This window comes from Calonectris borealis, chromosome 17 (assembly GCF_964195595.1).
Source record: "Calonectris borealis chromosome 17, bCalBor7.hap1.2, whole genome shotgun sequence".
Classification (NCBI taxonomy): Eukaryota; Metazoa; Chordata; class Aves; order Procellariiformes; family Procellariidae; genus Calonectris; species Calonectris borealis.
Window position 1 is genome coordinate 11,275,001 of NC_134328.1, and position 70,520 is coordinate 11,345,520.

At 40.7% G+C, this 70,520-nt stretch overlaps 3 protein-coding genes across 9 annotated transcripts; 2 read left to right on the top strand and 1 right to left on the bottom strand.

The window, feature by feature from the left end:
* The first annotated feature begins 1,612 nt into the window (after positions 1-1,612).
* Positions 1,613-25,982, top strand: CASS4 (Cas scaffold protein family member 4). 5 transcript variants are annotated; one of them, XM_075166561.1, is made up of 8 exons: positions 1,613-1,675; positions 2,113-2,284; positions 14,902-15,330; positions 18,513-18,617; positions 19,672-19,821; positions 21,624-22,958; positions 23,789-23,848; positions 24,585-25,982. In XM_075166561.1, exons 2-8 carry the CDS (start codon positions 2,240-2,242, stop codon positions 24,996-24,998), a joined length of 2,538 nt encoding a protein of 845 aa, XP_075022662.1. In that variant the 5' UTR covers positions 1,613-1,675; positions 2,113-2,239; the 3' UTR covers positions 24,999-25,982. The 5 variants fall into 5 exon arrangements, with proteins under 5 accessions (XP_075022662.1, XP_075022665.1, XP_075022663.1 ...); XM_075166562.1 differs by lacking the exons at positions 1,613-1,675; positions 2,113-2,284 and adding an exon at positions 5,308-5,885; XM_075166566.1 differs by lacking the exons at positions 1,613-1,675; positions 2,113-2,284 and adding an exon at positions 6,197-8,049.
* A 698-nt stretch (positions 25,983-26,680) lies between these two features.
* RTF2 (replication termination factor 2) lies at positions 26,681-57,482 on the top strand. Of its 2 annotated transcripts, none has more exons than XM_075166581.1 (9): positions 26,681-26,831; positions 27,985-28,079; positions 28,182-28,275; positions 28,471-28,610; positions 29,310-29,388; positions 47,588-47,701; positions 50,950-51,004; positions 51,087-51,179; positions 57,280-57,482. In XM_075166581.1, exons 1-9 carry the CDS (start codon positions 26,763-26,765, stop codon positions 57,429-57,431), a joined length of 891 nt encoding a protein of 296 aa, XP_075022682.1. In that variant the 5' UTR covers positions 26,681-26,762; the 3' UTR covers positions 57,432-57,482. The 2 variants fall into 2 exon arrangements, with proteins under 2 accessions (XP_075022682.1, XP_075022681.1); XM_075166580.1 differs by lacking the exon at positions 57,280-57,482 and adding an exon at positions 53,702-56,266 and having other exon boundaries at positions 26,685-26,831.
* On the bottom strand, positions 34,847-43,477 carry LOC142089732 (putative beta-1,3-galactosyl-O-glycosyl-glycoprotein beta-1,6-N-acetylglucosaminyltransferase 7). Of its 2 annotated transcripts, none has more exons than XM_075166578.1 (5): positions 43,035-43,477; positions 40,394-40,521; positions 37,975-39,006; positions 37,409-37,504; positions 34,847-36,648 (listed from the first exon to the last, which is right to left on the bottom strand). In XM_075166578.1, exons 3-5 carry the CDS (start codon positions 38,948-38,950, stop codon positions 36,422-36,424), a joined length of 1,299 nt encoding a protein of 432 aa, XP_075022679.1. In that variant the 5' UTR covers positions 38,951-39,006; positions 40,394-40,521; positions 43,035-43,477; the 3' UTR covers positions 34,847-36,421. The 2 variants fall into 2 exon arrangements, with proteins under 2 accessions (XP_075022679.1, XP_075022680.1); XM_075166579.1 differs by having other exon boundaries at positions 38,210-39,006; positions 43,035-43,470.
* Positions 57,483-70,520: the final 13,038 nt, after the last annotated feature.

A 70,520-nucleotide genomic window follows, 5' to 3' on the forward strand; every position in this document is an offset into this window, starting at 1 on the left:
CCTCCCTTCAAGTTTCTAAAACTTTAGAAACATGGGAGGCATGAGATAGCAGTTCTCGTGGCTTTTTTGTTGGGGAAACAAGGAGAACCAGAGCTTGGTGGGAGGGAAAAGGGAAGTCCTGACACACAGTTGTTAGTGCACGCTGTACTCGCCCAGCGACAGCAGCCCTCTGCTATTACAGCCAGCCTGCTAAATTGATAGCAGTGGCAATTTTTTTTGGAGTGCCACATTTGTTTCAATTTTTTTAAGAAGCTGTCCATAAGTAACACATTTGCTACTGGTGGTTGGACTCTTCTGTTTTTAAAACACTATTTTGGTGTTTCATGTGTTAAAACACTGCTGTGGTTGATAAGTTAGCAGCATACTAGCTTTCACCTCAAGCTTCCTTAATTCTGTGGTCTTTTAACTTGCAGTGTAGAAACAGAGTTTTATTCTGTTAACGCAAAAGCATCCTGACATTGGCACCTTTCTTCCTTTTCGTATTGTATATCATCTTGCTTGAGGCCAGAAGTTTGGGATTTTTCTGTTTAAGAAACAACGGCTGGAAGAAACTTAACTCATCCTATTTAGGTAGATAACGCAAGAGTGAAATAGTTCAGTACTACACCGTCCCAGTGGCACTCTGGTAGTTGAAGGTGGTTGATTGGGGACGAGGATGAGAGGGGACAAGGCTGCTACACAGCATTCAGAGCAAGCACGCGTGGACGTACAGTGAAGAGGAGCCATAGCTGCATTTTGAAGAACAAGGTTGTGTACACACGCAGTCGTCCTGTTAGATCTGCATTTGATTGAAGGGCAGTACATCTTTTCACTGTGCAAGTCTGGAAATGTCTAAGTAATGATTCTTCACGTGATCATGCTTACGGCTACAGTCAGAGAGGCTTCACACCTAGAAGTTGTATTTGATCAATTAAAATTCCAGTGCAGCCGCTTACCCTTCACGAGTTTTGCAGTCTGTACCTCTTGGTAGCGACATCCCAGCGAGCTGCTCCGCTTAGACAAGCACAGTCATACTGGGGATTTATCACCTCCTCGAGAAAGTCTCCATCACCTGCCTAAAGGTCCGTTGCATCCATCTGGCATGTAACCTACTCTTGCCTCTCCTTGGAAGAAGCTATCGTGGAAACATGGCAAGGTGATGCCACAGCTAACACGTTAGGACAACGAGCCGTGCCGACGTGAAAGCAAAGCAGCTTTGGAGACAAATCATAATTACGGTTCTGTATCTTTTGGCCTTCAGCATTCCCTGGCAGTCAGTGACGGGCACATGGCTCTAGGGAAACTCTTTCCTAAAAGGCCACTTCTGGAATTGGGCTTGTTTGCCACCCATTGAAACGGGTTTCAAACTTTCTACTTAAGAGGGGGTACTGGTCTGGGATCAGTATTTGTCATTTCCTGGACACAGAGGCTGTCTTTCCACCAGAGCTGCCCTGTGAGACTGAATCCCAGGAAAAACTGAAGTGCAATAAAGGAAAAGTAGTTAAGATAATTGTAGTTCAGGTTAGGAAGTTCTCCGTGTGGCTGTGAGGGACCCTTCGAACATGCTGCAGCACAACTGCTCTGCTCGCTGAGCAGGATATTGCAGAAGAGCAGCCGAAGCCCACGCATTTCCTTGTGTACATGTTTAAGCCTTGGTGCAGCCAGGAGGAGTCTTTCACGCAGCATTCACCCCCAGGTATGGATGGTAATACATGAGGTTTTCGCAAAGCACCTTTAAAACAAAAAATCGTATCGGTGCCTTAAAAGTTGAGACAACTTTGAAAGGCATGAAAAATGTTGGCTTCGAAATCCTGAATTTATGATTGTGGCAGTCTTATTTCTATCCAGCATTGTGCAGCCCCTTGTGGTACATATTAGTCTTGTATTCATTACATTTCTAAAAGAGGAAATACAGGAACATGTAGCAAAACAGAAGGGTGAGACTTCTGACTGCGGTTAATTGCGACAAGTTGGTGGCAGAGAGATCAAGGAAAATTCCACTTGCAGACAGACTTTTTTCCTCACTTTCAGACGCTAATAGCGTTTTTCTGTTTTGCATTCTGTTCTTTTTAATCTTACCTGTTGTCACAGAAATTATCTTTCATGAGAATCTTTTCTACAAATTCCTAAAAGCTTTTAGGGGTAGAGCTGTCAGATGTGCTTTCTCGAGACGTAGTTCCTAACACACGGTGATTGCAAAGCTGAAGTCTCTTCATCCTGCCGTAATTATCTGTATTGCTCAAAGTGACGCTGCTGGTGAATGACAACAATGGATAAAAACATAAGAATCAACAGAACTGCAAAGGTATGTCTGGTTTTTTGAGTACAGCATATGAACAATTAAGAAAAAAGGGTCCTAGAGTAGGGTTTGATGTTTTAATTCAGCATGATGCTTGGTGATGTTGGAAATGTTTGGTATCCTCATCTCGAGGTGGACGGAAGGCTCTTTACGATGCTCATGTACCTAATGTCTCCCTGCGCCTTTTGTTGTGACAAAACTATTACCTGGAAGAAATGTCTTCTTGGGGAGGACTCTGAATAAAGCAGGATTCCAGATAGCAAATACCTGCGAATAAACACATTTGTGAAATAATAAATACATAACTTAAAGGTTCCACCTGTCTTACTGCTGTGCTGTAGTAATATTTGAGACACAGTTACGTTGCCAGAGACTTCCAGTGACAGTCCAGGTGATCTGTTGCATGACAGATGATTTCCCTACATTGCACGCAAAACAGAAGAAATTTTGAAGTACTGTATTTGTTTCTTTCAAAAGACTGGAACTAGTTTATAAGGTTTTTTACATTTATTTGTGTATTCATATTGCATCTAGGATAATTTTATATATATACATACACAAAATAACCTGCTGCAGCTATAAGGGTTAGAGAATGCTGAAGTCTTGATTCAAAGGCAGTGCCTTGATTGTCCTACTGTCTGCAAGTCTAATAAGCAGCGTAATGGAATTATTATTTTCATCCTGGATTATGATCTCAGTGTTTACTGTAAATAAACTGCCTCCTGGAAATTTGATACAAAATATAGTGGGGGAAAAGCTTAGTACTAGTTCGATGAGTCATTCTTTTGCACTCAAAGTTTTCCATTGAGGCATGTAAAGATAAGAGGACTATTTTTCTCATTAAGTCATCGGAAATTGATGCAGGACATTTTTAATTTCTGTACAGAGAAGACAGTTTCTACTTCTCAGTATGATATTTTCAGTTTTCTTAATTGGATTGCCAATGGCTAAATAAATGTAATGGTAGCAAGCTGATGTCCTGTTCTGCTGTGAGATCTATAGACACAGCCATAGCACACCCAGTCAAATTCAGCTGAGTAACAACTGAAAGTCAAATTTATTTCTGCTATATAATTTATGAACTGTTTATAAAGTTCCTACTACCCTAGCAGTACTGTTTGTTATAACATTTGAATGTTATACTTAATATGAAAATACTAAGGATGTGTTTTTTCTACTATCTGGACTTCTTGTCAACCATCAGTGGCTCTACTGTGACAGGTGACACTTTGCAATTATCGCTGTGCCCCATCTACGCCACCTTCACAAGGAAACCGGTTCTGAAAATGAATTCAGTATATGAGCGCAGCCAGAGTAATGATGTTACTTCTTTCTTGTTGCATATACACCTCCGACATAGTCTGCACAGGAAACATTGCACCTCTTGGTGCAATATAAACAGTCAGCATGACGGGCTGTGCTTGGGAAATAGTTCTCGTACTGTTTGACAACATTTTCTGTGCTGTTGCCAAAGGAAAAATAGGAGCATTTTTTAAACACACATTACGTTGATCTGAAGTTTGTCTCTCCTTCCAAAATGCCCAGTTCAATATTCCCATCTTGTCCACACAAGCGCCTGAAGAACGACGTGAGATTTGTTTCTGTGGGCTCCTCTGCACCCGGGGATGTGCGCACCTACAGCCCCGCGGCTCTAGGGTGCCTGCTGCCCCCCCCATCTCCATCCAAACACCCCGGAGCAAATATGTGTTTCAAAATAGGATTTGCCAGAGCTAATATATTGAGCAAGGAGTTACTTAAATAGCCAAGAGAAATACTGGAGAGAATGCTGAAGTCTCAGACCACACATTCGGGGCTATTCTCAGGGATGCAATCGGGGGGAAGTGGACTCGATGCCCAGCTTTCCTGGGGAAATCTTAGAGGTAAAACTTTAGTTCTGTCATGGGCAAAACGGTCTAGACCCAGGGAGTTTTCACCTCATTTAATTTATTGCCAGTTAGCACAAACTTCTAATCACTGATTTGAGTGATTGAGAAAGAATAAACCATGAACAATTAAGCAAGCACTTAAGTAAGCACCTTTCCTCCCCCTTCCCAGTCTCAACTTGCTTTATTTTTTGTTTGGGGTATGCTCAGTTCCTTCAAGGACGTGATGGTGGCACAGGAGGTTGGGGCTGGGGGAAAAGCTCTGGCTGCTGCTGCTGCTCCGTGATTATTGCCCATTTTCTTCCACTCCTCTGTGCCTCTGTCCCTGCCCTGGCGTGGGACACCCACTGCCACAGTCCCTTGCGGGGTCCCTGCCCCAGCGTGGGTCACCCACACTCTGCGGAGGATGTCGTTGCCCCAGATCCTGTCTGGGATTAATTCAAGAGAACATTTAATTTGAAAGGATTTGAAAGTAATGTGGCCACAAGTTGTGGCTTTGTTACTTTATTTCTGGATCATTTCAAATGCTGGTAGCACCTGAAAAATTCCAGGGTAGTAAATGAATGGCTGTTCCTTATCTTCTGCGTGAAGTGGAGTGTTCAAACTGGTAAAACTGCTGGTTGTAATATTAAAAAAAAAAAAAAAAAAAAGAAAAGAAAAACCCCGAAGGCATTCAAATGAGCTGCTTTGTGCCAGGAATTCTTTCCCATTTGGATAACTGCCTTAGCTGCTTGTCTGCTCCTAACCCCAGCCCAGAGGTGTAGATTTTGTTGAGAAAGCATTTTCAATTCAGCATTTTCTCTTCAAGATGCATTGCTTTTCTAGTTACGTGATTGTGGGTTTGGGAGCGAGTGTCTAATTTCATCGTGAAACTACCGTGGAAAGAGGAAGGAAAAGACTTTTGCCAGAGAAAAGGCAGCATGTACAAAGGCAAAACCAGTAAAAGTTTGCAAACCCCAAGATACTCTCAAGCACAAAGCGGTAAAACCTGTGCATTTGCATACACATAACCTGGGCAGAGCTGTTGCTCAGCAAATAGCAACTATGGAGAATTTTAAATAACATTATTATTTAATAATATTAAGGAATTTTTTTAAATAATCAAAGAAACAAAATGCTTCAGCTGCAGTTAATGTTTAGCTTTCAGGTTTTCTGCCTCTGAAGAGCATGATTATTTTGCGGTGATTTCCATAACTACAAAGGAGATCTGTTCAGTTTTCTAGAGACCTGAACATGAAAATTTCAAAGTATATCAAAACACTTTTAAGTTCAAAAAACAGGAGTAAAAAATGATGCTGCAAAATGCTTTAAAATCCGATCCTCGCTTTCTGGTTCATCCCCACTGCCCTGTGTTTTCCTGCTAAGACGCAGCTGCAGCGCAGAAAAGGCATTTCCCCGGGGTCTCTGCAGGAGACATCTGTGTGTCCTGCACCAGGCCCTCATTAGCATCAGCAGCTGCAGGCCAATTGCACCCTGGAGATAATTTTGCTACGTAATTAGCTCCCTTCGTTCCCAATAGCTGCTCTCCTCTGGGGCTCCCAGCACATGCAGCAGGAGGTGGAAGGAGGCTGGGCATTTGCTCCTCAGGCTTCCAGCCAGACCCTCCGGTGCTCCTGCCTAATCCCCTGGTCTGGGCTTGGAGAGGAGGGGCTGGGGGAGAGCTCACCCTCCTCCCTAGGTGATGGAGTAACAGGGAAGTAGGAGACAACAAAATGAAGGTCAATGTAAGTACTAGATTATTTTATTTCTTTTGCAGTTAATTTAATGGCTTCGCTTACTTCACTTGTGGTGGAAGTGTATACGGTGTAAAATCTGCATCTGTCGGGACTGATTTTCAAAGCGTGCTGTTGATTTTGTTTGCATGTTACTAACAGAGCACATAGTCTTAATTTTTAAAATACAATCCAAGTTAAGCTAAAAAAAAAGCTTTGTCAACAACAACAGTATGGTTAGGAAGGGTAAGGTTTAGTACCATGCATATTAGGCAATAATATGCCTTATTAAAAAGGTTACCATGAATATCCATTAGGATATCCCTTTTTTCCATATTTTCTTGGAAATAATGAGCTTAAATGATTAACATTTGAGTTATACATTACCTCAAAAAAGATTATGGTTTTTTACACTGATTACTAGAAAATGGGTAATGAGAATGTTTTAACAACTTGAGTCACTCTTTGATGAAGAAAATGTCAAGTAAATTCAGTTACTGAGTTATGTGAGCCTGGGAAAGGCTGTGCGCTCTGGGATAATGATTGACCACGTCCTGCAGTGCTCTCTGCAGAGAGAACTGAAGCTCGGAAGAGGAAAGGAGCGGTGGCAGTGTCCGTTTTTAGGAAATACTGCTCTGGGGGGAATAAGTGGATGGATCAAATCCATTTTATAGTCATATGTTAATGTTTTTGCCCAGACTTCCAGCACAGCGCACACGCAGAGACCCAGCATTAGCTTGCTTTGTGCTAAGCACGGTTTCTTTGGCTGTGAAACTACCTGGATCTTTCAACCTGAGGTTTCAGCTGATCTCTGGCAGCTGTGACTCGGGGCAGGGTCTGCGCGGTCACCATGTGCCCTTGTTAACGCCAGGGGAAGGGGCAACGTACAGCTGCCCTACGGGAGCGGTGATGCACGCTAGTGATGAGGGCAGGTGAAAAACCACCCCCTTCTTTTCCCAGAGAAAAGTTAAAATTTCAGATAAATGAAATTTTGTCCAAAAGGGTGGTCTTAAAAAAGTATTAATGTTTTTGGGCAGATAACTGCAATGAGAGAGCTGGAGGAAGCGGCAGCCTTTGGGAGTTGTGGTGTTGCTGCTGATTCATTATGAATCAGAGAACACCCATCCCGAGCCCCTGCCCCTTTGGTTGCTGTCACTTCTGCCGCGTCCAGGGAATCAGCAGAAACTCCGCCGCAGGTCAGATGGGATGCAGGGACGGCATCCTGCCACGCTTGTGCACCCGGCAGGAGGAATATACAGCAGTCATTGCGAATGAAAAATTTGCAATCTGCTCCTGACAACCTGTCCCAGGAATTTCTTGCCTCTTCCCTGGACAGGCAGAGGAAGGAGAGCAAGGACCCTCCTCTAACAGATCCCTGTGAAGCATCTCTTGCTTAGGAGGCAGAAGGAGAAAACTTGTACACATCGAACTTTCCGTATCTTTAAATCCATGTTTGGAAATAAATGTTGTCGTAAAATACAATTAAGATACTAAAAGGTTTAGAAAAGCCAAAAAAGTCAATTAATTTGGTGCATATTGGATAGTAAGAGGAACCAAAACCCAGAAGTACATGCATATTCATTTTTTAAATACCAGGAGATGGCAGTTTGTTTCTCCTTTAACTTGGCCATGAGACCACACGTGAAAATGCTATGAATGGGAGTGAAATCCTGATCACACTGAGAACAGTGGGGGTTTCTGTTGATTTAACACAGCTAGAATTTGATTAACCAAGTTTGGAGAAAATTAACAGCACCAGCTTGTAATTCCCACCCCTACATCACTGACTAATGTGAAGCTGCACAATTTCCATCTAAGTGGTTCTGCCTGAAGTTTAAAAACTGGTTGTTCTTTATTTTATCAGAAACTGATTTGACCATTCAGAATTTAAAACCCGATGATTAGCACCTGGTTCCACCCTCCAAAAATCAATTAACCCTTTGAATAGGCAATAAAAGCAAGTCCTGATATCCATTCCTTGTTGAAGCTTGTACAAAAAGATTTGAAACTTCTGTATGACCAGAACACTTCTTTTCCAAAATATGCAAACAAAACAAAAAATACAGCAGAAGGAACTTCTGTAAGTCGCAGAAAATGTTGCCCATCAAGTGGGACGTGCAAGCCCCACGGCTAGAAGGAAGGCACATGCGTGTAGAGGAAGATCTGAGCATTTAAGGTAAATTCTTCTTTCTTCTGGGGATGTTGACCATGTGAACTCTGTTTAACTGAACTGGGCAAAACTTGAATTGACTCAACTTGGTCTACTATTTAAAAGGGACTTCTGGGAAGCGGGGCAAGGGAGAATGTTTCTTTCTTCAACTTTGTTCAGAGGTGAAGAGATTAACTGGAAACAGTTCTGTAAACATGTCAGAGGGTGTCATTGATGCACAAACATAACTGTTTAGCAAACACAACCCACTGCCTTTAGGTGTATGTTTTTCTTCTCCTCAAATATTTTAAGTCCCATTTTTCTGTAGTAAAAGTGCTTACAGATTTTTTTTTTTGATGTGCAAAATGCAGCTGAGAAATATTTATCTTCACCCACAAAAGAAACTCCTGTGATTAAAACTATCTCTCTTTTTAGCTTATTTCAGTAGGTTTTTAAAGAAGCAAATTTAACACAATAGATGAAATATTTTATTTGAAATGCTGTGAAGTACTACAGTGCCTATGTATCACATGAAATAGTTGCTTTAGTGAACTGAAGTTTCCAAATACAAACTGAGTGGGAAGGGGGGTTAGAGAAACTATTCTGGCAGACTTGCAGGCAAGACGCTCAAATTATCACTTGATAATCACGAAGGATTTTTCTAGCAACATTTGCATATATTTTATAAGGACTCTTTTTTCTGTGGCATAGTACTATCGGCTGAGGATAGGGGTTGGTACAGGGGAGGGATCAGGAGATCTTAGTAATAGTGGGGGGTTTTTGCCTTAGCACAGAGGTCAGTCTGTGTGAGTACTCCCATTTTGAGGTTATAGAATTTTATATTATAGACTTGTCCAGTTATCAGCTTTACTGACTCTTAATTAAAATTTTCCCTCCCTTCATTAATAAACATGAGTTAACAGCTTTCATTCCAAAGACTCCCAAGGGCTGTTAGGTTTTATAGTGGGAGCGTTGCTGGATAAGGACACACAAACAATAAAGATGTAAAAAGTCCAATCCGTAGGAAGAATTACTCTCTTAACATCTGATCTACTCCCCAATACAAGGAGACACACTCCCAGCTACACAAGAGCTTTTCTTCACCCCTAAGTTAACTGAACCTGTGTTACCAGAGGTCCTATGCTGCAGATCCATTCAGTATGGCTCGCTCAATACATGCGAGTAGTTTGTGTTGCTCTAATGTGGTCACGGACTCTGCATGGGGAGAACAGCAAGAGGTTGCAGAGGATGCAACCTCTGTTTTCTAGGTCTGTGCTCTGTCACCATCCATTAAAATCTGCTCAGTGAGAGAAGAGTACCAGCGCTGTCTGCCGAGGTGCTTTCTCAGGGGGCGATAAACTGGCTTTTAAGATGTTCTTTGTCTTAGAAGATTTTTTTCAGGGCTGCTGACGGGCTGACAGGGAAAAAGCAACAAACGTCAAAGAAGGAAAAACACTTTGATCTCATCTGTGTTGCTTTAGTACTTATTACATGTTGGTTATTGTAAGGACACATTAACGAGATCGCATAAAATAACAAAGAACTATACACAGCTGGCCCTGGATGGCATTTTGTGGATGACAGCGTTAGACAGCCAGTTTCCGCTCCTCTGGTAATAAAGAAAAAATGCAGAGCCCATTGGCCCCAAAGCACAGCTTCCTCCTCGCTAAACATCCCGTAAGGTCTCTGTGATCCTGGGAATGCAGTACTTGTTTATAGTTAATGGCAGGTCAGAGATGCTTCTGCTTACATGATAGAAAGGGGCTGCCACAGTGATTCTTTACATCTGTCCTAGACAGCCGAAAGTGTAGATGGGGCCTGATTTCTGACAAATAGCCCCGCATCAGATGAGCCAGAGCCTCTACTACAAGTAACCTCACTCTGTGTAACTGGAGATAGCCAAGGTCTATCTGTGCTGTTGCATTAAGCACTCACCTTCTATAAACCTGTAACTTTTGTCTATAAAATTGCTCCTACTGTTATTGGGATCACAAAATCAATTGGTTGGGATGAGTTCTCTTAAAAGTGTCTCAAAAAAAAAAACAAAAGACTTCTTTGGAAAACAAATTGGAACAGCTTTGGCATCCAGTGGCTTCTCAATAACTCACTCTTCCTTAACACGAGCAGATGGAGCTCGTAGGACGCGGAGCTGCAGAGCTGGCTGTGGGCAGGCTGCCGGTACGGGACAGGGCACGGACGGGAGAGTGGTGGCTCCTTACCCAACCTCGCAGTGCTTCGGGTTACTGGCCGTACCCTCCTGGTGGGAGTATGGCTAGGGGTTTAACCTCAGTGGAGCATGGGCATCACCAATCTAGCTTTCATAACTGACCCAGCTCAGTGCTCCAGCAGGCTTCTTCTAGCGCCGTGGGACTCGGCACCACCTCAAACTCCACTAGAACATCAGCTAACCTATAGCAAGCTCTTTGCTGCCAGAACTACAGTGCTTTCCAGTACCAAACCCAGCTAGTTCAATGCTTGCTTTTAAGTATATCCTATAAAATAGCTAAACACATCAGCACCTACGATGCTAGGGATTGCTGTGGGTTTGTTACAGTTTGTTTTACCCGTATTAGGCTGATCTTTAACATCTGTTTCAGCATCCTGGGCTAATATTTGTTGAATCCACAGCTGGGACTCCTTAAAAACTAATGGAGCTGATACGAACAGTATTGCCTACATTCCTTTGGCGATAACGCTTCATGAAAGAAATGCTTCACAGGTCTCTTCCGCACCAGCCCTGGTGTGATCAGTCCTGAGGGGCTGGGTGAGCGACCAGAATGCTTGGAAAGGAAACAAGAAATAAAGGGGACTTAATAGTCCTACAAAGAAAGGAGCAAAGGAGAACACAGAGCAACATATAAAGGCAGACCTGTTTGACCTGTGGTTTTTACACCTTGTGAAAATGTTCCTCCTTCTGTGTTTTTGGGGAAATTAGAATTCAGCAGAAATGAAGTTACTTCAGAGGCGTGGTGCTGCCTGTATTGGTTTTTCAGTGTATTGCTGTAACTTTCTGCTAGGCTGCGGGCACTAAAAATACACAGAAGAGTCTGTTCAGGGAAGATGTTGGTGGGGGTTTTTTGTTTTGTCTTAGTGGTGTGGATTGTTTTGGGGGTTTTTTGTGGTGTGGGTGGTTTTTTTTTTTTTGCATCCTGATATTGCACTGCAACAAGAGGCTGTCTTTTGAAACAGTTTTGCCTCGGACCTTCGTGTAGTTTGCTCATTACAAATTGTTAATATATTCTGTGTTATATGTGTTTCTACCCTTTATAAATTCCTCAAGAGACTAGTTCCAAGTCAAAAGGATAAGAAATCTTCATTACAATACCTCCCTAAGTTTCTCTACCCTTTTTAAAATGCACTGAAAAATGTCACCAAGGGCTGCAAGCCAGTTAGATCACTAATGCCTTTCACTGTCACCTGGAATCGTATCTCTACGGGTGGCTGGCCTGTTACGCCAGTGATGGGCTGGTACTCCTGAATAAAATCATGGAAACTTGAATGGTGTTGCTGTGCACTTAAGCAGTACTGAAACTGAGAGTGGGTGGAAAAGATTCGCTCTCCAACTCTATAGTCCTGACCATGTGTCCTGAAACTTAAAATTTAATTTAGCACTGCCTTAGGTAGAAGAACCTTTGCTTTTCTTATTCCCCGCCCCTGCTGTTTGAGAGCTCCGCTGACCTGCAGAGGTCTGACAATCTTCCAGTTCATTCACGCTCTATAGTCTGGAGGTTGGGGCCTGTCTCAATCACTTCTCTATTTAAGGTCTTAAATTTTTTGGTTCCAGCCCTACAGATGGGATATGAGATGATCTATAAACGGATTTGTTGTTCTAGCTAAGTCAGGTTTTCCAAAGTGTCCTACAATTTTTTTGAATCCCCTGCTTGGCTTGCAATTGAGATGATTTCAAAAGTTCGTGGGTATTCGTGTTGCCCATATGCCCTAATTTGAGCTCCACAAATCGGAGACCGCCTTTCAAAATTTGAACCACTGTTCTGCTTTGAATTGGTATCTTGCTGTGGGCTGCTCGCCCTGGGATGTTTGCACTGTTTTATTGGCAAAACCAAAGGAATGTGTGCTGCGCTTCAAGCGAAGAGACCCCTCTGCTGAAAAGGTTTGTGACTTTCACGGTGTAAGTTTAAAATTTAACTTTTCATTCAGTGTGGGTGCCCCTGAATATATTCACCTGACTTTGCCAAATGCAATGTTGGTCAGCTGAGTTTTGACAACCTTTCTGTGGAATACCTTTGTTGTTGAATGGAGCTCAGACCTCCCTGCTGCTTTCACTGACCTGGCTGTTCTCTCGCTTCACCCTGTTTTGCAGCAAAGCAGACCTAGCAATGTCTAGGAAAAGACCTGAGAGAATAGTTGGAATTATTTCTCCTGCTGATACCTGCTGCAGCCATGTTTTATCGTTGCTGAAGTATGAGTGATGGGAAGAGTACCTCCTCACTCCGCATAACTTCGGTTGTATTCTACAGTAATTACTTGCAGAAATTCTCACTGACATGTTCAGGCCAAATTCTGACCTAGTGAAAATCAGCATATTTACTCTAAAACAAATGAAATTTGAATTTAGACTTGCGTAGTTTCATACATTGATTATTTAAAGAATTCGGCCCAATAATGTGTTTAGTATGCTGTTTCCACGGGAAAGAATTAGCTGGGGAAATGTTGACATTTAGATGCCTTTTAAAACCACAGTGTGAACCAAATTTTCCTTTTATTTGTGTTGGTGCAACTAGGGAGGCCAGTCTTGTTGTCTGATGCGCTAGAGGGGGCTCAGTTCCTGAGTTCAGGCTTCCTGGCTCTGCCGCCGGTTTCCTGCCTGCGCCTGGATAAGGCTCTTCACGTCCAGTTGCCCGTTTGCAAACGGGGGAGCGTGTCCCTCTGCCCGTCCTCTTCAGGCCTGACGAAGAGGGTCTGTCTTTCAGCATGTCTGTACAGTGCCCAGCAAGACGGGGTCAAATGTTAAGCCAGATCTAGAAGCGTTGCTGATGAATAATAGGAAAAGTTGGCTGTTTTCCTTTTCTTACAATTGCAGCAACGTCGCGTGAAGCCCAAACCCACCCCGGGCTGCACTCTGGTGGGATTCCTGACGGCCTGGCTTCCACACAGGTGGTTCAGAGCATTTGGCATTGTCCAAACAGAAAGTGGGCTCCCGCGTTCAAGGCAAGACGACTATTTTAACCAGGCTGTGACACAGGGTAAATGGGGCTGTTGTCCATCTCTGGCAGCTGCTGATGGACAAGCCTGCGTATGATAAAAAGGCCATTGTTCATGGCCACCCTGACGAAGAAATGCGTGCTGCTAACAACAGGCCACTTCCATCAGCTGAGCTGACAAATTGGGTTTTTTCTGCTGCAACTTCAAACCAGCTGTTGCTTTACAGCAAATGCTCTGGACAAAAATACAAGGCATCACGTTTCCTATTTGGGTACTATCTCTTTGGACATTACTTGCACTTTCTGATAAGAAACTAACACTGAAACACGGCCAGCGTCCCGCTGACTGGGAAGCAGTCAGTCTCATTTGAAAGCTGAAAGCAAATGGTGTCTTGCACCGAAAAACACTGCGTCCGCAGCGCTCTCTATCCTTTGCACAAATGCCTCAGGTGAATAGAGCTACCTGCTGCTACTGCGTTTCATTCTTTTAACTGTCATCTTGTAACGAGTAAGCAAATGCCCAAAATAAATATGCTAACAATAAAATGTGGTGATCTACACACTCATGACTACCAGAAATTTATAGGCTTCAGCCGAGACAGGTAGGGCTGCCCTGTGGTGAAGCAGCTGGGAAATATGAATATTTGCCATCTCACAGATTTTCTGTGATCTTAGGAAAGTCGCTTGCTCTATTCCTTGGTTTCCTGCTTAAAAAAAGTTACAGTAAGAGCACTCTACGAAGAGGGTACCTGAAAGATATACTGGAGACAGAGGTATTCAGATGCAGGTGATGTCTGTGTGATGGAGAGAAACACAGATGCTGTTTCAGGTGTGCTTACCTGAAGATAAGCTCACAAACACTCTGACCTGCCGTGAAGACTTACCAGCCAGCAGAGCTTTTTGTCAGTGTGTGCATAGTTAGATTTTTTCCCCTGAGCTAATTTGTCACATAAATCATTAGCCTGGGATGCTCTGAATCAGTAGGATCCAACTCTCTAGTCTGGGGTGGACACGGACACAGCCAGCTGGAGTCGGGGTCTTCGCAAGTACCGCAGCCCACCGCTGCTCTTCAGCAGTGTTTCTGCGGCTGGTGTTACCGCTGGGCACTTATTAACCCCCTTAGCACTGGTGTTGCTGAGGGGTCTGCCTGCATAAGGTTCTGAGAAAATAAAGAGTTTAAAGGAAAATAAGCAAGGTTGGGTTTTTTCTTTTTCTTCTTTTTTTTTCTTTTTCTTCCCCAGATAAGAAATAATTAGCCTTTTTCAGGTGCAGTTGAAGTCCTCGGATAAATTGGGTAGCAGGCAGGAAGGCATGGTTTTTATTTGTGGATGGGTGATGTATTTTCTCTGCAGCTTCTGACAAAGAATTCACAGAATGCCAGTAGGAAAAAGTACCTATTTTTCATATAGGGATGTTCATAAGTAATAAGTCTAAGTTATGAATGTTAGCAGTGCTCTTCAAGAGCCTTGGGGGGAAAAGGTGGTGAAGAAACATATTGCAGTAGTAGTATTATCTATTTCTTTACTGCACTGAACATAGCAGACACAGGCTGTAAACATTTAACTCTGAAACCAATGCTCTGAAAAATATTGTTTAATGTGAAAACGGGTGGAGTTGAATTAAACTGAAATTAAGGTGAAGATAAACACCAAACCAGAAACTAATCAACATTTTTGCTGGTGTAACAGCGCAATGCCGATGTTTTTTCTCTCTCCAGAATACCTTGGCGAAGGCGCTATACGACAACAAAGCGGAGTGCTCAGACGAGCTGGCCTTCCGCAAAGGAGACATCCTGACGGTTCTGGACCAAAACGTCATCGGCAGCGAGGGCTGGTGGAAATGCTCCCTCCACGGCAGGCAGGGGCTGGCCCCCGCCAACCGCCTCCAGCTCCTCGCCGCCTCTCAGGCTGTCCTGCTGCCTCCTTCCACCCGCAGCGACTCCGCGGAGTCGCCAGCGGCCCAACAAAACATCTACCAGGTGCCCTCCGTCCCCAAGCCTACCGTGCTGTCGTCTACCTATGAGAAGATGGAGGGGTGGGTTAAATCTCCAGCCAGGGTCTCCACCCTGCCTGCCCAAGGAATATATCAGGTACCAGCCTTGGCTGCACAGCTGCTCAGTGAAAGGACCCAAAGCTCAACAAACCAGGTAAGAATATAAGCAGCTGTAAAAGTAACAAATGTTGTTATGAAAACAGTCATTGGGAGCGGGAAAATAATAAAGGTTATGGGCCTGAGCGTTTCAGTGGAATTTGCAGCAAAGCCATTCTAATAAATGGTGTTTAGGAAACTCCCATCAATTCTACTACAGTTTATAGCTTATGTGAGAAGTGCTGCTCTGGGCAACAGATGAGAGTCTCTATATTCTGTAGTCCCTCACTTTTTTTGACAGTTTAAAGCAGCTGTAAAATAGGGCAGGAAGTAAAGAATATACCATTTGTTTGGAAGCATCTAGAAATTATTTACAAACCTACCCCAAAGTTAAGATAACAAGACACAGAACTTTCTCCTCTGATGGTCTACAGCATGCGTCCATCCAGAGTCCTTGGGGCACATGTGGGGTCTTTGCATCCATCTGCACAGGAAGATGATTCGTAATTAAAAAAAAAAAAAAAAAAAATCACCCTTTGCCGTGTGATTGTTGCCTTTGGTCTAGTTTCTACTATTTCCAGCACCTCAGCAAGCTCAGAGTGCTGCTGCCTCTCTCTTCTGCTACTCAAGGTTGTCACTACGCTTGCACGACGTAGCAGCACCTACTATAGACGTGCTGGAGGACAGGGCTTGGTTGTGTGGCTGAATCCATTTCTCCCCCAGCCTGTGTTTGCTGCTGCTGAGACAGTGACCGGGGTGTATGGGATGAGAGCAGCCACCAGTCCCCCCAGTTACGGAGGGGAATTGCAAACCCAGCTTTTCCAGGGTTTCATTACAGCTGCCTGGCCTGGTCTCTTCTTTCTCCTTGCGTTGGGCATTCAAATGAAACACTTAAGTGGAAAATGTAATTTGACTAAATGTTATATCAAGTCTCTTAACATAAAAAACTTGTGCTTTCTTCAGCATAAAATGAATGGGGAATCCTTTATAATGAAAGGGTGGGGGAGGAAGTTCAAGTACAAGTTTTTGTCCAGTCCCATGAGCTCTTCAGCCCTGGGTGGCTCTTTATTCTGTGTATGAAAATCACGTTAGAAATTAATTGGAAAAGGAAAGAAATTCAGCCCTGAACTATATAGCCTTTTAGGTGGATTTAATGATCATTTGATTTCTGGGACTCGCTCAGCCAGCCTTCATCCCACTGTGCCGAAAGGCAAGTTATGGAAACCGAGGTGCTGGTTCCTTCTGTGTGGCAAATGGGTGCTGGAGAACAGACAAACTCGGTACATCTCTGGTGACTGAAACCTAATTTTCAGCGCTGCAGCTGCACGTTCAGCCTTTGTGTACAGTTACCATAACTGCAAGCTCAAACTGAGTAATAGCCACAAAAGACTCTTTTGCACTTGCAAAAGATCTGATTTCTCCACATTCCTAACCTTAAAGAAGGCATTCGCAGATTAAATGCGAGATTAATACAAATTTTCCATGTTGTGCCAGCAAATCGGGCTGAAAATATTATTCTTTACCTGAATGAATGGCCCAACAGAAGAGCTCCTTGGCTATTCCTGTCTCTGTCACTTCATGGGTTACGTACGTAAGCCTTGTTTACTCTAATGGAGAAAGAAAAAGAAAAGAAAAAAAAAAAAGGTCCTAGCCTTCTTTTATTATTTAGAAGATCAGATTTGCCTGAGGTGCCTCTTGCACAGCGTCACAGCTGTTCCCACACCAGCTGTACCGCGGTGCTCACAAGCCATACGCAGATGCACGGGGAGGCTCAGGGTCAACAGCCCGTGCGGGTGCAGAACGAACCGCAGCGCTCCGGACCGCCCCGTGTAGATCCTATGGGACAACTGGCAAAGCTCCTGGCATACTCAGCTGTCCTCTGAGCAGCTGGGTAAAGCCACTGTAAGTCTTTGAGGGAGCTGATTGAAAGCAATAAAACAAAAAATCCCTCAAAGCCGTGTGCTTTCACCCTATAGAAAAGCCTTGTCGCTTCTTTGTTGCCTAATACACAGGGTACCTTCTTGCTCTACTGTGACTGAAAGTACTTTAAAATAATTTGTTCTCGAAGAGCTAGTAAGATATGAAATTCAGTGAGCTTCCTTTCTGTTATATAGAGAGTAAGATTTGTCCATCTGAAAACAGACCTGGGCTAAGGATGGCTTTCTTGATACCACTTATCTTTTACCCTTTCTACCCAGGAAAGTCTCTTCTGCCTCTGTTTGCGAGCAAGATGGCTCGTATCCCAGAGCGCTAAGGGGATTTGTGTTCACTCCTCATTCTCTTTCTTCAGATGAACGCTAAGAGCTTTCACAAAGACGAAGCAAGCAGTTGTAAAACTGGAGTCTTGTTCCTCTACCGTATTTCCCCTAAATTTAGTCACTACAACGCTCACTCACATGATGGAGAACGCTACCTCAAATTTTAAATAATTTATTGCAACACAGCGGTGTTTCTGTGGGTCAGTAGTTTACAATACTCAATTTATAGACTAGCTGTGGAGAGCCAGGCTAAACCCATGCTAAATGAACAAAACTCCATGGTTTTGGGGTTGATTTTTAAAAAGTCCTTTCCCAACATTCATACTTTGGCATCTTAACTATCTCACAAATCTGGTCATAGCTCTTAAAATGATGTTTTAAGCAAATAGGAGAATTGGTCTGTAATTGACCTAAATAATGTAATTCCATATCAGACTTCTCTGTTTATGGAGCTGGACAGGACATCAAGGTAACTGTTTACCCCTTCCAAATGAGTCAGTTTTCCATAACTACAGAATAATGCATCTCAGCCTGTACCTTTTTGCTGCTCTTACTCCCGTGAAATATGGCTTGACCTAATGGCTCTGTGAGACTGGAGAAGTAGAAATTCCCCTGCTTTCTTTTTTTAGTGGTTCTGCTTTTGGGTAGTCTAAAGACTTAAATGATAACCGAAGCTGGGTTTTCTCCAAATCTCTTCCCTCCCTTGGTTAGTAAGGCAGATCGTCTTTGATTTGTATGTGCCAATTCTTATCTTACCTGAAATAAAGCAGAAATGCTGTTAAAGGAGAATTACGGGGAAAAAATCCCATGCCTGCTTGTAAGGTCAGTTCCTGTCTATCACCATCAGTGAAAAGCTGAAAGGTTTTTAATCACTTAAGAGTGATTACTCTAATGATAGCCTATTCAACTAATTGAGTTTTCAAAGATGTCCTGAGCTTACTGCAGCTTTCTCGTTATTGTTTTGTTTTGTTTTCCCCTAAAGCACCTGCTTACTCTTCCGCGAGCCTGCTGGGCTTCAGTCCCAAATATCAGGAGCGAGGTGTACGATGTTCCCTCCACACAGCGCCGGGAGTCCTTACTCACGCAGGTGAGTCCTGCCACGGTCCCCTCCCTGCAGCTGGGACCCGTTTGACCTCAGAATAGATTTTAAGGTAAATTCTAGTGTTTCCCTGTTCGCTTTTTGTAAAATTGGGCAGAAAACCATCTATTTTTAGGGAAGTTCAAAACCTAAAGCAGTTCTCTTTTGAATTCGTTAGACATTTAGAGAAACGTGTCTTAAATCTGGTACGTTTCTAATAAACATTTTCGGGTTTACCATTGCTGAGTTCCAGGGCATAGACAAATTCTCAGTATCAAAGTGTCAACCACTCTGCCTTGGTTTATCCATCAGGAAATGTGTTTTGTCTCTGTGTCATTTGATCGCGAAGATTTCAAGATGTTTTCAGAAGAGTCACTAGTGCATGTACAAAAAGAAACTAAATGTCACCCACACCACCCGCCTCCTGGGCAGCAAAACGCAAGGGGTTAGAACACGTAACCGTGAGGCACTCGGGGTATGGACAACACACCGATTGCATCTACTGCTGAGGCGTCCTGTTACATGATCTTGCTCCTGATACCATGCTTCCCTGGAGAGAGTGAACGTCACCACGTTTCTTCTACGTCTCACTGCAGCCTGTGCAGGTCACCAGGCTGGGACAGACGCCAGGCCCCAGCCCCATCCCGTCACCTACCACGCGGAAGTGTGGGTGGGACTGGAGCACGTCCGCAGATGTGTGTGGGACTGGAGCACGTCCACGGAGCCTCCCGCGCACCTTACGCTCCCTGGCAGCACCTGGCAGTGCAGGGTTGAGCCCACTCTAATTCATTTATTATCCAGTTATCCACAGACTTCTTTGTGTTACCCACTTTGTGTAAGCGGGGTGATCCCAGCTGAGCCAAAGCCAGGCGTGCAGGTGGCGGCTGCCTTGCCCAGCGCTGCGGGAAGGTGCTCCAGCAGCTCTCCAGCAGGTTGAGTTTGACCCACGCCATCCAAACTAGGAGCTAGGCGGTATATGACCCAAAAGCCTTTGATTCCACCAAAGTCTTCAGTGGGCTCTAAAACGGATTGAAGTCAAGCTGTTTTTTTTCCCTTTGACCAGAGCGGCGCCACTCCGCCCACCGCACGAAAGGGCTCTGTGCTGATCAGATCCACCGAGTGTTTCCAGGAAGAGCAGAAGCAGCTTTACAACATCCCATCCAGCCCAAAAAAGGCAGGAGCCGTTATCCAGAAAGACTCACCAGTGGGCAACGTAAGTAAGACTCGTTGGACACGAGAATAATCTCTCGTTACTATGATGTTGGGCACGGGTGCTGAACCTCTCTCAAGGTGATCGCGGGGATAAGACCAGCGCATCTTCAGCGCAGTACTTTGTTCTTCATGTTATAGAGACAAATACTACCTGGCTCCTGGCTAGTCAGGGTACCTACCAGCACTGGGTTTGCATTTGCTTTTTAGACTGCAGGCAACAAGATCTCTTGCCTTAACTTCTTTTTATGACAGTGTGAAAAGCAAATTCAACACTCTACATTCTTGAATGTCTGTTTGTAATATTTAAGCAGATAGAAACTAACTGTCCCCATTCCAAGCAGCACTCTCCTGCCACCTTTTTTGGGAGTGGAGCACACCTGGCTTTGGGGAGGAGGGGGGTGTCAGGCTTCCCATCTCTTCCCCACTGTTTGACAAGTACCATCCTTGAAGAAAGGGCTGATCTGAAATCTCACAACAAAGAAAATGCCTCGGTGGAAACTCTTTATTAGTTGAGTGCCAAATATTTTGGGTTTCCTGAATGATTTTAGGATCCAAGAGAATTTTGACAGGCTCCTTAGCGCACATGCCCAGTGCTGAGGTGCGGGATCTCAGGGCAGATCATCCCAGCACAGGAAATCTGAGGCTTCCTGGTTTTGTGGATTTAAAGTGTTGTAGTTTCAGTGGCTGCCCCACGACTGGAGAAGCCAGTCTTGCACAGAGCCTGTTCCGCAGTGACAGCAGGACTGGTGCTACCCAGAAGTGAGGTGCTGGCATACGAGCAATTGCTCATTGAAGCTGGCATTCCTGACATCTTCATGGCTGTTAGCAATCGTTATCGACCAGCTGCAACAGCCTGGGAGCAGATTTCCTTCGGAGACACGGTTTATCGTTGCTTCCAAAATAAAATTTTCTTAGAATTCTTTGTTCGTGGGAAATTTGGAAAATTCTGGCTTTGGTCTGAAACACCCTTGTTTGGGATTCCCTTCTCATGCACATTTTCTGCAGATGGGGAAGCCTGACCTGGCCAGTTCTTTCTAAAATTTTTATTACATAGTGGTACCTTCAATTGTTTCTTGTTGCTGCACACTCCTACAGCTCCTTGCACTCCCTCACGCTTGTGCTTCGTGCTCGTAAGGCATCTAGGTATGATCTGTCCCAAAGCGCCTATTAGTATTAGTCTGGATTGTCTTACACAAGAAGTGAGCATTTTCCAGCTTAGGGATTTCAGCTGTGCGCACACATATTTTTATGGCATTGGGCAAGATCTGTATCCATCTTAGCAAACCATATCAAGTAAAAATTTAAACTCATGCAGTTGTTTGAGAACAGTCAGTGGTATCTGTTGGAGATTTTCTGTTAGGGTATGGATATGAATGTGGGTGAAGATACTGGAAAAATCAAGTGTTTTCTTACGCAAAGGCTAATAAAACCTTACCTCCTTCATTCTGGAAAACTGAGCATTTGATGTTACCTACTAATAAACCGGCATTTCACTTTCCTTGTAGCCATTTCAGAAAACTATGAAAGTTTCCCACCCCAAAGGAGCCAGGGAAGAGCCCACAGATTTCACTGGCTGGGGACACTGCTGTATGATTTAATCACCTGTGCTCAAAATATTTTAACCTTCCTATGTGCAGCTTGTGCATTTTAGAAAGAAAATAAAAATAATGGGCTAGCCTTTTTGTGGTGCAGTCCCATTGACATTACTGGAGTTGCATACATTTATATGCTCTGAGAATTCAGTTTTGTTTCTTAGTTCTTGTTTAAAAACACTGTTTATAAATCCTGTGTGCTCTGTTGCAGTTATATGATGTCCCTCCCAAAAGAGAAACGGATGTTTCAGAAAATGACTCTCAGAAAAAGTTCTGGGGCCATTACAATACTTTGCCAAATCCTCGAAAGTCAGAATGGATTTATGATATTCCAGTATCACCTGAAAAAACAGGGTTAAAACAAAACCCTTCTGCTCATTCCTTGGAGAACCAGGTGCTGTACGATATACCACCAGCCAGGTACAAGACGCTAACAACAAATACTGAAGCCAAAGTTGTAAGTCCACAATTATATGATATTCCACCAACACAACGGAAATTAACGTTTCCAGATATCCATCTCTATGATGTTCCATCCTCACGGGACGTGCTCCTTTTGCCACAAAACGGTAGCTGTGATGTACACCCAGGTCTCCTGGATCCAAAGGCTGAGAATCAGATTTCTGAGGAGAATGTTTATGATATTCCAAAAGGTTTGCCCACTGCTTTGCAGTCCAAGAAAGAGATGGAAAAAAACAGCAATAGTGCTGGAGACCAAGCGCACAGTGCTCCTCCACAACTCTCAAGAGATGCCAAATTAGAACAAGACAGATTATCTGTTTCTAGTGTGGAGAGCAGAAGCAGCACACTCTCTACATCCTCAAACTCTTCTGCTGAGTCTTTTTCTACGTCATCATCAGAAGAGCCTGCCAAAGAAATTAAACTGGACCTTGAGGTAGCCATAGAGACACTGACGAGATTGCAGCACAGTGTATCCAGCTCAGTTGCAAGTTTAATGATCTTTGTGAGCAGTAAATGGAGATTACCAGAGCACCTGGAGAAAAGCATTGAAGAAATCCATAGAGCAGTTGATCACATAAAAGTATCGCTGGGAGAATTCTTGGCCTTTGCTCAAGTCGTAAAGGTAAATGCCTCTTACCTCACTGATAACAACCTTCAGACCAGAATTAAAAAACAGCTAGAAATACTTAGGAACTCATTCAAAATCTTAACAGAAACAAGAGAAGCTCTAAACAATTGCAACTGGTCACTGAAGGCTTTGGTCCTCAGGAATCCTCAGAACAACCCAGATGATCTTGATCGCTTTGTTATGGTAGCCCGCACGATTCCAGATGATATCAAGAGGTTTGTATCCATCATCATTGCCAACGGAAAGCTGCTCTTCAGAAAGCATGAGAAGGAACAAGAAATGAAGCAATCAAAAGTAAACCCAGAATACAAAATGGCAAAACAAATCACAGTGCCAAGAAGAATAGAAATAGATTCACTTCAAAGAAATACTCCTGATAAACCCAACCAAAGTCAGGTCTCTTCTGAGAAACCAAAAGAAAATGCCAATGAGGACTGTGATTATGTTCAGTTACAGGTTAGTATAACTGGATTTTACTATCTATACTCCTGATCGTTTGCAGATTTTGAGCTATTAGCACTATTTTATCTTTGCACTAGTGCCAAATTCAGTTTGCACTGCTTCCTATTTTCCAGACTTCATGTGAATTCAGGATTTTGTTAGAGATGGCACATGTAGAATGATCGGTAATTTTAAGTAATAAAGAGAACTGGCATTTAAGAATTTACCCAGGCAGCCAGCCAGCCAGCCAGCACTGAGAAAAGATTTTTAGCTTGCCTGTTTAAATTCATTTGAGAGGCAGCTTTTAGCTGCGGGTTAGCAATTTGTTTCTTTTGACTAGTAGTTCTCTTCTTGCCAGTACATTTTGTTTGTTTGACTCTGACATGACTATACAAGAGATGTTAAATTTCTAACTTGAGGTGTATTGGAAAGCATGCTTTCGTAGAAAATTTTGATTTAACAAATTAAAACACTCACTGTGAATTATCAAATTTGTTAGAATAACTTTGGATGTTTGTTAGAATTATTCTTCTTGGAATTACTGAAATGTCTACTAAGAATATAACTCTTTTGGTCTCACAAAGAAATGCTGGCTTGTCCTTAGAATTTAGGAAATGTGATGTTTTGTTGATGTTGGTTTCAGTCTTAGATCTTGCAGGATCAGACACAAAATTTTTAGTAGGAAAAAACCTGCAGTTGCTTCTAATAAATGTACCATTGTTGTCCACAACATGAAGGCTGCATAGCAAGCAATTATTTCCCCTTGAAAAAAGAGAAAAACACATTTATATTTAAATATTTTATGTAAACCATTTCAACTTTGCTTTCATTTTGATTTGTAACAGGCACAGAAAATCATTTCAGGTAAAGAAGTATCAAAGAAGAGTACAGATTCAAAACCAAAGGTATTTCTGATTTTGAAAACTATTAGTGATGAGGACTTCTAGTCCCTGGTTTCTGTGCTTGCTAAAATTCAAAATAATTTGCTTTTGGACAACATATCTATACATAGAGATCTATTTGTTTTCTCATAGTTCACTTTCCCAGAACTAGTTCTTAGAATTATTGCTGAAAACTCGTGCAAAACATTTATTTTCCTCAAATGTAACAAACCACTCTAGTTTAAAGTCATACTATTTATTTGCTTGCCTTTGTGTATAATTTGGGATAAGGCTGTGAGAGTTAGTATTTCAAAATACCTTGTCAGGCACTGGCATAAGGATTGACTCTCTTGTTATTGTACCGTTTTAATCATTCATAACCCTCACGAAGTCAGCACCATTAAAGATCAAGTCTGAATGTTTTGTACTATCTGAAAGCTTGAAGTCCAGGCTGTATAAAGGACTGATGTTTAGCTACAGCACTTTGTGTTGTAGCTATCCATTATTAAAATTGTCTTCAGTGACATTTGTTTAGGGAAAGGGCTATCAGGATAAAAGGCCACTTTGAAGTCCAGTACTTTATGGAAAAAGAAATGATTGTAAAAGGCTCCTGGGCTGGGGCAATTTGGAGACTATTAACTAACAAAACTCCTTGTAAGTGAAGAAACATGTGAAGAATATAGGGTACAGCAAATAAAAAAAACAATCACTGTGCCACCAAGCTGAGTCTATTTTTTTTTTTTTTTAAACCTTTTTCCAGGTTTTGCCATCTGCAAAAAAGACTGTAATTCAAAGCAAGCAGGACTCTGCAAAGAAAATCGCTCTCCCAGAACACTGTAAGCTGTGTTTTGGTGCACTTCACAAGGCAATCGGTGTATTTACTAACAGTCTGAGCAACAACCAGCCACCTGAAGTCTTCATATCCCACAGCAAATTGATCATTATGGTGGGACAAAAGCTAGTGGATTCTCTCTGCCAGGAAACTCAAGAAAGAGATGCTCGGAATGACATCCTCCACAGCAGCAGCCGGTTTTGCAGCCTCTTGAAGAATCTGGCTCTCGCCACCAAAAATGCTGCAATACAATATCCAAACGCAGATGCTATGAGGGAACTTCAGGATCAAACTGAGGAGCTGTCTAAGTACACACAGCAGTTTAGAGCAATGATGGAATGAAAGACACTTCGCTGTTTTTACAAGTTCTCCATTGTTGTTGCTCCTTTGGCATGTGGCAGCCAAGGGGGGCAAAAGCAGCTCAGTGACACCAACTTTCAGTCACGTCTAAGAACTCCTGCCGGGCAGCTCCCTGGGTGCCGGTGCACTTTTAGCGGGTGAAGAGCCACACAACAACAGATGCAGAAGAGGATTTGTAGAATTAAATCTGTACTTTCCCCTCCATTGTTCAGATCCTGCCAGGAAATGTCGTCATCTTAGTGGCTGGGCAGAAAGGTTTGCTGTGTATTAGAGGAAAATTATTTTATTATCTGGTGAATTTCTTATTTTTTTAATTTCTATATAGGTCAGATAAATATATTTTCCTTTTTTTTTTTCTATGTGGATATGTAAAGTCTCTCTAAATTTTGCTGCACAATGTTCTGTAAGTTATGATATCCTGTTATCAATTTTCTTGAGGACTTTACTCAAAATTTGTAATTACAATTTTTTTTTTTAACAGCTGCAAAGTTAACTTCTTCATGTACAAATGCGATTAATGTATTGCAGGACAAAATCTGGCAGGTACTATGCATACCCCAGATGTTAATGGAAAATGTTCCAGCCGGTACCTGAGCACAGAAGAACTGACTTGGAGGAGTCCTGCTCCCCATAAATCTACGGGGAGCGCACCTCGGCCGTCCTCCATTGCAGCTTGAAGCCATTCAGAGCATTGCTCCAGCATAAAGAATTTATTTTAGTCACTAAATATGCAGAGGCTTTGGACAAGCTATTCCTACAAACTGGAAACGTGATGTTATCTCTTGCTGGCGAGGCTGCCCCGGGCTCTCCCTTGCTGCGTTGGTCTGTGTAGCTCATTAACTCTACCCCTAAATTTGCTGGATCTGAAATACGATGAAGGCCCTGTAACCACCCAGGCAGCCTGTTTGTACACCTGCGCTATTTGTATTTTTCCTGATTAATTTATTTTAAAGTTTTTGTCTGAAATTTCGAAGTCTGGCCTTTCTGGGCAACATTGTACCCGTGCCTTTGCCCTGAAAACGCACAATTAGTTTTGCGAGCAGTTACAGGTAACTTGCACTGGCCTGTGGAAAACCAGCTCCCTCATCTTCCTCTCAGTTTTGTTTTCACTTGGCAGTCACCATGTTTTATACCGTTATTTAAACGTCGACATTTGTAAATATTACTGTTTGCACAGTTAAATGCAGTAACTGCACTTCACGTTGGCTTTGTTCGGTTTGTGTTAAACTCGCTCCTGGACTGACCGATGTTTGCCACCGGCCATCGCCCCCTCCTGCCGCAGCAGCCCGGGCTGAGGGCGGGAAAGGCGAAAGGCGTCTCCTCAGCGGGGGGCAGCCCGCGGCCCAGCCCCGGCCCCACTCGGGAACACCTGATTTGGCCATAAATGCCCCGAAGTGGGTGTCCTGTGGGGGGGTTTGTCCTGTGTGGGGGTTCCTCACACAAGACAGGGGGAACCCGCTCCGCCGGGGCGGGCGGGGGGAGGCGGCGGCTGCCCCGCCCCGCCGCCGGGAGGGGGCGCTGCGAACCCTCCTGAGCGCGGTGGCACGTTCCGCGCCCCTCCGGCACCGGCCCGATGGACTCGTCCGCCCTACCCCGCCCCTCCCGCCCGTGCACTGGTAGCCACGCCCCCAACCGGCTGGTTACTGTGGAACCGCTCTCAGGGCACGCCGGAAGTACTTCCCTCCCCCGGAAGTGTGTAGCCTGTGGGGGAAGCGGACCCGGAAGCGCAGCGCTGCGGGGAGCGAGATGGGGTGCGATGGCGGCACCATCCCCAAGCGGCACGAGCTGGTCAAGGGGCCCCGCAAAGTCGAGAAGGTTGGAGGGGGCGGCGGGGAGCGCGGCCGGGGGCTGTCGGACCGGCTTTGTGAGCCTGGGCCTTGACCGTGGGCCCGCGGCCCGGGGGGAGAGAGGCCCCAGGGAGGCCTGGTTAGTGCTGCCCGTCCCGCAGTGAGCCGGGCTGGTGCTGCAGCGTGGGGGAGAGCGCCCTTCTGCGCGGCACTGGGCCGGTCTGCGGGTACCGCCTCAGGGTGACTGTATCTGTGGCGCTAGCGGCAGCTACAGGAGTTCCCTTCGTCTTCTGGAGGGCTTTTTGGATATTCTGCTCTACACGTGGGGTTTAGGGGCCTCCTTCGTCTAGGGGTACGGTATCTGCTGGCAGCGCTTTTGGTAGATTGCTTAATAGTGTGACCACAGCATTGGTGGTGTTGAATGTGGCCATTTCGGCATTCCATCTGCTTGCATTCTGATTGTTGATTGGGCTCTCTTTTTAGGGTGTTTTAGGGTAATGGGTATACAGTGGTATCACAGGTGTGGATAGTTGGATGAAGAGCGGGAAAAATCTCACAGCAAGTGGCAGAAAACTTAGGGAAATTACACTTCCTGATGTAAAATAAGTAAATAAAATCAATTTGCTCCCCACAGCTGACTATCAGAGTAACTTTGAAGCTCAACCTTTCTCTTATGGCCTAATGTGTCATAAAATTCATGTTTTTAGACTGGAGCTTGAGGTAGCATCCTGACATCCCCAGATTTGTTTTTCTTGTTATCTTGTTCCTTACAGGTAGTGGAACTGGTAGTTAAGCCAAGGAGGGGTGAGATGTAGAACTAGAGAGAAGAGGGTAGTGGAGAACACGTGAAGAGCAAAGAGGAAAAAAAGAGGGAAGGGGACAAAAGTGGCAAAAAATAAGAAAACTGAGTTAGAGTTAGGAAGATAGGTCCCAAGTCCCAAGATGCAGAAACGTGTTCAATAGATAGAGGCAGACCCTCAAAACTGGTCATTAATTTTGCTAAAAGGTTTTGCTAACGGGTTTTGTTAAAGTAATTTTAGGGAATAGATTTGAATGCAGAAAGTAGATTTGGTAAGATACTGGGGGATTTGATTAATGCTTCAAGTATTACTTGATTTTATGTTTAAATAATTTGTAAATATAAAAGCTATTTTAAAATCATGAGATTTTTTTATCTTCAGGTTGACAAAAATGCTGAATTGGTAGCAAGATGGTACTACTGTGCTCTGAGTCAAGAGAAGTTATGTCGACCAATTGTAGCCTGTGAGCTAGGCAGGTATGAATGTTTCCATAAAGACCACTATATTAAAAGGTATTAATTTATAAATAAAAGGATGTTATGAAAATAAATATGACTACTAAAAATTTTATGTTATAGGTTGTATAATAAAGATGCCATCATTGAATTTTTGTTGGACAAGTCAGCTGATAAAACTCCTATGGAAGCTGCATCACATATCAAGAGCATTAAGGTAAACAGGTTGTGTCTAATGTTAAAGAGTGCCATGAAAGCTAAAACGTGCTACAAAACCTCAATTTGCTTGTGTTCTCACTATATACTAAAAGTGTTAAAAATAGCAAACCACAATGAAAAAAATCATGGGGAATGTTATCACGGCTCAGAAATCATCAGTAAACAGCTTAAGGCTTGCATTTTTATTTTTCAGAATGTAACAGAACTAAACCTTGCAGATAACCCAGCTTGGAGTGGTGATAAAGAGAGTATAAAAGGTGACAAATATGATGACATCCAGTCTGCACGCTTTATATGCCCTGTGGTGGGACTGGAAATGAATGGAAGACATAGGTCAGTAAGTTTCTGGATTTTGGTTTTTAGAAGTGAGTACTATGCTAAACTGAATATAGAGCAGGTAAAAATGTTTGAATCGATAATGTTGCAATTCATGTACTTACTCAAGCCTTTGTGGGGAATATTTGTCCTTCTTTCAGAAGGTGGGAGTTCGGGAGACTGCTAAGGGTCCTTTCATTTCATGTTCAAGAGGAAACATTGAAAGTTAACCCTTTCCTAAATGAGTTTATATGTATGAGTCAGAGTAAGCGAAACCAGTAAGTTTGGTGGAAGGTGGAACCATTCAAATAGTATAATTTTGCAGTAAAACAGATTGTGGTGATGATTCCAGAGAAGCCTGTTTAGACCTATAGCAAATGTACAAAAAATTCTCAAGAGCATCCGTTTTGCTAAGATCCCCTTGAGAGATTGTCGTAAATCTATGCTGAATTATACCGAGAATAAAATAACAAAATACGTGTTGTGGTTTAATGTACCCAATATTTTTCATTTGATTCTTATATTGTGCAGATTAATAAGTACCTAGTTAAGGTGCTGATACCTTGATTAGCTGCAAGACTGTATAAAGAGAAAGTTACCTGTGTCCTGCTAGCCCATTGCAGTATTCTTTCTGTGTTAAATCAGCACTGCAGATATATCCTTTAGGCACAGGTTTTCTTAAAAACGATTGCGTGTCTCATCTTCTTTTCTTTGAAGGTTTTGCTTCTTGAGAAACTGTGGCTGTGTGTTCTCTGAACGTGCTCTCAAAGAAATTAAATCAGAAGTTTGTCACAAGGTGAGTTTTTCTTCAGCTTTAGTAGCAGTGGGGTCACATATGACCCCCCACAGATATATAGTTATAAACCTATGAGTGTGTGTATATATATATACAATTGCATTCACATCCACTATTGTAAAGTGTTTTTTTTAATCTGAATATGCAAGTTGAAATACAACTTGTAAAAGTTCTGTTTCATGATGGCCTGAAGTAATTCTATATGGCCTTTTTTAATAAAAATATGTTTCTAAGTAGTTGTAAAGAATGAATATTTTTGTTGTCATAGACAGTTTGGTTTTGCAACAACTACTTTAGAAATTTCATTTTTTCAAATGTTTGGTTAGAATTTCGGTTTTAAAAAGTGTGATTGGTTTGGGGTTTGGGGTGTTTGGTTTTTGGTTTTTTTTCTGCGTGCATGTGTTTTGTGTTTATCAGTGTCTGCTCTATGTGTTTAAACTGATAACATTTTCAGGTTTTGGTTCGATCCCTGTATTTTTAAAGGACACTTGCTGTTGTCTTTTTTTGGGCAACTCTTCATAAAATTTTCAGCAATTACATGGATTATTGTAGAAAATACTGATTGCATTTCATTTTATAGTGCTGGTTTTATCTCATTATCTAGGTTTCTTTTAGGGGCAATGATAAAAGTTGCAAATACTCTCTTTTTTCCTATTGCTACTTTTATTATCAGTGAGATTTGTGGTGATAGTTGCTACATTTAGGCAGAGTTATTTTTCAGCAAACACCCTAATATTTGATAAACATACAGTATATTTGTATTAAACAAGAGCTGTGAAGGATGAACTTTCTTGGTAAGTTGTTGCAGGTGATATTGTTAGTTAGGTTTAGCCTCATTGTTGCATTCAGTGCTAATTTTGTTCTATAGAATACTGGTTTAGTCCTAATGGCTCTGCTTTCCTGTTGGCAGATACTAATTTATTTTTAATGAGGTTTTTATTTGCATCTAAATTTTTGTTGATAGATGGATGTAACTTAATTATTAAATGCAGGAATGAGATGTTTTGTCCATGGTTTGGCCAGTCTGATAACCTTATAAAAACTAAATGAATCCCACATGTTTTCTGGATTTTTTTAATAATCAGTATTTATCATAGCCTCATATTTGCACACAACTGTTTTCACATACATGTGAATTCTTCACAATATTCAGAAGGATGCTTCTAGAAATAATGAAGTGGATATAATGTAACCTAGTCTGTCATCTTTTCATTGTTGGATTTTGGTGCACAAAGACAATGGTAACCAGCTGGGAGACATGTTTTAGTCCGCATTTCCTTTGATTAAGGTCGAAGAGTGATTTGGTAGATTTTTGGATATATACTGATAATGTTCTCATTGTGTATTCAGAACCAAGAAGGGGACCAGAACTCTTCTAAATAGCATCATGGGGAACTGGTTGCCATGCTTTCTGGTAGCGAACAGTTTGTTTATATCCAAGGCGCTAATTAGCAGCATTCCCCCAGCACATTCTGTCTTTATGCAGCAATGGGGCATAGAGTAAAATGAACCCGAACTAATGAAGAAGGAAAAAAACCCGAAGTGTTGTGTATTGTACATATGCTAGGATTAGAAATTGTTTATTAACAAATAGAATCCTCTTCTGGTACATGTTCTTTCAAAATGCAAAAATTTTCTGAAGTGCAGAATGTTTGAATGTTGTGGATTTCCATACATATGTTTCTACTGGTGCTAACTGCTGTATTTTAAGAATGACAATATGTTTTTTGAACTGAAATCCAACCTATAGGATCCATATGGGCCACAGCATTTTCTTTCATGGCCTTGCCTCCTGTCTGCCAGTACGTGCCCAGATTCCCAGCCCTGTGTGCCCCTGCCACGCCTGTGTGTGCAGAGGCATTGTTATGTGACTTTGGAGAGTGACGTGATGAGCGTAGTTCAAAAAGAATAATCCTGTATTTGCTTGTTTACACTGTGTATTCAGTCTTTTTTTTTGAGCTAGCAGAATCTGTGTTTTCACTTCATCCCAGGGGACGACGTTTATAGCATGGATGTAAGCTGGAGAAGTGTCAGTCTAGGAGGTGTGTGGCAGTTCTGTTCCCCACTACTGTGAAATTCAGGAAAGCTCTTTCAAAACAAGCTATTCTTGCGCATTAATTTCACCTATGAGCTTACAGAGCAGTATTGATAGTCTGCTAAATTGTAAACAGCAACGGTTTCCCAAAGGACTTTGTCAAACAGATGCTGTAATGATGCAGTAAAAACATTCACCAGAGAATATAGATATCCAGCAGCCCAAACAACAATTCTGCAGTCCTCACCTTCATACTCATGTACTTTACCTAGTTCATATGATCTAGTTTAATGAACGTATATTTACATGCCACAAGATGCATATTGCAAAATGTTGTGCTCCATGAAACTGTAGCAAATTACTTTCCTGTGCTCAGAGCGGAGGGTTGCTTCCTTTCCAGGCCTTCTGGCTTGGCTCATGGGAATGCTTACCACTTTGTGGAAAGTCCCACAGACAGTTGTCTCACTGCTCAGTTTTCTCTCTCAGTTTTTTCTGTGGCAGCTCACATGCGAAATAGAGCAATCCATGTGCCCAGTGATATGCAGATCACAAAATAAGTGTTTAAGAAAAAACTGAATGCATATGCAGATTTTGTCTAATTCAAGGAAATGGAAAACCCCAAGATGAAGAATTCAGTATTCCTTGGTTTATCTCAACAGTATTTGATGTAGTACTAGATTTGAAAGGCTTTATGGAGTCTAGGTACAGGGAGGGTGAAGCAGTCTTTCTATCAGAGTTCTCTTTCGAAAAAACATATTTTGCCTCAATAGAAACTTTATGTGAAGAGCTGACAATATTAAATACATGTATTCATCTGCTTTTACTGGAATTGTTAAAAATACTGTATTGGTACCAGGGAAAGGCACAAGAATGTGAGAGGAAACTGTCATGGATGGAGGACTTTTAGTAAGGCAACTGTAATTAATGTGTGAGGACTTTTTCTAAGTAACTTACTTCCCTTGGAAGTAAACTTTTCTTTCTCGCTTCACATCTTAAGTAGCAGTATACTGAAAGATTCAAGTTTAAAAATAACATTAAAGTGTGAAAACTCTAAGGCAAACAAACAGTCAGACACTGTAGCAGTGTAGAGAGAGAGGGATTGTTTCTTATTGCCTGAATGGTAAATGCTTTGAACTGTCTTGCCAAAATATAAAACTCCCTGGCCAAAGATTTTTGAAAGAGCAAAGAGAATTTTTTAGTGGTGGTTTATGTCAGAGAGCGAGCTTGTTAGATGAAGTGCTTGGGACAAATTTTGAAGCTTCTAACTATTTAGACTGAAAAGAGTTGAAAAAGAGGTTTGTCTAAAACAGCAACTTACGAATACAAATAAAACTTATAATACATTTTTACACAGAACTGTATTTTGTTTGAGCCATATTTTTGAGTTCAGTAAGAAGAGAAAATTTAAACTATCAGTACTAAGGCACATGCTCAAATGTGCAGGATAGGACTCTCAATCAGCAGGAAGAGAAACAACTTTACTGCCAGATAACGGAGTTTGGTGATGCGTATTCTGTAGCAGAAACCCTGAAGATCAGGAGTTTTCTGCTGCCTCCTGCTTCCTGTTCTTCAGGAAGAATTGTATGTGTCATGGAAATTGTCAGTTTAAAATTTACACTTTTGAATAGAATGTTCTCACCTATTGTTGTGTTTAATTCTCCAACAGACGACTAAAATTAAAAGAACAAGCAAGACTGTTTCTACTCACTCTTTTTGTATTTGATGGGATCTTGTAGATTGTAAGTTAGTGCTAATCTGTGGTGGTCTGTAGATTTTGGTGGGGCCCAAGTGATTGATGTTTTGAAACTTCTGTTCTGACTGGCTTCCTCATTCTTGCATGGGCCATCTTTGGTGCCTGCTTGTTTGGAAGTCTGCTATTTGATAAAAATTATGCTTTTAGAAATGATGGAATAAAAGAATGACCTAGCAGTATATAGTATCTATTTAACCTCACTTTTGGGGGGTTGAAAAAGGCACCATTACCAATTTTTCATGTTGACTCTCCTGTCTAAGAAGTTATTATTGGTGTAATAGCATGCTAGAGGTAGTGTGGAGACGGGATAGTGGTTATTGAATCTGTGGTGGAAGTCCTTCTGGGAGTTCCGGTAGTCACTCTGGAAGTTAAGGACAAGATTACATTTTAAAATGTAGTTTCTTGTATCACTTTAAAATTTATTTTGGAATTGTTTTCAGAGTCAACAGACTGTAATACACACTTGAAATAGTACCCTAACTATTAAAGTCTGTGCCATATAAAACACTTAGTCAAATGTTTAACTTAGATATAGAGCTATTGAACATGTGCCTCAGGCTTTTTGAAACAGAAATTATGCATACATCTTTCAGATATGGAGTTAATGTGTGTGCAGTATGTTATAGAGCATACTGTTTCCTTGAACAAGGTCACATTGACACTATGCTGTTAGATCAACAGTCACCAAAAGTTAGTAAACATTGGTTGCTGAAATCTAAAAGTTGTGATCAATCTACTCAAACACAATAATGCATAGAGAACTTAACATACATAAAAAGTGTTCATTAAATGTTCTCAGCTTTCACAGTTTTATTACTTAATTTTTTAACTGTTTTTAGAAGTAAAAAAATCTTTCAAGAATATAATGCGGTTATGGTCACTGAGAATAATGTGTAAAATACTGTTTCTTAATGATTGAGAATGGGGTTGTTTAATTACGATTTTCTGGGGGGTTTATATATGTAAAATTTTGTTTAAAATACAAAATCCTTTAAGGAAGGAGGATCACACTCCAATGATTTTCCTGGATTAACATGGATAAAGTCATTCCTAAATTATATTTTAAGAGGGTTTTTTGTGCAGATTTTTTTTTCCCCAGTTTGACTGGTTCAGTTTCTGCAAACCAAGCCCATGTTATCTGTCACCTTGCTATTGAATTTATCCTCTTAATTCAATTCAGAAGTGAGACACCACAATTGTTTTGTGTGATGGTGGCGAAAGGTGAAAGCTTGATACTGGATTTGCTGCAACGACGGCAAAGGAATGTTCCATTCACGTTTCAAAAAACAACATGGAGTGGATAAATGCTGTTAGTGCCCTACAGTGGATTGGGTGTGGTTTGGAGAGAAATTAATTATGAATATTGCTATGATTAATACATGCCAGAGACCCATTAGCTTCAGTAATGGTTTTCAGAGGGACTGTCAACAAGCTCAGTGTGAACATGCTCTGTGGCTTTTTTGGGGGGGGCTTTTTTTTTTCTTTATTTCCCTCCATAAAAAAGCATCTTCAGCAGTATTTAGCCACAAGATAAATCCTGGATTATACATGAAACTGAGTACAGGCCTTTGGGTTGAGTTTGTAAGTTTCTGTAAATAAATAGGGGCCAGATGGTCTTTCTTTAGGTTAAAGTTCATTTGAAAGAAATTATGTTTCCAAGAAACTCGTGTGGGAAAATGAGCAGTACAGTTCCAGGAACCTGGGAATAAGTTTGTAATAAGAAACTTTTATATTCTATTGTTGGGTCATTTGTTGATTCATTTGATTTTTTGGGAAAAATGCTTAATCTGCAAGTCAGTTTTCCTGTAAAAACTGAGTGATATTTTGCGTGAATATTGAAGCTTACATCTAAATTGCTCCTTGACATTTATTTATAATTTGCATTTTCTAATTAAGTAAGCTTATAAGTAACAGGATGTATTTTATTAGTTAGCATCAGAGTTCATGCAAAATAATTGGGAGTTTATTTGGATTTACTGGAATGAAACACTCATCTGCATTCTTGCCAAAATACTTCTAAAGGAGGACGAACAGTTTGAAATTACTTCTCACAGTCCAGGTTTCTCCTAGTCTCTTTCTGTCAGTAGCACCTAACTAAAGACCTTTGGAGACAGGGTGTAGAGGTTTAATCCCATGGAAGAGTTGTCATATTGTATGAAAGACCACCACCTATATCCTCTCTGTTTCCTCGTATTCCCCCAATCTTTTTTTACTGCACAAGTGAAAGGATTCATTTAGGAGTCCTGAAGAGGAAAGAGCAACTCTCGCCTCGAAAAGGACTGGATCCTTGTTCTTTTTTTATTACTGTTCCCTGTTTTTGCCTGTATTGTGTGTTGAAAGCCACTTCCTTACTGTAGACCAATTTGGTCTGCAGAGGGTTTGGGAAATGAGATGCTTGTCCTGGTTGCTGCTAGGTGTTATCTCCAATTGCTGCAGAGTGTTGCAAGGTTCGGGGGAGTTTTGCTTCCCTCAGTCAGGTACACTGGGGTTGAAAGATGGCTTTTCGCTCAGTTTTTCTTTGTTCCCTGGCCTCAAATTTCCCGTGTCGCCTTGCCCTAAACTTATGCAGAGACTCAGAAACAGGGACCTAAAGGTAAACATGCATTGCAGGACCCCTACTACTGTTGCTGGCACACACACCCTTTTCATCAGGAGCAAAGCCTGAGTAGTGCAAGAGTGATGTTGCCATGCTACACAATGAAATTAGAGATGCAGCTGGCCATGAAAAAAAAACCCAAACAAACAGTGAAGTGGACTGTGTCTGAAACTGGTTGTCACTTGCTTATCTACAAGCTCTGAAATCTTAGTGTGAACTTCATTATTCAAAATAATCTATTTCATAAAACATACAGTAGACATTAATTAACTTGTGCTCTTCATATTTTATCTTTGTTCAGTCATTGCTTCCATTTTATTATTTTCATATCAGTTAGTCCTTTTTTTGGCTGCAGACATGAGGAATATATATTTTTCCAGTTAAATAAGTTACTTAAAGGATTATGGATTTCCTCCGTGTCTGTAGTAAGTTATAGATTTAGACATGTCATTTTCTTTGAGAATTAACCCATTAGCAGTTGTTGTTCTTTATCTTACTGTAATAAATAAAAACTGTTTATTTCACTGGCAGACTGGTAGTACAGTATTATGCTTACCCTCATGCTGTAATGCACAGAATGAAGTCTATGGCTAAAAATGTTAATGGTTTCTGTCAGCATTTTGAGCACTTGTTTAGATGTTAGTTAAGCTCAAACATTCAGCTTCATGTTGAAGTAGTTCTCTTCCTGAAAACGCCAGTGATCTTCAACCGGGACTTCTGCCTGGTGCAGTACTTTAAGCCTGTGGCGTCTCTCCAGGCAGTCCATAACAAGTGGATATGTTGCAGGCTCAAATTTGTTGGCAAACAAATGAGGGGACTCAATAATCCACTGCAAATCCCCCAGTCCATAGACACAAATGTCTCTGATGTAATGACCTGCAAAGACAAATCGAAGGTATCTGAAAGTAGCAGAAAGCTGAACAGAATCATTTAAAAAAATAGTGTTCCTAACAAAAATTACCTTTTGATTTCACACAGAGCATCATTGAAATATATCTGGAGGATAATACTAGTTTTTAAACATAAAGGCAAAGCTTTGGTTTTGTATTTTACACAAATGGATACGTTACCTCCAGCTGCTTTGTTGACATGTTGCTCTGTTTAATATTGTGTCTTGTAGTTGGCATGCTGAAGTTCTGATCTCTTACTTCTATTTGGATACCTGTTTAATCATGCAGTACTTTACTGTGCTGAGTTTCTACAGTTACAGATCTTAAATTTTTTGCATTCTTTCCATATGGTCAGCACTATTCTCCTTTTTTATTATTGTTCAAATTGAAGAGATTTAACCCAATGTTAATGAAAGTATCTGGCAAACATGCTTGTCAAGTAAACCCCCTACTCTTCCCTGAAAACTGATCAGTCGAGTTAATGCATTAGTAATTGGAGGTTGAAAGAATGGTTGTCAGTATATGGATACTGTGATGATCTTTGCAAGAATATATCAGAAGCTATTTAAATTGGATACAGTGAAGTAATTTAGTAGGATGGCTTGCTGTTTTATTTGATACTTCCAAAATAAAATATGTATGACCATTGCGGCTTATTTAATAGCTAGTTTAAAGCATAATACGTAATTTGCAATGAATGTTAGTCAGTGAATCAAATTTGAGTTCATCATCAAAATTCACATTACCTTTGCAGCCTTTGTGTATGGTTCCTTCTTGATCTTTCCATTTAATGGCTCGTATGTTTCCTTCCCAGTCTGCATTGGGTGTAGCCCCTGGAGCATCTTTAAAAACATAAGTTTCTGATAAGATTTCTTTCTACTCATTACAGGGAAAATTTTCACTGCTGAAGACTTTTTAAATGTAGCCATGTTAAGTATTTATTTACAGATATTTACATAATAAGAACAGACATCTTTGTCTTTTTTTTTATGCTTTTTTTATTACTTGAGAGCATGAGCTTTTACGTAGCAAAAAAATTTACCTTTTTTATCAACATTTTTCTAGCCTTGTAGCTAATGGTCTGCACCATAAGTAGTACTTTTCTGGAATCAAGCTTTGTTTCTCAGCTGTCAGAAGATGTGACTGTTTGAAAGGGCAGCATCAAGGCTGAAGAAATTACCGTACTTATGCAATGTAACTCAATTAAGTGGTTGTTAAGCTCTGAATTGGAACTCAGTAGCTCTCTGTGTCAGAGACCTTACAATGCTCTTGGTCCAGGGCTTATTCATAGTAGAAATAACATACATCTTACCATTTAATCGATTCAGTGTGACCCAGTAGTGTTCATCCGGACTGTACGTGTCTCTTGACCATTCAAGCAAATCTTTTGCACGTGCATCAGTCAATGTAAACTCTACAAATTCTTTAGTGAGTATGTAATAGGCACTACCAAAGTATATTGTCAAATTATACGGAGGTTTAGCTTTTGTATTCTTTGTTGGATACACGTATGACATTCCAGAATGTACATATTCTCTGTAACTAACCTGTGTCCTGTGTTTCATATGAAGTGGTTGGACTACCCCAGGAGTCATATTTTTACCATTCCATTTACTTTTGATGTATTGTATAATGTCTTTGTTTGTTTTAATGGGATAATCTTGACCACATAGATTAATAACGTAATTCCACTTTATTTTTGAATGAACTAGATCTCTCATGCAATTAATATCAGCTTGTAATCTTGAAAATCCTGCATAAACAACATTTTCTCTTTTTGAGGAAATAAAAATATTTTCGAAGCAATTAACGATGTTTTGTACAGCAGCTTTATAATCTTTTGGTGACTTTTCATCAACATGTATGCAGTAAATATTCTGAGGCATATAAATAGCTCTTAGCAGCTTTACAAACATTTCCAGCTCCTTGTGAATTGTGATAATGTATGCCAATGAGAAATTTCCTTCTTCATCTGACAGTGGTCTTGTGATAAAATGCAGAGTCTTCAAAACCATGGAGCAGTTGCACGAAGTCTGAATGCAGCTGAGTGTTTTAGGTTGGTAGGTATTCTGACAAAAGTTTCCAATTTTAAAGGCAGCAGTTTTCCCCACAAAAAGAGCTGAACAAAGTTCATCTGGGTAAAAACCACACTCCACTATATTTGCATTAAATTTTTGTTCATTTGGCTCTTCAGAAAGTGTATCCTTTAGGTAGATAAAAGCGTAGATGAATACACAGACAGCAATGCACACTAAAAATCCTGATTTTGTTGCATCAAGTGGGTTCATCTTTTATTTTCCAGATACTGTCTTCTCATCATAGTTTAATTAAGCGTTCAGATTACCTGAAAGGAAAAGTGAGATAAAGAGAGGGAGAGAACTTTTTTGACTTTTTTTTAGTAGATGACATGTTAGTGATGCATTTATAAAAGTTGAAATTACTCTCTTTCCAGTTACTAGGAGGGACTGTGTGTGTGCCCATGTGCATGCTCATGCTGCAATGTACTCAGCCACTGGAAACAGTACTTGCAGAGCCATGAAGCAGTCTTTCTAGGACAAACAAACTTATCCAAAGAACCCAAAATGGCTTTTTACACTTTATTACTTGAGCAAGGGAGGGCCTAGCCCATCTGATAGAAGTTTCTTCTACTTTGAGGCAATGTGTGTGCCAGTAGGTGAATCCAGTGCCGTAGGTTGGTCAAGGTCTAGCTTTGGAATAGGGAAGATGTGTGAGCACTGCTAAGGGAGAGCTGCTGCTGAGATTTCCTTAAGGCCTGGGAAACCTTAAGTTCTGCCAGAGGACCAGAATTCAATAAATTAAATCAGCAGAAAAATTATTGAATAAACAAAAAGAAGAGACAAAAACATAATCCACAAAATACACTGGTTTTTATCCTTATAAAGTCAGCAAATTTTTCTAACCATTTGAGAATTTTTTTTTTCTCTGACATCTTTGTATTAGTGCTCTGGAAAACAGAATATGTGGACAACACTCACTTCTTATTTTTAGTGTATGTGCATATCCTGAGATAAGTTCACTACTGCCAGTATTAGCATTCAGAGATAACTGTGTAGTTTACATCAGTGTCGGCATAGTTTTTCCATTGTGATTTTTTTCTTATGTATACCTTGTTGAAAAGTCAGAAGAATGAGAGTGCAGCAGAATCCCACAGCAATTACATGAAATATTTATCTTTGAAGCATTTGGTATAGAACGTCCTAGAGAAAATTCTAGGGTTGGGGGGAAGGGTCCATCTACTGCCATTAAGCTTAATAGTTAAATTAAGAAAGATTTTATTTTTATTTTAAAGAGAATTAATTTTCTCTTATTTTATTCAATGAATTTGTTTTTAACAAAATTTGTATTTCACCTGTAAATATTTTATGCTTTGCAGCTGTCAACATCACAATGTATTTGTTATTACATAGGCACAGAGAAAAGCATATTTTTATAAAGGTAGTTTCTTTATAGGAATGCTACTGTGGTTAGAAGGCTCTATGTTTTCATTAGAAAGAAGTGGAAAATGCTTTTTTAATGAAAACTCAGTATACATCTGTCTTAGAAGCTTGAAAATAAAGAGGACGTTGTAGTTAAAGTAGAAATGAGGCATAGAATTTAAAAAGCATTAAAAATACAGAATTTGAACCAAGAGAATGGATATTCTATCATACCACAATTTTAAAATCTTACTAGGCTGTTGGAAAAGAATGTATTTATCTTACTGTCCTTACGGGTATGCACTGGATATCATGCTGGAAGAATGCCTCTTTTCCACTTAGCATTCCAGAAAGTGGAGTTGTATGTTAGGTGGAAGGTTCATCCATTTTGCTTCTATGTTCTGTCAGCAGTGCTCTTCAGTCTGCATTGAATGCATAGGCCAAAGAAAAACATGAGGAAATCGGGTCCCAGAAGAATATTTTTTTCTTTGCAGCTCCTAAGGGATACATTTACTGGGTAAACAAGCATGATGTGAGTCTTTTATCCATTTGAATGAAAAACTTCAGTAAATCAAATCCATGTCAACCTTTCAATATTGTGTGGAAAGGAGGAGAAAAGGAACGTCACTGAAAGGAGAAAGCCAGGATTTTCACAGTGAAAATGAAATACACCAGTGCTGAAGCCTGCTACCAGCTGACTACCAGAGCTGAGAATAGATTAGCGTAAGGGCCGTTATGTACCAATAGCAGAAGTTGGGGAGAGGGAGTGTCTGTTATGGAAGCACTGATTTTTGTGGACCTGGAGTGAGAAAAACTGTTTTATTCTGAGTGAGTAATTACAGGAAGAGCATTGAGGATGCTCTGAATTAGTGAGTGTGATGTGGTCTCTATGGTACATCACAGGGAAGGTTCATTCTGGACATAAGAATTACAATGAAGACACTGCGCAGTTATAGAAATATTTGGGACTTTATACCTGCATCCAATATAGAACATCTGTACAGAATGAGCACGCTTGTTGGGGTTTTTTTTCCATTAAATACATCTTTGTGGACAGCTTGCAAAGGATAGTTCCCTAGGGAACCAAGCTATAACCTATTTGTTTCATACACTTAAATTTTTATTACCCTTCAAATAATAGCTTCCAGGGATGTTTCAGGTTGTTACGTGTTTATTATGGATTTTTCCTATTGAACTGTGTGGCATCTAGAAGCTATGTTTTATATGGCAGCATAAAAGTACACAAACACCCCATTACCAGGGAAGAAGAAACAATTTCTTCTCCAGTGTTAACGTGTTTCTGGGGAATGACTAAATGATGAAGCCTTGCTTACGAGAACAGAATTTGACATCTTTCAGCCTCAGTGTATATTATAGAATGAAAGCACTGGCTTTCTGCTAGTGTTTTACCAGATTTAGAGCTAGAATTGCAGCTGTTAGTCCCATTGTGTATGAAATTTGCCACTTAGAAGAATCCTCCAGCCCCTGTGCTATTGTCTGCTGTCAAGGACTATGCTACCATATTTCCACCTGCCCTTGAAGAACAAGATATCGTACTGTTGAGAAGATGCACTGTCCAGGCATAAACCAGTCTATGCCTATCTTGCCTTTTAATTTTATTATGCAAGAGTGCCATTATAGTTATTTATTGTTATTAGAACATCTCTGAAACTCAACCTTTTCTATCTTATAGATAGGTTTTCTAAATCTGGAGGATGAAATTGTCTTAATTTTTAAAAGTACTGAGAGTAGTATTTGACATTCTTCAGAAAACAACCTGTTTGCAGGGATTTTCAAGCACCGTTGTAGCTGCTTTTATGGATATTACTTAACAGAAAATTGTTGTTGTAAGCCTTAGCTCCTCTATCGCAATTAAAAAGGTGAACTCTAGAGAAAAGTGGAATTATGTTTATGCCTGAAAATAAGCCTGTGAAATATCATCTCAGTTCATCAAGACCCCATTAGCTATATACTTTGCTGTGCATTTCATAGTAACAAATCATTGTACAATTCCCTGTTTCCTCCTACCATAGGATTTTGCACCTCTAAATATTCTGTCTGTACTCTTTATTTGCTTAATATTAATGTTTTGATAAAATCTAGTTCATATGACTCCATAATTTAGTGAAGCAAATGACTCAGGAATACTTCATCTTCTAATAAAATGGTTAAAAGGCATTAACTCCTTATATCCAAATCTTTTTATGTCTGAATTTTTGTCTGAAAGGTGTTTATGCAGGCATTACTGTAGACGTTTTATAAGCAAGTGAATACTCAGTCCTCTAAAAACTTAATGTTAAAATCAGCACTTTTAACTGCTTTTTACTTTGCTTTGCTTTTTCCTTAAGCCTGGGTAAGTATGCGGAGTCTGCTTCTGTGTTGTGACACACATCAAGTAAAAGAAAAAATTTCTTCAACAAACCCAATTAATATTGCCTTAGAAATTTTAAATCATTCTTACTTAAAAATATTGCATCCGTATTTACTGATAAATATTAAACAGATTTATGGAGGTTTACCTGTTCATCTTTGCTATTTTTTTCTGTTTTCCTGTTGTTTTTTTTTCTTTCTTGCATAGTGTATTTGACCTCATAACAATTTAAAACAAATACTATGAAAGCTATTTAAACCATTAAGTTATAGGGCTGTAAAAAAAATTAAGTAGCTTGCAACAGAGCATAATAAGTATTCATAAGTATTGTGATTATTATGATACAAACAACAATAGTAATAGTGACCTCCACCCTACTGTACATCTATGACAAAGTAAAAAGAAAAAAATTGTTACCCTTATTGCAGATTTGAGTATTTTTTAAAGTGAAATGGTCTTTCTGAAGTGAAAATATTTGTCACTTTACAAAAATTAAAACATGTTGTGTTTTAATAAAGGAAAACCAAAAACTGAAGTCCTACAATCTAATTTATTCAGTCTTACCTTGTACAAAATTAGCCAGGAGACGGCAGCATAATAAAAATAAATAGAAAGTCCCATTGTCCTTCAGCAGAATTCAGACAGCATTCTTCATTCTGTCGCTTGTGCAGAGATCTCGCGTAAGTGAAAGGGGTTAAACATTAACGTGAATGTTTTCATTTAAGACTTCATCTGGTTTCCCGCAATGCTTAGCATATTTATTCTGCAGTAATGCTGTTTAGCTTCAGAAATGTCCTCTGCTTCACAGTAATGAGAGAAAACTTGAGCTTCTCCAAATTTCTGTTGCCACTCTTTCTGAGACAGCCTTTAAAGGACCGAAATCAGACTTTCAAATATGTGGAGTACATTGCTGATGATTATAAATAGTATTGCTTTACCTCAGAGGCTTTAACCTCTGCACTGCTAACGGAGCATGCTGGATGATGAGAACTGGAAAGGAAACGAACTCTCTCCTCCTCCTCCTCCTCCCCCAGTTCTTAACTGTTTGCCTGCTGAAACTTTCCAATTTGCGACAAATAAGTATAGCAAAGAATTGCCTCTGGTCATTTCTAGTAGCTGGAAGCTTAAAAGATAATAAATATCTCCTTCTGAAACTGAATGGTTTACTGTGTTACTACTTTTATAAAGATTCTTGGAGTTTTTAATAAGTGAAAAGTTAACAGCTTACATTTATTGGAATTAGGAAGCTTTGGGGTTCTAGAAATGAATAAGAAGGCTGGTGTATTTTGGACACATTCAGATAAAAATAGCATCTTGGTCAGGAATAAACAGAGAGAAAACCTCAAAGTAAATAAAGGCACAGCTGCAGGTATGGCAGATACAAAATTAACACTGACTTTAAGGGAAGCTCTGTAAACAGAGGCTTCTGCTTGGACAGTATTTTTGTAGTAGGTACTACAACTTCTGAGTGAAAGTTCACATTCTGTGAATTAGTATGTAGGAGACTTTCTGCTCTTCCCAAGTTACCATTTACTCTTTGCCCCATTGTATGCTTGAGTAGGGTGGGAATGTCGAAAATGGTGTTCATCAAATCTTACACTACCGAACTTCTAATGAATAAACCTCTGGAAGAGTATCTCTCTTAAAACATTGTTTTTAGTTAACTGTTACAAGAGATGATAATCTTTAATACATGAGCTTGTGTGGCTGGTAAATGAACGGTGATGTGGTCCTTGGTTGAATAGGATGTCTGTTCGATCCTCTTTCTAAAGACTACCCTGTTTAAAGAGGGACAGTCAGGTTTTGGTCATACATGTTCCATAATCTGGTGGGAATTGTTTTGGAAAAGTATTCATGTTTTTATGCATTTCCTAGTAATGGTCATATTTAGGAGGACTGCAGGAGTTAACTTACTGTTTATAATTTGGGAAAGAGGTTTCAGGTTTCTCATAAGACATTAAACTGTAACATTGATGTAAACATTCAGATATGAAAACATATTTGCCTGCTGTTTATTTGTATTATATTAAGACTGAGTAGTCATGGATGGAACTAAATCTTAGATGCTGTACAAAAAAAACCCACACTCTGTCAAAAGTAGTTTACAGCAAGAAATACGGTACAACCATTGTCTTATGCAGCTGAAACTTAAGAAGAAATTGTAAACTTTAGAATTCAGGAAATCATCTTAAACTAAGATTTCATTATTACTAAAAAAACCTCTTGTATTTTATTTTCTAAGAAAGATAAGAAGCTATCCTACTGTAAAGTTGATTTTTTGTGTGTGTGAGTATGTATGTATATACACTTGGGATATGTAGGGTATATAAATTTATGAGTATCAGACTTTGAAGGCTTTTTGATCATACTTGCACACCCTTTAAATAATTCCTTGGTGCGAGCATGTTAAGCCATTTAGATACAGTTTTGAACATGCTTTTATAATTGGACCCTGAAAGGGCTTTTAGACAAAAATCAAGCTGCTTGTCCAGCGTCTCCTTCAGTTAATATCCCACTCTTCTGCAGTTACAAATTGAATCTTGCGTTCAGATGTGTAAGCTGCTGTTGTAATGCTTTTGTCTGTTTCGGAACTGTTTTCCAGTTCAATCTCATTTAGGAATGTCTTCTATTCAAGGTGCTGCAAAAACATCAAGGAACTACAGCAAGTAGCTTCAAATATATTTAAAGTTTCAATATAAACAAGGTACAGCAAGGGAGACCCCGTGATAATCATAAAACAAAAATCTGCCCCAGAAGACCTTAATCTGAAGGAACAATCTTTCTGAATTTGCAAAACTGAAATTTCTTTCTGCTTTTTATCTCAGCATTTCAAAACGTTGAGATAAAAATCTTTCCTTTTTTGCATAAAGGGATAGTGAGCTTTTTAAAAAATCAGAATTACAGCTTTGCATCCAACAGTATCAACAATTAAATCATATTTGATGCGCATGTATGATGGAACAACAAATCGTACCTACTGGAGTTAGTGAAACTGGGAAGGTGGAGTTGGTTCTGTGCCTATAACCTGCTGTACTTAAAGTATGTTTAGAAGGGTTTGGTCTCTGTAATATAATCTGACTGTTGTCATGGCAAAAAATTATTTGTTTCAGTAAATGGAAAGAGGACACTGTCTTTATTTCCCTGTTTCTTCTAAATACTTTTCATTTTAGAACAGTTCCACCTCTGTTTTCCAGATGGGAACCTGGATTTGCTTGCTTTTTCAAAATGCAACATTTATTGAAATTAGAGTCCTTTGACATAAACTTTTACTTGGAGGAGATTTCCACTTACTTTTGTATGCTTAACAGAATATGTTTTAAAAGATTATTGTGGAAATTACTTTTTAAATTGCTAGCCTGTAGGAGGGTGCTGGTCTTTTCATGCTGTATTTGGAAAATACCCCACTAGAAATGAATGTGTAGGACTTCTTTAGAATCAAGACAGCTGCCAGTCGCTCCTGCCTCAGTATGAAGACTGATTGTCTGTCTTGATGTTCTAGACTTCTCACTCGCAAGTGTCTGAGATCATACCAAGCTGGTATTTCTAACACTAGCTCATTGAGTAGCAATGGAAAAATTTGGGCTACTCACCCATTTCTTGTGTGTGACTTATTATTCTGCCTGACTTACTTAATATGCATCTCTATAACCCTTGCCTCTCCTTCATAAGTTTTCTGACCACTTGTGTTCAGATTCATTTTTTAAACTGTGTTCATCACTTGAGCAGACTGTAATCAAAGTACTGGCCATATGTCCTTTCATTTGTTTAGTTCCTACTGCAAATACATGAGTAACCTTTCTAAACCTTTGTTTAGAAAACAGAAGAGTAATGACAAAGGCAGGATTATAAACTAATCTTGCAGATTAACAGAAAGCTTCTGGATTTAACAAAATAACAAAAAAAAAAAAAAAAGGAAACGGAGATCTTAGAAAAGAAAACATCATAGTCCATGTCCTGGCTTCACCAGATGATTGAAAATGCGCGCACTGAAACATCTGTGTCTTCAACCAGAAAACAAATGTGGAATTACATGAAGCACATTACATGCATTATCCAGATTAATTTACGAATGTACTTTGAAACTTGGTAGCGTTTAATAAATCAGATGAAGGACTATGAGAAGGCAAGGCTGGGTTAATGAATAATGCTGCTTTTGTGACCCCTTTTTATCCCCATAGTCATTTAAAAAAAATAAAAAATAATAATTATTTAAAAAAACCCAAACAAACAAAAAAAACCAACAACAAAAAAAAACACCAAAGCAGGTTTTCCTGTCTAGCTGTTGGGGAGAAAGATTCCCTGGTGCTGTCTGTTCTACATGTAGAGGAATAACACTGTTGGTGTTGTTCTTAGTCAGTGTAAAGGAACTGCTCTGATCAGTTGTTGTTTCTTGTATTACTAAATAGAAAGACAAATTCTAGAGTACAGTGGCATAGTGCTTAGATCTTAATCAAATGCATTCATAACTAAAAAAGTCAGAAAGTACCTTAGTGTTTTTGGTTTTAGCTATGGGGTTTGGAAAATTGAGTAGATTCTAGTTAGGACTACTTTGTTTAATCTATTCACTGTACATTTTATGCTAGTAAAACAAGGAACCCATGAACAGGAAATGCAATGAGACCTTTAAAGAAGAAAAAACAGAATTGGTTAAGAGTGTTGTTTATAAGGGACTGATAGTGAAATAAATACTCAATTTCCATAGCCCTATTATATGGAATAGGTCTTTGAAAAAGAACAAAGTATTTTCATATTTCTGAAATTCTTTTATAATTTGCTGTGCAGATTGATATGCAAGCTGCTTTTAAATGTGGTTATCAAAAGTTCATGATTCACTGGTAAGATGAGTATTTATTCTCCTTCTTGTGAAGAGGGGTACTGTCAATCAATATTATTTTGCTCAGTGGTAAAAACAACTGAGATTTTCCCTTTGACATTTTAGGTAAGAAGATGTATTAGACAGTAATAAAAGAGAAAGAGCTGTTGGAAAAGATACAGTGGCAAGGGGAAAGATTGGAGAGCTCCTTGGAGAGCTTAAACACAGTATTAATTCTAACAAGGTTCAACAGCATAAAGATCTTGAAAAAAATACTAGGTTTGTCCTTTTTTTTTTCTTGAAGTGTGGTGTTCCCTTTCAAGAGGAAGATGTGATTATCCTTAATGGTAATAAAGAAGATGTGGAAGTATTGAAGAAAAGAATGGAGGATAGAAGACTTAAAAGTAAATTAGAAAAGGTAATCTTTTTATACGTTGTTTAAAAAAAAAATTCTTGTCTGTGATGCAATCTACTCTTAGATCACATAGCTTTTTCTGCTAATCTTCATGCAGACTGGAGGATTTACTCAGTAAGCTCTGTTGTACTTCAGTGCTACTTTTAAAAGTAATGAGATTGCATGCATATTTTGCTAATAGCATGTTGTATGAACTGAAACTGTCTTGAGTAACAGGCAGCGCATAGTGCTCTGAAAATCACAGGATTTAATGCTATGGGTAAAATGGACAGTGTGCCAGCTATACTTCAGGTTTTTATTGAAACAAACACCTTCTATTAGTTAATTCTAGTAATGAGCAAAATCTTCTCTGAATTTCATATGGTAGTTCCTGTTTTATTGTGATGGTAGGTTATGAGTTTTTTGATCTCCGAGTATCCTCTACTGGCCACAGTCAGAAACACAATGCTGGAATACGTAGATTCCTGGTCTGATTCTGTGAGACTACTGTTTGGAAATTTTGTCATGTTCTGTGGTTCTTACAGTCCTGAGTGATTATTGGTGATGCTAATTCCCACCATACTGTTGAGGTCTTTGCATTTCTTTTTTTTTCTTTTTTTTTTTTTTTTTAATCTGATCAGGCAAAACGCCATGGGAACAAAGTCGTTGCAGCTCTGCTATATACACTACTGTATGCTACTACTCTGTGAAGTAGTAGTTGTTCTGTGGTACTGTGCTGTCAAATGACAGTTCTGCACATGGGACTTTTTTCAACATTGCTATTTTTTTCTGAACCGGCATTGCTGTTCTGGAGGATGACGAAGCAAGCAAAAACTTTAGTGTTGACTCAGTCCAGAGTGCAGACAGATTTAGTTGAATCTCAGGAGCATGAATCATCATTGTCTGACACTTTCAGCAACTGAGACTTTAGATGGAGGTTGATCATCTCACCCCTATTACTGTGCTTGATTTTGTCTGCCTGTAGGATTAGATGGCATACAAATGTTTTCCTACATTGTTTTGAAACGAATACTAGTTTACTTACCAGCGAGTATATGACTACTTCTCATTGTAGGGTCTTTATTGATCTGCACCAATACAGCATCACTGGGCCTGGGCAATAAAAGAGAAGGATGGTTACCCATAGAAATCCTACTGTTCTGTTTCCTCTCTGTTCATAGCCTCTACACATGGTGTCCTATAGCTTCTGGCGTAAGAGCAATACTGTAAATCTTACACTGTCTCTTCAGATGTTTTTTTTTCTTTTTTTTTTACAGTACTTCGTAATTAAATGTTTGAAAGAATTTTAAAGATAATTTGATGATAGAACATTGCAGATCTCAGTAGATGAGTAATCAACCCCAAAAACAGTGGTTATTTGCACTCGGTTTTCATTAGGAAAGTGGCCCTAACAAAGCACTTATAGCTTTGCTTCAAATAACTTCGAATAGTCTGAAAGCTGGTGCTGTCCCCAACTTCTGCGCAATAAAGAAGAACCTGAGTGTGCTGAGCACTTCTATCTCTTACGTGTCAGCACAGTCACTCATGGTGGCAGATGAAAGAAGAACATGCTTTGGTCTTTGGGCTCTATATGCCATAGGTGAATATGCAAATATTTTTTGTTTGTTTAGTGGAGTCTTATATTACAGGCAGGCACAGTATTTGCAAGTCTCTCAGCAGGCCTTTTGCGTTTCATCCTCAAGTTCTCATGGTTTTTTGCCATACTGCCTTGCCTTGCTGCACCAGCTGATCTTTTACAGCTAGAACCAGTCTTCTCTGCTGTCACTGGCACCATTCGATCTAATCTGAGATCTGTGAGCTCCAGTTCCAGCATCAGAAGACAGTTTCTAGTTTGGGGTCTGTTGGCACTGCTGTTCAATCCTCTTCCTCAGTTCCTTTTTTCAGCTAGGGGAGCAGTCTAAGTGGACCTGCTGTATTTGGAGCAGGAAGCACAAAGTCCTTTTCTTTATACCCATCAGACAAAACGTAGGGAAGACGCAGCTAGCACTAGTATAAAAGATTATTCAAGCTCAATTATGGCATATGTGCCCATGATGAAATATGTATAATATATATTCATTATGTATAATATATATATAATCATAGACTCATAGAATCATTAAGGTTGGAAAAGACCTCTAAGATCATCGAGTCCAACCGTCAACCCAACACCACCATGCCCACTAAACCATGTCCCTAAGCACATATGTATACATATATTTACAAACATCTCATAGTTCAGATGCCAGATACTGGGAGGTAATCTTTCTTTGTAAATCCACCCATAATAACAAAGGTGGAAGCACCCTGAAAAGAGGTTTTTCATGTACACCAGGAGACCAGGAGGACACCAGGAGAGCCAAGTTTGCTTTTAGAATAGTAACCCTCTGCCACCACCTTCTGGCTAAGCTTTGCAGCAACATGTGGTATGGCATTTTTTTCCTCAATCATATGCTTGACAGCATGGTTCTCCTAATTTTTATCACACATTTAAATATATTTATTTTCTTTGAGTTTGTGTAGCTTTCTTGAAATACGTACACCATTCTGAATGTATACAGAGTCATCTTCTGAGAAAATAACGCCAATGACTGTTTTAATACATCTTTCTTTTTCAGCTTGGCATTTATATAATCAAAGGCAGTAATGGGATTCTTGTTGCTGTTGTTTGGGTTTTTGTGTTTTTTAATCTGGACAAACATAAATTAACTTGGAAAATCTGGTCCACAGATGCTTTTAAAAAATTTAGATTAACTATTTGCATCTTTTCTTCCCAAGCAATCTTGCAACAAAGGGCCCAGTTATTGAAAGTTACCCAGGAGGGATTTTTTATTAACTAAATAAAATTAAGTGGATATGAGATGCAGGATTATTCTGAAATTTTTATTGAAATACGTCTTTATTGATAACAGTTAACTGTGTCCTGTTTAATGTCATGCATTTTACTGTCCTGCCATGTGGGTTCAGAGTATCAGATTACCGTAATGCTGATGACACACAGACCCTCTGCAAAGTATACAAACCAAAATACCACATCCAGACAGTTTAGTTTTGGCCTGCGCAATTTTCTTTAAGGTGCCTTCAAGGTTGCCAAGGTTGTTATTTTTCGATATAGAAATAATATCAAAAGCGTGGAACACTATTGTGAAAGGAAGAGTTCCACTGTGTAAGACATAAAAATGTACTAAATGGAATTGTGTGTCTATCAAATGCAAGTTGGGAATTCTGTGTCCTTTCAGTACATTACCAGATTTCTGCTTGTGTTGTTTCAGAAATCAAAGAAGTGTAAGTCAGCAGAATCAGCTTCTCAGCAAGATACCGCTGAAGGTAATGTCACAGCTACAAATTCTGTGTAGCCTTCTGAGTCATGAAGCAGATTCATGATTTCATTTTTTTTTTTCTTTCATAGATTCTCCAGGTCCATCAAAGACTAAGAATGGAAAGGATTGTATCAATTCCAGTTCTGGGGAAAAGAGGCAGATTATCTTCACCAAAAGTTCAGGTTGGTGTTTAATCTAAATGTGAAAAATGTGAACAAATAGTTCTGCTTTGAAAAATATTGTAGGAGAGAGCCTTCTCTGGCTGTTTTGTACCAGTTTTCAGAAGCTACCCTCTCACTTTCTTTTTTTTAATCTTTCTCAGTAATAAAAGGTCAACTCCTGTCTTCAAGGGAGCCATAATGTCATGGCTCACTTTTTCAAAGAACTGCCTCTTTCAAAAGTGTGTCCTAAAAGGCTGCCTTTCCAAGCTGGAGTTGGAAGCTGCCTCGTGAATATGTACAAAGCTCCTTGTTTAGTAGAAACTGTAGTCAATTTAACTTTTTCTTAAAACAGAGCTTTGTTTTACAATCTGTAAAATCTACAAAACTGATTCTGCAGAAAGTGTGCAAGAGCCTCTGTTTATCCGTTTTTCCTTATTCTGCCCAGTTTGCCTTCGTCCCATCTGCTATCCATCATCCTATACTTTGAGTAAATAGAGTAGGGACTGACTTCTTGTTATACTTTCACAAAATACCTAAAACAACAGGGTCTCTGCTCACTCTTGTGACTGGCAAGTGCTGTGGTGATGCAGATAACTAATAAAAATAATAAACACTTTTCACCATATTGCATTTTTTTTCACTGTGAAACAAGGCAGATTTGCTTGTTTATGTCATTCCCATATTGCTGTGCTTTAAATTGGTGGGAGCCAACTTGAATGAATGAGATTAGAGGCTCTTATTCACACAGTGATACAGTCGAGGGCTTGGTCTGTCTGTTTTATTGGCTAGGAGGTAGTGTGAGGAGAATTAGTAGTTGTTTTCCTGAACTACAAGTGGTCAAAAATCTGTTGTGGCATTTTATTTCAGTGAAGTGTATTAAAATGTCCCAAGTTGATGACGACTTTTAGTCCTCCATTTTAGCTGTTAATTTGCTGCGTGTCGCTGGGAGCAGTGGAATATAACCTCAGGAGGTACTGATGTACCTACAGTAGTCATGCGGCTATGAGTAAACTTGGCAGTCCTTTAGCCCAAGGGATGGTGCCCTCACTTTATGTAATATGTGTTATGTTATTTAATGTCTCCAATTCATACTGATGTTTTCATACAGAACTATAAGAATGGGTACATTTTTAAAATCAGTCTGAGGTTTCTGTGAGAAGTATTCAATTGTGTACATTACAGCCACAGAAAAAGTCAATATAATTTGTTTGAAGAATCTGAGAATAGTTAAATGATGAACTGTAGATAAACTATGTGAGAAGCTGGGAGAATTTCCATCAGAAATAACTTACCTGCCCTCTACTGTCTGTTTTTATAAAGGGTAGACTTCTAAAAATATTTCATTCCAGATGATTATAATTGCTCTTGGATGTTTAGGGACCTAGTAATTCTAATAATGTTTGATGTATTTTTCTTTTCCAAGAGCGTAAAAGAAAAAATAAGGCTTTTGAAATGTCAGGTCATTGGTTTATGTTTCTGGCAGCAGTTATATTGACGAGCAAGAGATTAAGAGGAGAGAGGGAAAATAAAGGAAAATCCATGGACTGAGGAATGCCAGTAGCATAGAAATTAATTTGTGAACATGGCACCCTAAGGTTTCTGGACTTGCAGCATACATACTCATTCTTTCAAACCCAGTGTTTGGTAATTCTTTCCAGACAACTATTGGTGGCATTAAAAGCAGCATTCTTCAAATATAAAAAGGGCCTGATCTGTGATGATTTAGGATTGCACATATAATTCCTATGACTACATGCAGAAATCAGTAAGTGCATTTTCAGACAGGCTCCCTACTAGCTATTTACATGCCATTGTGCCTAAGTTAAACTAAATATGTAGACTTTCTGTAGACTTCTATGTATTCATTTCTTTGCACAAGAGACTTGGCACATGCTTTTTAAAATACTGTCCTTCAACTTTGGAGAAGATTAAATAGTTGTTAAGAAAGAGAGGGGGTGTTTCTTGTAGCAGTAGATACAATACACAGAGAGATGGTATCAGAAACAGAGGGATGAGCATTTTTCTATCCCAAATATAAAATGATGCTGGCCATTGTTATTTGTCATAAATGACTTTGCAAAGAATAAAGGGAGGAGATAGATTCCCTGGGGACAGTATGTCACAAGTTTAGCTTTTGTCATTTGATAGCTAATTTCTAAACAATACTTCAGGGTGGTGGAATACTTTCATGTTTGTTTCTTAAGACTAGAGTTCAGAGCCATTTTTCACTTAGAGGAATAAATGTTGTCAATACTGAATTACAGTGCAAGGGGTTTACACAAGTAGGAAAGAATTCCTCTCTCTCCAAGATTTCTGAATGCATTTTGAGCATAAATTCTAAAAGTTAGGAATGTGTTTGCTGTTAGGAACGTGTTTGCTGTTGAGTACAATTATGGATTATATTTGCGATAGCCCTGAAAAAATGTATATACTTCACCTCTGTACACATTATTTTTTAAATACTTTTTTCTGTCTTTTTTTAAATACTTTTATCAATTGTAAGCTGTTATGCATGCTTCAGTCTATTCCTTTTTCTCTATCAGATAATGGAAATCCATCTGTACCAGGAAAAGTCAGTAAGGCTTCTGCTACTACGAAGAGATCCATTGCAGACAGCGAGGAGAAATCTGAGGCATACAAATCTATTTTTACATCACACAGCTCAGCAAAACGTTCAAAGGAAGAGTGTTCCAATTGGATTACTCACACAGCATACTATTTCTGAAACAATGATGAGCCTGATTGTAACATTCATTACTGCTTTCCTTCCCTAAGGCTTTTTCTGTACAACTCTGATACAGAACTTTTGTTGTAATCTGATGTTATCTGGAATTACTCAGTTTCTAAGTTGTTTATAAACTTGTGAATAACGAATGAACTTGTGTTAGTTGCAACTTCTGTTAAATAAGAAATAGATCACCAGAATCCATGTTGTATCAGCAGACCTTATTCTAAAATGATGGATTATTTGCACAAAATTTTTTCTTTTCTTCTCCCAGTTGGATGCTGTCATTCTTAGTCACGCGAGCTGGTGTCCTCAGTAGGAGTGAGGGTAGAAGGACCTGCCTACTGCCCTCTTCTATTGATATCTGCCGCAACTGTAATTATAGTTTTCAGGGTATTAGTACAGAAATTCAAATTTTTTGAAACTTTCTGACAGTAAAAAGAGCAATAATGCTTTTCTTTTGTACTAGCTAACTGGGCCCTACTAGTATATGTTTCTTAAAGGTTCTGTAGGTATTTTCAAGTAATTTACCTTTTGATGGAATATATGAAAGCATAGTCATGAAAATGTTTGTACAACATTCCTCTTGTATATATTGTTGTAGCCTGTTTTTAATAACAGAGTATTCACTTGTAAACCATTATCTATAAAGATGAGCCTGTAATAGTAAGGCTGCTTCTTCCCAAAAAGGTTTTGGGGGTTTTCTTTGTGGGTGTGTATTTTAAAGTTAGAAGTATCAGGTCTGAGCTTTCTTCCTTTTGTCAGAGGATCAGAATACGGTGGAACAAAAGTATGAGTTTCCTTACTTTTCTGCTGAAACAGGAAGGTTCTGTGTACATCTCTGAGGAGCCATTTTGAATTCAGCAGCTTACATGAAAAAACGAGCATTTGCACAGTGTGAGGGAAAAACGGTGGTGACATAATAGGAGCAGGCAGATCTTAACTGGCTTTTTAGGGGGAAATGAGTGGGCACCGGTGTCGCGCGAGTCAAACCCATTGGTGGCTGATGGAGGGAACCCTGCAAGGCTGGAGTTAGCTTCCGAGAACGTTTCTCTTTCACTTTACGGGACATGGAAACGTGCTGCTTTCACAACATCTGTAGTACACATTGTTTTATTTTCTGACATAAAATTCTTAACAGCAAACAACTATTTGACTGTTAATTGCTTGTTACAGAAAGATGCTAAGCATAGTATATCACTCAGGTTTGCTTTTATATTTATGCTTTTTATCCTTGTGATGTTGATTTAAATAAAACTTGCTCTTGTCATCTGACCATAACACTTCATGTTCAGTTGAACAGATATACAAGTGCTTATTTTGTCAGTGTGAGAACAGAATAACTTTTTATGGGCTTTCCTTTGGCCCTTTTATTCTTAGCTTTTTTCCAAGCACAGGAATCCTTTTAAAATGTTAATGTTCCATAGCAGTGATTTAGTGGCTGAATATTTGAATCCAATAATATCTACATGAAATGACCAGAGGGAGGGATGGAAGCTTTTCACCTTCCTCTCTTCCTCTTTTAAAATTAAAATATGCTTTTATAATCTTGGCACAAACTAACCAGAATAGAAATGCGGAAAGTAAGAGGCTTTTAAAACCACTGCATGATGTTACGTTGTTACTTTTGTGTGTGGAAATGATTAATTATCCTCATAATTTACTTTTAAAAGTGTCCCCATTTATAATTGGCAATAGTTAATTGGGAATTCAAATGCTGTGTTTATATTTGTGTAGGTGGTCTCCATGATTCAAGCATGTTGAATGAAACTGCTAGGATTTTATTATTATTTTGATAGGTATAATTAAAAATTGGCTTGTTATAGAATTTATATGGTGGTAAGCATTTTTGTTTTCCAAAGATGTGAATGCATATATACATCACATCAAACAGTTTGAGGTTTACTGTAGCTTCCAGGAATCATTCAGCCACATTTTGTATGCATGTCTAGTAATCAGCTTTGTTCTCCCTGTTCTGTGTTCTTTTCTTCTTCGTTATTATCCTTTACTATTTGTTAGTTACAGATAATGAAATTACTGCACTAAAAGATACACTATAGTAGGCCCTTTATTTGCAGTCTAATTCTGTTTTGACAATACATGTTAAAGTCCTGCTAGTGTTTTATAGGAGTGTATTTTTCTTCTGTTTAAATCAGTTATAAATCCTAAGAGGAATTAACTTAATGCTTTTGATTTAGCTAATACTTTGCTAAAGAATACGAGAAAACATGATACGCAGTTTTGCTTCCCTTTTCTTGATATGTTAGGCAGAGTCCAGCCTGCTGAGTTGGTAACAGGCTTTCCTGCTCATTGAGGCATAATAGTGACTTCTTTTTTTCAATCTGACCTGCTCATCTATTAAAATAACTTCATGACTACAATGGTTTGGTTAATGTACTGGTTCTTCCTGTACACTTGGGTTTATTATCTGGAATTGATAGTTCGTGCTATGCCACTTTGTTAGGATTTTGTTTGGTAGTTCACCATCCTGACTTTGTGGATGGAGTTCTTAAAATGTTTATGGTTTATAGAAGTGTTGTCAGTGACTGATGAGGTCTTTTCCTTCCCTTTACAAAAAACAGCTGTGAAGGAATGTGATATATTGTTGGCATGTGATGCAATTCATCGCCACAATTGACTTTTGTTAATGTAAAATAGAGGAGCAAAAAACTGACACTTCTGTTGGCAGGCTGGGTTAGGCAGTTGAGGCTGGAACGTTGACTTGGCAAGTTTTAATAGAGTCAAGCGAATAGTTTGCTGGAGGATGTTTGCTTTGTTGTGGTTTGCTTTTTGTGGGGGAGGGCAATTTAATTTTCTTTTAATGTAGGTGAATTTGAATGTTGGTGAAAGTTGAAGACTGCAGAAGTCTTAGAATCTGAAACCTATATTTTTTGAGATGCCACATAAGTCTCCCACAGCATTGCATCCATGTGTCTCTGTTCTGGGGAGTTCACAGAACAGTTAGTTCTGTTTTCATGATGTTCAAGCCTTGGCCTCTCTTCTGAAGAGCTTGAAAAGTATCCAGTTAGTGTCAGTTGTATAATAGGGGGATTTTTTTGTGATGTGGGACCTGCCCACTGGGAACTGGACTGAAATTCAACAACTTCTTCACATAGCCCAATAATCAAATGGTGGTCGTGAAACCTGGCCCAGATACGCACTAGTGAAAAGGGGCTGTGAAGCTATGTATTCCTGATTTAGTCCTGTGAACCGTCTGTCCTCCTGCACACCTGCAGAGCATTCAGGCCTTTCGATGCTGGTACCTCTAAAACTGAAAACTGGAGGGCGTTCACACATTCAGACTCAGCAAAGATCAGCCTGGTATCAGTGTTCGATGCGGCAGCTTAACTCCCTAGTCGTACCAAATCGGATGTGGTGTTTTGTGCCGTTTCGCAGGATATCCAACAGCTGCCTTTTCCCTTTGTCCCCGACGATTCGTAACAGCATCTGGCCTGGTGAGGCTGCGGGCAGCCTCGGGCGCTGTGGAGCAGCTGCGGTGCCCACTGCAGCCGATAAACCAGCTTGTGCTCGCCTGTGCCACGTGCTGACCTGCGGAGAGAACCGGAGGCGCCGACACTCTGGCTTTTTGTCTTTGTGGAGGACAGTGAACCTTGCACGCCTTGAACCTTGCACGCCTTGAACCTTGCACGCCTTGAACCTTGCACGCCTTGAACCTTGCACGCCTTGAACCTTGCACGCCTTGAACCTTGCACGCCTAACGTCCTGGAGCTGACAAAGGTGGGTTTGGGGTGGATTACTCTTTCTGGCTCCTGCACACCGCAGTAAAAGGTGACTTTCCTCCTTTACTCCCTAACCTCTAGTACCTCCATTCTTTGCGCATCTCCTGACCTCACCATACTGCCGGTACCGCCGGCTCCTTCCCATGTGTTTTTACTAGCGGTCAGGCTGGAGGTAAGTGCTGATCCGCCTGCTGGCAGCTGGCGGCCGAGCTCTGCAGCCTGTCCCTCTGTAAGGGCATTGCTGGTGGAGGTCTTGTCTCTCCAGCCATCTTTTTCCTCAAGACCTCTAAGAACGGCATGTCTTCAGGGCTTTTATATCTCTGTAAATCTTAGTTGAAATTAAACATTGGTCTATAACGTTGCTGATACAAGTGAGGGTGTAGCAGCTCTGAATCGCTAGAAAATTAGACTAAAATCCTTCAGACAAAAAGCAGCACCCCCAACAGCCATCGGGAAGGCAGAGTTGAAGAGGAGGAACATGAAGTATCTGTTCTGGAAAGACTGGAGTTTAGTGACATCCTGCTGATAAAACTCTGTAGTTAGTGAATAGTAAGCTTCAAGGGACAGAGTGCATTCTGTAAGGGTATGTTAAATTTTATTTCCCGTGACTATTTTTTTAGAAGTGATCTTCTAAAGAGAACTATCTTCTCTCTAATGGGAATAAAGTTTGAGAGGCGTACAGTGGGAAAATGCATGTGGTTTGCTAAGATGGTTGGGAGATTTTATTGGAATCTCGGAACCTCTCTGCTTCAGTCTCCGACTTCCATGCCTGTCAAATTGACAAAAAAAAGCTTAAAGTTCCCTTTAAAACATGATGCTTGTTAGATTAAAATATTTCTTACTAATGTCCTATTCTTAGCTAAACTGAACGAACACAATTGCCTTTAAGTGTCCTGACTTGCTTGCTCCACAGCCTAGACGCCAGTTGCCGTTGGTATATTTTGCTCGAGATTCAGAACTGCGGTGGCCCTGCCAAATAGTTTCTTAGTTGCATTTAAAAATAAAAGGGCTGTTTATACATTACAATCCACAGAGAGTCTGAAATCAGTATGTCCTAAGATGAATACAAATCATAGACAAAAAGTGTTTTGTTGGAAGTCTTCACAAATATGGAACTGATTACTGCTAGACAGCGCAGATTCCCTTCTGTAAGATGGAACTGATATAATTCCTTCCTGACAGCTAGAAATTATAATTGAGTTGGGTTTTTTCTGTGTTTTAAACTTTACCAACTTCCAAAATGAGCAAGAGGGATGGAATCCTAATCCATCTGCAATTGATGGGAATTCTAGCTGTAAACCAGGATTTTAATCTAAATATCCATCCACCTGCCCAGTTACTGTGGAGGTACTGCTAACAATTTCATAGCTGTGGTTTCGTCAAGCGTTTAACTTCATGTGGATTAAAACATCTCTTACAGGTCAGTGACAGAATTCAATTTGCAAATTGACCACAGATCTTTTTTGGGGAAGAACCAATTTCACTATGACATTGAATAAAATGAAGTTCTCTTTTTAAAATGTTGCCCTACCAGCTCTTTCTAACACATCCAGCAGAACTCAACCTTTGTGCAGTATTTGTGACATCTCTAAGAGGTTTTCTCAAAAGTTAAGGGTGTGAGTTGGTGAAAAACAACCCCTTCCCCTTGCAGAAGCATTCATCTGTCAGACCGCACCACTACTTTTTTTCACCCAGTTTTTCCCTTGTTCCTTCTCATGTGCCTCCTTCATGTCTGCTGCCTACAGGAATCAGACAGTGATGATGATCAGGAGAGCAGGGAATAGGGAATGATCAGGGTGATCGAGGCTCTGGGTTTGCAGTCCTGTTTGCTCTTTGGGGCTGATTTGCATTTGTTATGCAGCCAAGACAGGCTGCCTCACCCAGCGGAACTTTCTCCATCTTCCAGGCCATGTCCTGGATTTGATGGCAGTTTGGGTCAGGATAGGCTCGTAGCTTGTCACTGTACGGATTACTTATTTTGTTCCCTGTGCGGCAGTTTTTAAGAGCAGAGTTGAATCTGCAGTGGAGTACATCAAGATGTTCAATCTCTTTCCTTTCCATCTTACTGGTAAGAAGGTGTTTCCCTCTTCCTACTGTGATCTTGGGTGGACGTCCAATCTTGCACTCCCTTCTCTCCCATGTAAGTTATTTCCCGACTGTATGAGGATGTCTTAAGACTTAATTATTAGGTTTGGAGGACGGCAGATGTTCATATCAGGGCAGAGTGCAATTTGTAAACAGAAGACAAGGAATGCTTTTCCGTGGGCTGTCAAAGGCTGACTTGACTCTGGAAAGAAATATGTTGTTAGCCTAAAATAGAAACAGTTTGACTGTGTAAGTTTTCCTAACAGTCATGAATGTCACATTTTTATGCCATGAGTTTCCTCCTTTTTAATTAAAAGTAATTCTGAGGAATCACTTAGTATCCACTTCGCAGTGATAAGTGGGGTTTGCCGCATTAGCATTGAAAGGGCTGCATTGAACGGGATGGGTGTTCTCTTTCTTCAACTTGCCTACAAAGCTAAAGAAATGCAAAGCAGCCTATTGCTCAATTATGCTGACTTTAGCAACTAGGTAGGACAAATTAAAAAAAGAAAAAGGGAATATCTAGTCTCAACCTGGGTATTTAATGGGTCCCAAAATGTGCTGAACTCTTTGGTCTAAATGGGCTCTTTAGTGTGGTGTCAAATAAGTTAAAAAGCAAGGGAGCTTTACAAAGCTTCCTTCATTGTTTAAACTTGTTTAACTCATGTTAAGGCTAATGTACATTTATTCAGACTGGCAAAGTGCTGAATTTACACAACAGGGATAGTAATAATTAGGTCAGATACTTTTTAAATGGCAATGGGGGGGTGGGAATACTTGGCTCTTTTATGCTTATGAATGGAAATGATTATTAGCACTGGCCGAGGCCAACCGCAGTACCTGCATATGCTCTTCTCGCCCCCCAACGATTCCCCTTCCATGTCCAGTGCTGTGGGTGCCATGTCCCAGCTCCCACCCTGTCTGTTCAAGCAGCAGCTGCCAGTCAGGCTTTGCATTATACGTTACTTGTGAGAACATGGTATTCCTAATGTGATTACATGTATTTTTAGTAAGTCCATAACAGTCCTTTGAAGCTGACTCTCCTCTTCCCTGCTGGGATCTGGCCGAGACCAATAAATTACACTAACACAGATGAAAACTCAGTCATTAAAACTGCATTGTCTGTTCAAGCTTATGAAGTTGAACTCTAATCTTTCATGGTGTCCACCTAAGACTACCTAGTTCTTATATATTTATTGTAAATGTTTCCCTTAACTATTAACATCCCTGCGGCTGGGAGATGAGATGAGGTGTCCGTATCTTGCACCTTTCTCGGAGATATTTGGTGCTGGTGACTCCTAGGACAGAATCCCGAATTAGTTAGTCCATGGAGCTGATCCAGCACAGCAGGATTTGTTTCTCCAAGAAGGCTTTTTCTTGGCTTTCCTAATATTTGAACAAGCACTCTTGTTTAATTCAGTGAAACAGAATCTGCTTGCATTTGAATTGTGGTCAGCAGCGGGCATGCTGGGCTGGTTGGATCTCTTAAGCTGTAGCCATTTACTTCCCCATTGAGATTTAAGCTACTCATAGCTCATTTGGTTTGCATGTTTCCATTCTTTAAGGAATCATTAAACACTCTCAAGCATACCCGTCGGACTGGCTGCAGCGGCTGCCGCCAGCTGCGCAGGACGAGGTCCATAGGCAGAACCATCCTGTGTCCAAAAACCGCAGGGAAGAGCCGGAATTTGATCGAATGGGTGAAGATTTAGGCACACACACACCAACTACCTGAGAACAAGTACCTGTACATGTCTATGAGCGTGTGCTGCCGCTGAATGCGGTCCCCAAAGCAGTGAGCGGGCATAGGTGCATCTGTAGCATCCCCGGGCGGGAGAGCTGGTGCTTCAAAATGCATCTCCTTGGAACCCAAGTACGAGCTGCTGAGCTGAAGCCGCAGGAGGTTGGGTCACTAAACTGCTTCTATTGCTTAAGACTTTTTTCCCGGCCCCCCCCCTCCCCTTTGGCTTTGCGCCAAAATACCGCAGCGACTCAAGACGAGCTGCACTTGGCCATATTATCCATGCGGTGGCACCAGAAGTACAGCCCAGAGAAAGGCTGGGCCGGCCCCGGCAGGGACGGAGCTGCAGGAGGAGAGGAGCCTGCGGACAGAGGCGGCCCGGCCCGGCCCGGCCGGGCAGCGCGGAGCGGGGCCCAGCGTGGCACCTTCGCAAATCCACTGCTGAACTTCTTCCTTTCTAAACGTTCTTGTTCGCTTTCTCTGCTGCCCAAAGTTTCTGAAACTCCCTAGCTGTGCTGTAAGTCATCTCCATTTTTCAAGCTTAATAAATGGCTATAGGTAATGGCAGTATTGCTCCAGCTTTCCCTTCCGTCACCTGCAGAGATGTGCACTAATTTCCTGTAACTCCGAGTAACGATAAGTAGATGATGTTACAGCGTTGCACAGGGCTCCAGAGTGCAGAAGGAGCTGCTGTGGATGAGCTGGGTAGCACAGAAGATTGCTATAGTGTCTGCTCTGAAGAATCTGGGATCACAGGATAAATCTATTGCCTCGATCCTCCTTTCCTTCTTCCTCAGTTGTTTTCCTACGTATGTCGTTTGTAACATCAGGGAATGCATCGTAATTACGAGTGAAGAAATAGTAATAAAGAGATGGACTGCAAAAAGGGGGAAAACATCTCTAGAGGGAGAAGACAGTGGAGAGAGAGTGCCCGTCTTTTAATAGGATGACTCTCAAGTGAAAACAGCAGGATTTACTTGACTGTTTAATACACTGATTTTTCAAAGAGAGTTGGTCAGAAAATAGAGGGTTTGTACCACAGAAAATTCCAGTGCTTCAGAGCTTGTTTTCATTCCAGATGAGAATGAAAAGCACAAACTGCTCCCCAAAGTAATGTTCTGTAACATATTGATTTGGGATAGTTGAGCTGAGCCCATTGCTTGAGTTGTTCCAGCTATGTTCAAATATTTTCTTTATTAAAAACAAGCTACTTACAGAATTAACATTTAGTGTATCTTAAATTTGAAATGAAATAAAATATTTTGTTCTGTCACCCTCTAAAAGCACTGCAAATAGCTGTGTGTTAGGGATTTAAATCCTATTTTCTGGCATCTGTATTATATTGAAATGTTTTCACCAGCTCTCCTTGCAATGTTTAGTACTCAACATTTGATTTGGAGAGATCCCCAAATCAAGTTGCCCTTAGCTGGAATTTTAAAAACAAAAGAGGGAAAGAAAAACTTGTCTTCTATTTTAGGGTCTTGCAGTACTGGAAATGCAAACACTGCAGAGTGAATATTTAACTAGTGCATGAGAATCTAAAAAAGTGTAAAGCAAATGCAATGCAGCAGTCTATTTGCCTTGTTCAACTAGAGCAGCATTAAGGCATTAAAAATAGATTTACAGATTTCATAATGTGATTGCAACATTCACACAGGTTGGGATTTTTAATTTAACTTTGAACTGGATAATGCAGATTGCATGGAGACCAGAATGGACTATATTCTAATGGGAGAATTTGCCTTATGCAGGATTAACATATCAAAGGCAGAGAAGGATTTTTTGAGAAGATGGCACAATGATCTGGCTTGCTTGCAAGGATGACATCCTACTAAAACTGTTGGCATCAGCGTATGGTTTCAGACCATTTCAGGCAGTAGAGCATTAGGGAGGCACTTGCGCCGCTTTTATCATGTTCCTTCGTGTTGACCACATGTGATACAACCGGTCATGGTACAGTCTGGCAAATTTTGGTTCTATCTTCCCTTGGCCTTAGAGGTCTGAGCAAACAGCCTTCTGCTAAGCGGCGGCACAGCGCGGTCCTGGAAGGGCCGCGTGCTCTTGCAGCGTACTGTCCTGGCAGGAGTCACATTGCCACTGGAAGCAGATCGCATTTTTGCTGGGGCTGCCCACACCTCTCACAGCCAGTGGTGATTAGCTTCCATTCCCATCCTTGTAGGTTGTTTTGTGTTCACTCAAACTGAAGACATTTGCATCTGGAAGCAATGCTTGATGTGAACCCTCTTGTATTTGAGTACGTGTCAGCAGTCTGCTTTGGAAATGGCTTCGGTGGCCTTGATTTAGCAGTAAAGTAGGAGTGTGTGTGTCTCTTGGAGATGAGGAGCACTTGCAGCTCTGGTAGAGGTGCTGCGCAGTCAGGGCAGTTCCAGGTCAAACTTTGGGGAGTTGCAGAATTTGCTGTTACCAGGAGAAGCTGTGTCTGTGAGAGATTCCAGCACTCAGCACTGAGTTACTTAAAAAAAAAAAACCAAAAAACTAGGAAAAGACAGTGTTTTAGCACTGTTGGCTGGGCGAGCGAGTAGATGTCATCCTCTCATGTTTCTTCCCTAACAGCTGCCATTGTGCTCTGACTCAGGAGTAGTTGATAACGTTGGTTTGAATGCTAGTCTATATAATATTGCTAGAAAAGAAATTCAAGGCAGGTAGGTATTTAAAGAATTTGTATCACTAAGAAGGGTAGATAGCTGCAGGACAGATTTTGGAAGTACAGTGGAAAAAGTGAACAGCAGAAAGGACGTAGGCAGGTCCTCAGGAGCAGCTGCCGGTGTGATGGAGGGACAGCCCACGCTGCTGTCAGTTTACCTCTGCGCTGGACACCTCTCTTGGGGATACACTTGTCACTGCAGCTGTGCCAGAGAGGGACTACTTCTCCCCTGCCAAACAACCAGAATAATGCAATCCTTTGCTGTTTCGCTCCAGAAGGATCAGACAAACTACCACCACCTGTATTTAGAAAGGCAGAACACAACTGTGAGCCCCCTGCACGTGCAAACATGTAATTTTGAAGGTGCTGTGTCTGTCACACACTACTTTGCACCCCAACGCAAGGACATCAGATGGGATTATACCACCGGCAACCTCCTAAGAAAGTGTATTCATTGGCCCAGCCCCTATCCACATTGTAGCAGCGTGTCTGATCGTGAAAATCCCCCTCTGAGATTTACCTCTTTGAGAAAAGGTTCTCCTCCACAGCTGAACTCTCAGTGTCACATTAGTTAGCTTTTTTCTAGTAGAAGTGGAAGCAGGGTATTTACAAGTATCAATAGCCCTATATCCCTCTGCACAAAGACATTGCAACCCTGCGCAGGTGTGGTAAGCTTTGCGTGCTGTTCTAGGATGGTGGCATTTCATGATCACAAGGATTATCCTTGTTTTTTGTCAGAAAATGGTCCATATGAACACAACTGAGTGATGGGATGAACAAAAGGAATTATGAAAACTATATAATTTCATCTGGGAACTCTGATGCCTTCTGGGAAGTATCATATAATACCCAGCATGAAATAGCCCATCAAACACGGACAGCACAGACATGGAGCAACATTGAGCAAGAAGTTTGACCAGAGCACCGATTATTGATTTCGAAACATCCCAGTGCTATGTGGCCACAAGAATCCAAGGCAAAATTGGAGTACTCGGAGAGAATCAAAGTGGTGCAGAGACGCTGCTCGCACAACGACTGTTGAAGATCACTTAATGCAGATATGCAACAGCTGCAACAAGTTTCATGCAGAGACATGCCTTTATATTTAGTTTAAGTATAGGCATCGGCACTCGCAGGGGAAGGAATGCTGTCTGAAAGTAAGAGTGAGCCTTCTGCATCTGGAACGAGAATTCATATTGAATCACATCAAAAGTGAAGGAGTGCTGAGCAGCTTCAGTGCAGCGACTGGCTGAGGATTGTCTATGAACTGGGCTCTCTCCTCACATCTTCAGAAATGAAAAATGAGGTTATTTGTAAGCTTGCGTTGCTGCTGTTGGCGTGATAGTTGTCCTGAGGACAAGGATGCTGCGATTTGCCAGAGCGCAAATTAAGCCATTGCTTTTACACTTGGCCTTCTTTTAATCTACACTGCTGCTTTCCAGCCAGCTACAGCAGCCTCTGGGGGTTCCTGGGCTATTTCCAAGTGACCTGTGCATGATAACAAAGAAAAATAAACTTTTGTTCACTGTATGGTGATCCCTAGCATCCACTGGAAAGTGTCTGGAGATCACCAAAATTAAACATGCTGAGAACTGGCCTCTGTTAGTAGTTAAACAGATACACCAAAACCAGCAAATATCTATTTGTGTATTCTAGATGGAGTTTGAACGGTTGTTGTCTGAAGGGCACAGACAATTCTCCAGCGTGGTTATTTTTAACACCAAAATGTTGGATTTTGATGGCACAGCAAAACCGTCAAGAAAGAGATTATGCCACACAATACATCCGAATTGTCGCTCTGAAAGCCACTGTGTTTTTACGTGATCTCTTTGCCCTGTTTCTTCTAAACCAGAAGCCATCTGGCTGAGGAATCTGCTCTGTCTTCCTATGATACTGGCAGAGGCTGAGGTCCACCAGTATGCTGGGTAAAATTCATGACAGTATTTACAAATAAAACTTGCTGGTTTTATCTGTTCTTCTTTTAAAGTTACACTGTATTTAATGACAGGTCTTTTTTCTAAAATGAAGTTTCAAATTTATCTGAAACAAAGCAGCAAGTGCTTGTGAAATACGTTCATTCCTCGCAATTAGTTCTGGGTTCAAGATTTGGAGATTATTGAAACTATTTTCACTAGTTCAGCTTGGAGCATTCCTGTAGTTTTTTTTACCTCTGAGGATGTTTCCTTTCGTCAGCAGGTATTGCAATACTCTGCAATGACTTCTCCTTTTGGGCAAAAGTTAAATATGAATTTGTTACACGATTGCATTAAGATTTCAGAACTGTGCTGCAAAAACTAATCGATGTTGCTGTGATCTTACTTGCCTTGAGATTACAGGCAAATAACATCCCGTTGATAGAGTTAAACTTCCCGTAGCAAGCTGGGATGATACACTGAGCTCCCGCGTATTTTTATTAAGCTTCTCTGAAATGATTTTCAAAGGGTGCAAACCTAGGCTTAGCTAGCTACAGAGTTTAATGGAGCCAAACGGTTACCCATAGTCTTTAAAGAACATGCTGTAACCTTTTTGCTAAACAATCTGCTCTGCTGTTACCAAGTTTTACCCAATATTCAAATGAAACTTATTCCTTTTCAACCTTTGCCAAGCTGAGGTTATTAAGAAAGAGATACAAATTAAAAGGATTAAAAATGCAGCTCTAATTAAACACATATGAGCAGTTAAGAGTCGGCTCTGCCCTGGTTATCTGTGCACATAGAAATATCACACACAACTTAAAACAGCCATAGCCTCCATTAAGTGCTTGCTGAAGGCACCACCAAACAATGTAATAACACACTGTGTCTTTCTCTAGAGCTTTTTCTATGTAGTTCCTAAAATGTTTCAAAAAATTAGATGAGCTCTTGCCATCCCCACTTGCAAAGGAGAAGAAGCTGAGGCAGAGAGCAAGCAGAGGAGCATTTATCTGCTTGCATCTTCAACAAACTTGAAGTACGTGGCCTCCTCCATGGAGAAGAGCTCCTGGTTGTCCCCAAAAGCTGTGGCAGTGGCATGAGACAGGAAGGGGATGGCTCGCCTTTCCAGGCAGACCTGATTTTTCTTTTCAGAAGAATGTAAAGTGCCACGAAAACATATCAAGCAATTTTGGCTTTCTATGACAAAAGTGAGTTGATATCTTAATAAGTATCTAAACAAGCCCTTGAAGACACATAATCACAAAACAGCATGTGCGATCACAGCTCGTCATTTTAAAGGATTAGAGGGGGATTAGGACGTTTGTAAATTCCTCACCAACCTTTTGTAGAGACAGGATGGAATATTTTTTAAAGAATTCCCAAGCAGCAACTGTCTGTTAAAAGCCTTTATTCCCCTGATTTGCGCTGGGTGTGGATCGCTTTGTGATTTTTTAAAAAGGTAGCATAACATAGCTCATCAATCTAGGCTGCATATAAATCCTGCTTTGTATGATTCCTAATAAGTTTCAAGGGCTTTATGCTCCTCACGAAGAATGGGAAAACCTCCTCGCACCAGAGTATAACAGGTCCTTTCATTCTCCTGCTGGTGTTGCTGGTTTAACACACCCACCCAAGGGAATAATATCACCCGGGGAAAAAAAGTGAGTGAATTTTGATCCCCAAGAAGTGTTCCAGAAGAGCCACTCATATCCTAGTACTTCTGGGGCCAACATATCATGATTGGCTTGAAAAATCACCGTAAATAATCAGGGTTCACCAGACAGGATAACAGGACTTACCTGCTTTTTCTGGGAATGGGAGACGAAGCTGGACAGGGAAGGAGAGGAACACCCTGACTCGCGCCCGCATCCAGGTGAGATGATCTGACAGATCATTTGGATACGGTGCATATTAAACAGGGCTGCTCAGAGCACCCCTCAGGCGAAAAGGAATAGGAAATACTATGTAAAAAAAAAATCTGTTTGCTTGAATGGGTTAATTTTTCAGTATTATTTTTGGCTAGTGGTCGATGGGAAATGTTCTAGGGAGAATTGTCTAATTGTCTAGGGAGCAGCTGCGGTACCCAGTGCTAACCCACTTGTTTTGTAGTGGAGGTGAGACTTTCTGTTGTGTTCATCTCTCTTTCTTTGTCCAAGATTGTAGCTTGGTTTGGGAGCATGGATAAAGCTCAGGAATGTTGCAGCTCAGGGCTGCAGGCCAAAGCTGACAGGCTGCAGGATCTGTGGGTCGTCATCTTCGCACCAGGGCTGCTGAAGATGGAGTTTCTGCGCTGCCCAACTCTACCTGCTTCTAACAAGGTGCAGTAATCCTTGCCTATTTGCAGATCTGCCAAGGATAGCTCATCAAAAGAAGACCGCAAACTTTGGGCCGAGCTTTTAGGTAATTTTATTTTTTTTCCCCAAAAGTCTGAACATTCAAAGCTCTGAACCTGACAATTTCCTCTATATTACTATCTTACCACCGCTTCTTTAGCCAAAAGCTAATCTTGACCATGAAAGCTACTCTGGGTTAAGGATGTGAATTTAAAATATCCTATCTAGTCCTTAATAGCCTGTGTATGACCACTCACTAGTACTAGTCTGAAGAGGTCTCAGAGCGGTCACCCAATGGAGGTCCTCAGGAACCGGCAAACCTTTCTGGACCACTCCACGCGTGAGCAATCAGCTGCAGCAGCTCTGCCTTTCACAATTGCACACATTCTCATAAACTTTTCTGATTTCTTTTATTTTTACTGTCTGCATTTACCAAGGTGCAAGCATAAGGGGATTTGCCTAGAAAAGTTTGAAGAAATATATGCAGGATTTGGAGGAGGGGCGGGGAGTCCCCCAGCCGTAGTGTCAGGCTCCTGGCCCTTGGCTGTTGTAGGAGCTGGTGACTCAGGTATCGATACGAGTGACTGGGCCACCACCCAGGCAGCAACAGCATCCTCCCTGCAAGGAAAAGAGGGGGGCTCCCACCCCGTGTCAGTTTGCCTGGTTCTTTGCTCCCTTCTGGCTCTTCATTCGCTTCTAAGTGTACTTGGAGTGGTGTTCATTTGCCAAATTCTGTGTGGGTAAGTAGGGCATGGGGATGTTAATTTTTGTTGCTACTTGTCCTTCAGACATGGCCCGCGAGTTCTGGCCCAGGGCCAGGCTGAAGAGGTTAATGCGTTGCTGGCAACCCTCTAACCAGAGGTAGTTTGCACTCGGGTGCTTCTCTCTGTAGAAACACAAACACAGTATTTCATACGGTCACCCCTTAGGAAATACAGTAATTCACATTAGTTTAATTAACCCGGAGAAGCCATTGTACTGAAATGCAGCCACCTGTAAGGGAGAGCAGAGCAAGCACCATGGTTAAATGGGAGAAAGGTCCCAATTTTAAACCAGAAGAGTAGGTGTAAATCTTCCCCTTAGAAGTGGGGAGGGATTAGTACGTACAGGCCCAGCAGGAGCCCAGTTTATTGCTAATTGCGTCTTCACATTTTAGCCGTATTTAAAAAAAGATAATCCTTGAATATTTAATGTCCCATTTCTTCATGACCACAGAGATTAATTGGGAAATGAAAGTAACTGGAAGAGAGGGGCAGAGACCAGAACACCACTGGGAGCTGCAGCCTGAGCGCGGGTGCAGGCAAGGCACAGGTACCTGCCCTCGCCCTGCTGCGTTGTGCAACGGAGAAGCGCTCGCCACCTTACAGGGCGAGGGTTTTTGCTCTTCTTGGCCTGCTTTTCTCCTCCTCCTCCAAGTTTTAATAATTCCTGGGTGACTGATACTGACCTCGAGGTCAGGAGTCTCCAGTTAACAGCCAGGAAATGCCCTTCCCATTGGTCATTATTGCCTAATTAACAACTTGAAATATTTCACAATCAATGCCAATGACACAAGATGGCCATTTTGAGGGGTGGGGGCTGCAGAGCACTTGGCAGCATTTGCATGCGAAAGGCCCGCAGTGGGATGCAGAGGCTGGGTGCATGCCCCGGTGCTGCTGCTGGCTCCAGGCTCAGCAGCGGTGCCTCCAGCCTCACTCACACCGAGAAGAAAAGTTTTTCACGAACACAATGGCTAGAAATGGCTGGGTTTAAGGATAGGTATTTCCAACCAACGCCACGGGTGTCAGAAAGAGCTTATAAAAGCTGGGAATGTTGAAAAGGGCTTAAACAGCCCATTCCCTCCCTGTTACCCTTTCTGGTCTCAGACGATGACTCCTTGGCTTGAATCAACAGCAGGTTGGGCTGAGCCAAGGTGTCTTCTTGGCCTGGCAGGGCTTGTGAGAGAGCAGGAGCAATGCCCAGTCCTTCACCCAACCTCATCTGCCAGTCAGGACAGTCTGCCACCAATGATGTGGCCTATATATAAATAAAAGATATACATATCTTTCATGAGGACACTCCCTATCCAAGGAGTCTTATAGTGTTTGTGGCATGTTGAAAGGTTTGTTAAAAAAGCTGAGTTTTAGAAACAGGCTCCCTCTCCACTTGATGAGGAATGTA

Excerpts from the sequence above, each read along its gene's own strand:
- CASS4 (XM_075166561.1), top strand. The coding sequence starts at position 2,240 with ATGACAACAATGGATAAAAACATAAGAATCAACAGAACTGCAAAG. Across the intron at positions 2,285-14,901 it reads GAATCAACAGAACTGCAAAG|AATACCTTGGCGAAGGCGCT; the intron begins GTATGTCTGGTT and ends TTCTCTCTCCAG. Across the intron at positions 19,822-21,623 it reads AAGACTCACCAGTGGGCAAC|TTATATGATGTCCCTCCCAA; the intron begins GTAAGTAAGACT and ends GCTCTGTTGCAG.
- RTF2 (XM_075166580.1), top strand. The coding sequence starts at position 26,763 with ATGGGGTGCGATGGCGGCACCATCCCCAAGCGGCACGAGCTGGTCAAG. Across the intron at positions 47,702-50,949 it reads TTAAAAGTAAATTAGAAAAG|AAATCAAAGAAGTGTAAGTC; the intron begins GTAATCTTTTTA and ends GTGTTGTTTCAG. Across the intron at positions 51,005-51,086 it reads TCAGCAAGATACCGCTGAAG|ATTCTCCAGGTCCATCAAAG; the intron begins GTAATGTCACAG and ends TTTCTTTCATAG.
- LOC142089732 (XM_075166578.1), bottom strand. The coding sequence starts at position 38,950 with ATGAACCCACTTGATGCAACAAAATCAGGATTTTTAGTGTGCATTGCT. Across the intron at positions 37,505-37,974 it reads CACACTGAATCGATTAAATG|ATGCTCCAGGGGCTACACCC; the intron begins GTAAGATGTATG and ends ATGTTTTTAAAG. Across the intron at positions 36,649-37,408 it reads CATACACAAAGGCTGCAAAG|GTCATTACATCAGAGACATT; the intron begins GTAATGTGAATT and ends TTGTCTTTGCAG.